Raw genomic sequence first — 72,089 nt, forward strand, 5'->3', positions numbered from 1 at the left:
TTAAGTAAACTTATTATTATTATTAATTTACTTTTCAGGATTTTATTTGTTTTCCAGGCCCAGACACTGAGCACTGTACATTTTTAGGCTTTTCATTCCAACCCCAATAATAATACTATGTCACCTTCAAAAGTTTGAATTTTTCTTTTTTCTGGAATGTCAATGATCTTTATGGTTTGCTGGTTATTTCTTCAAATCACACTTCTGCTATATTGTATTATTGTGCATTTTTCTAGCATACAGGTTTGTTTTCTTTTTCCTGAAGAATCTTATTCCACTCCTCAAGGACCTTTGCCTCTTCCAGAAGGGCTTTTACTTCCTCCTGAAGAGCGTTCTTTTCTTCTCTCAGAGCCTTGTTCTCTTCACGAAGGGCCTGTTCCTCCTTCCACAGAGCCCGTTCTTCCATCTCTAGTGCTATTCCTTCTCTAATTAAGGCTTGTTCCTCCATCTTGATTGCTCTCTCTTGATGTTGTAGGGCATTGATTTCCTCATGGAGAGACCTTATTTCTTCTAGAAGAGCTTTTGCCTCATTCTGGAAGGCTTTCTCCTGTTCCCCAAGAGCCTTGATCTGAGCTTCCAAGGCTCGATTCTGTTGCCAGTAAGACTTCCTTTCTGTGTTCAAGGCATTAGTTTTTTCTCCAGGTGGTTTTTGGCTCTCGAAAATCACACTGTTACACTTCCATAGGACCTGATATTGCTGTCTTAGTGTCTGATTCTCCTCCCGGATTAACTGGTTGTCCATTCGGAGGGCTTTGTTTTCTTGCTGAAGAGCTTTGTTTTCTCCCCATAGGGACTTGTTTTCTCTTCTAAGGGCCTTATTCTCATCCCTGGACACCTTATTGTCTCTCAGAAGATTTTTTCCCATCTCATGAGATTCATGATTGAGCTTATTTTGATCTTGGGTACAAGAGAAAAAAGAAGAAAACAAGCGTAATATCTTTCCTCTTTTAATCCACTTTGATTCAGAGAAAACCATCGTTTCTTAGTGTTCTATCTGAGCAAAATATGTCAACTCCAAATGTTCTGGGTTCAACCAAAGGTGAACTAATGATATTTGCATAAAAAATCACCTAAATTTGTTGGGAATTTGTTCATATAGAATTGGCTGCTGTGTTCACTTGCACAAGTACTATATATAGCAAGGAACTAAACAAGTCTCAGTCAGGCCCACTGTAGGAGAAAACAGGGCAAATATGAACAGAAGTCAGTAAATTAACTATCACTTCGATGTAACAAACTGAATAAGTTTAAATGAATTTCAACACATAAATTACGTATTATTAATTCTAGATTACATATTGAATATTGATCAAGGTTAATGCATTGAATTGTTGGTGTTAAACTAAGCTAAACCACTTCTACTAAACTATTAATCTTCCACTAATATATTCATTATTTATAATTAAATCACCTGTTATTGATGTGGAAAAATACTAGGTATTTATAAAACATTCCTGGCTTTGTAAGAACCAGAAAACATTCTTAAAAGAAGTTATACACTGCATTTTTTTCCATATTTAGTTAGACATTTAGTAAAAAACAACAAATATTTAAATAGCCTATCACACTTACATTTCTGTGATCTCTGAATTCCCTGAAAGCCTGATTTCTTTTAGTACCAGATAACAACTAGGCAACATTTTATGTCATCTATAGTGATGTCATATAGTGTTGACACTAGTGATCTAATGGGTTCTATAGATAGTGTTAAGCTATTTTTCAGTACGGGTTTAGGAAAAAAAAAAAGAATCCAATTTTAAAAGTGTGGTTATATTTGATGCTTTTTCTCTATTATTAAATAAATGCGTATTTACTCGTCATTGCTTCCATCTAAATTGTTAAAATTTATTTAAAACATTGATTTTTCTTATTAGCAAAGTAACTTCTAATTATCATATCCTAGGAACTGACAAGTAGTAGTGAACATTGTACAATCAAGGGTGAAAATATTTAAATGATTTGGAGATCACTGTTGAATATTCACATTAGGTAAATTTCTATGTTACTATATCGAGGAAATAGAACAGGTAACATTTTAAGGTCTAAGATACATTTTATGTTACCTAGCATTGCCACCTTAGAATTTAAAACAAAGAATATTTATTGTTGAATTTTTAAATGTAAATTTTTGATGAGATATTCAAATATTTTATATCACTTAGACATCACAATATTTTTACAATTTCTACTTATTAATTTATAATTGGTTTAAGGTATAAACTTGAAAATTGAATATGCAATATCATGCATAAGCCAAAACCACTCACATCTGAATAAAGATTTTCCAATTTTGTCATCAAATCAGATTTCTTATCAGCTGTTTACATTATATATGTTTAACAAGTTTGAAAAAGTATTTTTCTCACACATTCATAAGTCTCTATTAAACTTAGTGAAAATAGTAAAAGAAAATATTGATGGCATGGAATGAGAGCTGATATTAAATTTAGAAGACCCATGTGGAAGTGTTTGATTTCTTTGTTTTTAACTTGATGAGAATGAAATACCTGTTTGATCCTCCTCTATATTTGTATTGAGAAAGTATTTCATGTGACTGTGCATGAGCTTCTTCCTTATACTAGTGTTTCTGCTTTTTTGCTCCTGCTACCATGGTAGCTAAAAATTCAGAAAGAGTTTCCAAAGACAAAAATCTCTGGGCATTCTGTAGTGGAATGTTGTAATTCCTCATTATGACAGTCCTAACCAACTAATACAAAACATCACTCTTCTCTGCTTAAGTAATCAAACAATTGACCTATGAATTCAGATTTCATAGGAAAAAAATTGACCATCAACAGGTTAATTTTGGCCCTCCTGCATTACTATTTTGTATAACCTTCTGATTCCTATGTCCCTTTTGAGTTCCTGGTTTCTGACACCCACCTCTCTATTCCATTTAGGCTCTACCTGGGAACCCAGCATTGATGCTTCCTTGTGAGTGGGTATTTTCAGTCATGTACCACAGTGTCTGTTTCTTCTGCTGCCTCGTATGGAACTGATTACTCTTAAGAAATCTGTCTCCTTAGGGAGGTTTCTCTCTTATATAAAGTTAACCAATTCAGAACCAACTTTAGTTCCTGGGGTTCTTTGCATTAACTAGAAAATTCAGTATATATCCATTTGTGGTTTCCTTCTTGACCTGATTATTAAAAAGATTTGGTAATATTTATGTAGCCTTGCATATGCAGACCTAGCATTAACAGTTTAAAGCCAGAACCTCCCTAACGCTATGAAGTACACACAGAATTCAGCTGCCACAAGATGTAAAATATCCTGTAACTCAATTTCTAAAAGAAATGTGAAGATGTCAGATGCATTTTTTTTTTATTTTTTTTTTGCCTAAAACTGAATCTTTGCTTCATCTATGCTTAGGAAATGCTGATGTGTGAAATAAGCAATGAAATCATGCATAGAGAAGCCACCTGTACCAACTAAAAGATACAGTTGGTAGCTTGTAGGGTCACAGGTAATCTAGCCTTTGCAGAGCCATGCCTTTTGCTTGCCAACCTCCCAGCAGCCAGCCTTTACTTATCAGAACTCAGTCATGGGGTTCTGCTGGCTGTTAAGATCCACGAGGTCTATCTTGTAGAGCACTGCATTGGACCCTTGTCAGCTTTATCTGCGGTCCAGGTGATTTTGCCCAGCCTAAAGATGTCCAGCACTTCTTCTGAAGCCTAAACATCTTTCCTTAAGGTGATGACTTTGCTCAAGTGCCTGCAGTCACCATCCAACTGGCTTTAATGTCTTGCCTCATGAATAAAAAAGGCCTCAGGTATAAAAAAAGCCAAATGCTCAGCTGTCAAACTACCACCTGAATAAACATAAGTGTCTCCTAGTTTCAAAATATCTTGCCCACAAATGAAAATCCAAGACCCAGGGCCATACACCCTGTACACATGGGTAGCCTTTATGATTTCCTTAAATTACCTTTTTGTTTGTTTGTTTTTATGTTTTAGTATATTTAAAGTGCATATCACTGTTTAAATTCTCTGAAATTAACTGCTTAAAACTGCAGATGTCCCAAAGAGGGACAGGACCTTGCAAAATACAATTTTCAGGAGATCAATTAATAGTAAGTACTTTCTGTGGCCAAGAAGAGTGAAGAATACCCATAAAACTTTGAGATAAATCACCACTTACCCTAAGCAGAAGGAGTAAAGTGGTATAAAGATGTCAGACAGTACACTAATTGAAAACTTTTTAATAGATGTGAAAAAAAATATAGATGCAAGAAGTAACAAATGAATAGAAACCTACCATTGGGGAAAACTGTTGATGGAAAGACATACAGGAACAGGTATGAGAACCTTCAGTTCTATAATAGTTGAGGATTAAAGATAACTAATGCAACCCTAGAAGTTTAGGGCAATAGCCAGAAAATCAAGGAACTTGGAAATAAGATTTAGTCGCCAGACCAGGCAACAACAGCCATTGATTTTGTTATATTTGTTTGTAAAGGCCAATGCTGACTTAGATTGTGGAGATCAGTTATGATGTTTTCAAATTGAAATATCATTTCCAACCGTAAAATTCCATTATTTCCTTAAAAAAAAGTGACAAACAAAACCAATAACAACCAAAAGCAACCACTTAATTTTAACTTACATTCAAAAAACATTTCCTAAAGTTCCGGAGACAAAATGCAATCACTGCAGTGGTTTGTTTGAATTAAGTGATTATCTAATTACTTTATAGAAAATTACCTTTATTCCTTAAAACAGTGTGGGGCTGCCAAATCTGCTCCTGCTGTAGTGAGGAGCCTCATGTTTTTTGGCTTCTGGGCTCCATCTGTGTTTGTCTGCATCTGCTTTCATCCTCCTCAAACTCCTCTTAAAAGGAACACAGAGAATCTGCAATTCATGTCAGGGCACCCAGCCAGATTAGAAGCTGCCAAATATCAACATCAGGTTTTGTGAGAAAAATTAAGTTACTGAAGCCTTCTTTCTAGCACGGCAATGATGTTGGATGAAAGGTTATGCAGTTTGAATCTCTATTTCTGTCCTGTTGGGATACGATGATTTGGAAGTGAAAATGTGAGGTTATGATGTGATTTGGACGTTTTACAGTGACTTAACCTTTCCAATTGCTATTCTTTCTGTGTCTGGTTATCATGTTAATGATTTTTTCTTTTCTATTTTTTTTTTACTGTTTTCCTGCAGTTGTCACACTGTAATATGGAGAGTAGAATGTGAATAACTTTATATATAACAGTTTTTAAAGGGTTTTGTGGTTCTCTGCACATATTCAGTAATTTATTATACATATTCAGTAATTTTATTATAGCAAAAGTGCTAATATGTGTGTGTTTTCACTTTGGTTATTTTCTTCCCAAGAAATGATTATGGACTGATTTTTGATAGAGAAATTTAAAATTCAAGAATGAAAACAGTAAGAAACCTCAATGGCCTGATATAGAATAAGACATTTGATTTATAATTTCAGTATTTATCTTTCTTATCAGCAAATGATAATCATAATAGTATATCCTCATAGGTTTACTTTGAGGTTTAAATAAATTAATATATGCAACATTTAAAGAATATATTGTTAGTGATGAATGAAATTATCTGCAGTTATTATATTAATGTATATTTTGAATTCCACCTCAGAATTAGGTACTGTAAATAACAAGAGCAGAAATATTTTAAATGTTTATAATATGTTATGGTTTGAAAATCTGTTTTCACATACATCAATTTATTTGACTATTATGCCAGCTTCATAAAGGTAACAATATAAAGATTCTGAATTTAAATCTAGGTATCTACTTATTTATAAAAGTTAAGAACAAAATATTTTATGAGTTATTCAAAGTAATGTAGGAGCAGAAAACTTTTCCCTTCTGTATTTCTAGGTTCTTTGGCTAGTCTAATAACTAAATTGACCTAAGACAGACTAACAGGAGAAAAACAAATTTAATTTTGTTTGTACGGGTGCCCCATAAAAAAATTGAGACTCAATGAAATGGTCAAAGCAGGTCACTCTTAGACAAAAAAACTGCATTTGTGAAGAATCAACAAAACAATAAATTCTGAGCTTGGGGAAGTGAATTAGTGAGGAAATAACAATGTTTTATTTATACAGTCTTTCTGGCCCTGAATTCCCTCTTTCTGGTAATAAGGGTCCCTTCTATGCTTCTGCTACAGGGAGGGTACCTTTCACATGGGAGATTTATTTCCTATTTTCAAGGGGACAAAGGAAGATCAGAGTGTTCTTAATATGCAGGCTGTTTCTTAAGTAATTCAAAATAATTAATATGTCAAAATGGCATATTTTGGGGTGGCATATTCTGTTCCCCTTCAGTCACATGCTTACTATGAAAACGCAGAACTTTAGAAGTTTGGCTACAAATCTATGATTGTTCCATGCTATGAATTTTCACAGATCAAATGTATACGAGATTCTTAGAATTCTGGGGACGTTTTTTCAGACTACACTGAGTGAAGCATGTTTTGTTCATGCTTGGTTACTAACTATAATTAGTTGCTGTCTGCAAAACTACTTCATCATTATTTATTTGAGAATACACATCATTTTATAGGATATCCCAGAAAAGAGGACTGATGCAATTTGAAATGGAATAAAAATAGAGGATAGATAGGCAGACATGCTATAAACCAAGTGGCTTAATCACTGAATAACAAACACATAAAATAATAATAATAATAATAATAATAATAATAATAATGGGCTTTATTTTATCAATTAGTGTAAGCAATACATTAATACCCAAGGGATATTAATGAGAGAGGTGATTTGCTAACTTTATCATTCAGGACATCTCTTGGGTCCTTAATTGTGTGTATAAGTGTGAATGCATGTGTTTCCTTTCTCTTTACATACACTGGCAGGCACAGGATTCATGCCTCATTTACTGACTTTAAAAAAAAAAATCTTCTGAATGTTTACAGGGAGCATCATTAGGGGGACACTTTCATCATTTATTCAACTTTTCCTTAAAATTATGCTATTAAGAAAGAGATCCTAAACTATTTCTAACAAGTCAAATTGGCATTATTAATATATCTCATCATTGTATTCGCTATAGACCATAGATCTTATGGCTCACAGGATTCGAAAATCTGAGGTTACAGAATGAGTCTCTTAAAGTCTCAATCAAAATACAGAAGAAACATAAAGGATTTTGAGACAAAATATTGCAATCATATCTCCATATTGTTTCTAAATAATTTCCATCCCACAAATTCATGTGATGAAAGAGGTAGAAGAACAGGTTTTTTACGCTATCTTGTCTGGGTCCCAGGTCTCCACTGATATATCATAATGGACAACTAACGGCACCCATTGTCTCTGCATTATGCTTTCAAAGAATCAAGTTTTCATACTTACATATCAATGAAGCTGTAGCCTAAAAGCAAGATGCATAAAATGATGGATATTCTAAAGCAATGGTTAGGGCAATTTAAATAATAAAGGAAATTAATTATGTACGAGTTCAGCTCTTCTCACTATTCAGCCTTGAAGAGTTTCAGCAGAGAATAGGAAAGGTTGTGCATCTTTTACTTTATCCTTCAATTATCTATGAGAACAATATTCACTAGAGCTAAGCTGCTCATTGAAACTGATCCATTTCTAAAAATAAGTATGCTGGAACATGTGTTATATACAAAGGAGCCTAATATATGAACCTAACTTATTTTTCAAAACAGCATTAAGAGTTGAAAGTGTGGAGGTATAATTTTAACAGTGGAGGAATAGTTTATAACTCATAGTAATAATAAGAAAGTGCCTTTTGATAGCAGCTACCATAGCTGGAAGGGAATTTAGAGATAATTGAATCCTACATCTTCACCTTCCATGGAGATGCTTGTGTGGACAAAGGAGTAAGCTTCATGCCTAAGGGCACAGAACTGGTTAGCAGCAGAACGTTCTTCAGATCTGAGGTACTTGCCTCAGAGACCAGATCAGTTTTCGGTATGTCATAGCTGACTGTCTATTGAGTGAGCAAATCGGTGTATTTCTTAAGTGGTGAAAATTCTAAGAGCTTTATTTTGTGATTTCAGGAGACATTTTTTTGAGTCTCGGTTTTACATGAGACTAAAAAGAATCCTTCCAAGATTTATCTAGGCAATCCATGAATCCATTTCTCTCTGTCATGTAGTTAGGCCCTTGGGTCACAAAATACTTGTTTGTGTGTGTAAGATTCCTGTAAAAATCCTTAGCTCTGACTTTCACAGTTTTGTATTTGTCTGGGGGGAGTAGAGAAGAAACAGAAGTAGAAATTTGGAGCAGACCTACCCTTCAAGAAGATAACTACAAGAGATGAGGGAAAAGGAACATGAAGGCAGTTTATTTTCCTCTATGATATGAGAAAACCTATTTCTTGCAGGAACTCAGATTCATTTAACAAGTATGTATTGAACCTAGGACCGAAGTACATGGGATATTCTTACGGTGAATTAGATAGGATCCCTGCATTTAGGTTATGAACAATAACTTGAGGGTGTCAGGAGAAGCAAGCAGCCAAATGTTAACTCAGAGCTCTCTGGAAAAGCACTTAAGGGGGACATGGCACGTAATTAGTGCTGAGCAGATATTCTCACACACTAAATTAGAATGTGATAAACACTGCAATAATGCTTGTAGGCTAACACAGGGAAAAAGGCATTATAGTAGGGCTGGACTAAACAGGTCAGATTTTAACTAATATAACTTGACAGCATGAACACATGAAGGAACACGCTGTGAGGAAAATTAAGAAGGCAGAAAAAATAGTAGGCCCTTCAATAAGCAAGATTAAATCTAATTCTGAAAAGATCTCTTTCTTTGTATTGATCATAAACACTCATGTGAAGAATGCAGGTATGTCATCCCTTACTTGAAGTGAATAATAAATTGGCTCAGATTCTTTTTTATTTTATTTTATTAGTTTCAGGTACACAAGACAAAGTAATACTTAGACGTTTATCATTTATATCCCTCACACTGTGTGAACCCCCCTCCCCCATCCACTATCCCTCTGACATCGCACAGAGCCATTACATTTCCACTGTTTCTATTCCTAATGCTGGCTCAGATTCTTTATTCTGTTTGTTTTCTTTTCCTCTATACATTACCTTCTTTTCAGAATTGTGTTTTTTGGATAAAATTGACCTCCTTACATAATAATTGCCTTTTACACATACATGGTTTTTGCCTTCCTTTCTCATGGTTCTTTTCTTAACATATGTATGTTATCAACATTTTCATTATTTATATCATTACAGACTAAGCATGCCCTGTACATTTCCACATTTGCTTTGTGACAGCCTGCTGAATGATAATAGACTTATGAGTGTATTATAAGCAAAGAAAAGCAACACCATTTTACCAAAAGACAGTGTCTTAAGTAGAACAGTTATGAAAAATGGAAAAAAAAAAAGTAAAAGCCCCAACCTACCAACAGAAGCTGCTATTTCTGCCAAATTTTGCATTGTCTCTAAGCTGCATTTGTGAAAATGTGTGTAAAGAAATCAGCAGAATATAATTTTATTTACAAAATTCATAGCCATAAATCCTTTGAGTGCAACTTAAATCTTAGAAATTGATCTAAATCATTAATATAGTTTAAATAATGTCTTGAATTAAAAAGTATGTATGACCTTGTCATTTGACAATGAAATTATTGACAGAGACTTTTGTATCATTCTTAAATTGATTGCAATAATTTTGTAGTGACAGTACAGTTTTTCTTGAGTAGACTTAAGATGGTTTTTGACATTCAAGTATCCCTTTCATGAAAATATATTAACAGACCCTACTTAAACCTGCCTGTCCCTTCTAATCTTGTGCAAGTTATCCATTTTATATAGGTATATAGGTATAGGTAAAGATTTATATTAATTGATTAATGTATATATATTGATTGATATACATAGGAAAATATAACTGTGCATATGTACTTAGGTGTGTGAACACTTGCGTGTGTGTGTGTGTATATATATATATATATATATATATATATATATATATATATGCACATGTATGTATATATACACACACACACACCATTAAGTTTGCGAACTCATCCTAGAAAAAGTGCTCCATACCTCATTTCTGGACATCACTATGGTCACCTTCGAAGTACTTTCCTTGGGAAGCTATGCACCAACATAAGCGCGTAGTTGATCCTTCAAAGCAATTTTGGAACTCTTTCTGGAATGGCCATCAGAGCTGTCATGAGATTGCTCTTGATGTCCTGAATGACATCAAAATGTCTTCCTTCCAATATTTCCTTTATCTTTGGGTAAAGAAAGAAGTCATTGGGGGCCAGATCAGGTGAGTAGGGATGGTGTTCCGACACCGTTATTTGTTTACTGGCTGAAAACTCCCTCACAGACAGTGCTGTATGAGCTGGTGCGTTGTTGTGATGCAAGAACCATGAATTGTTAAGGAAAATTTCAGGTTGCCTCACTTTTTTATGCAACTCTTTCAGCACTTCCAAGTAGTAAACTTGGTTAACGGTTTGTCCAATTGGTGCAAATTCATAATGAATAATCTCTCTGAAGTCAAACAAGGTTAACATCATCATTGCAACAAGTTCACAAACTTAATTGACAGACCTTGTGCATATAGATCATATATATATATATATATATATACACACACACACATATATATACATGTATACATATATATACATATGTACATATATGTGTGTGTGTGTGTGTATATATATATATGTGTGTGTGTGTGTGTGTGTGTGTGTGTGTGTGTGTGTATATATGTATATATATGGTCTGTCCCTCCTGGTTTATGGTTTTGCTTTGCGCAGTTTTAGTTACCTGCGGTCTGCTGTGGTCCAAAAATATTAAATGGAAAATTCCAGAAATAAACAATTGAATAATCAAGGATCCCCAACTATCAACACTGTCTGCTCCTGACAACCCATCACTAAAATTGTCATGGTTCAATGATGCGGGATTGCCTGAAGCAGATGATATTTCTTCTACCATATTGTCAGAAGGTCAATAGTAGCCTAATGCTATGTCACAATGCCTACATCACTCACTTCACTTCATCTCATTCCATAGGTATTTTATCATCTCACATCATCACAAGAAGGGGCAGTACAATATGGTAATATATTTTGTGGGAGAGAGATAGATATCATATTCATTTAACTTTTATCACAGTTTATTATAATTATTCTATTTTATTATTATTGTTGTCATTGTCTTACTTTGCCTAATTTGTAATCTATAATAGGTAAGTACTTACAGAAAAAACATAGTATTTGTAGTGTTTGGTACTATCTGTGATTTCAGGGATCTACTGAGGGTCTTGGAACACATCCATCCCCTATGGGATAGCTACACACACACACACACACACACACACACACACACACACACACACACACACACACGGTCTGACAATTATATTCTCAAGCTTGCTGCAACAATGTTGCTAGCATTTTTTGATATCAGAGTGATTATTTATTAGTAATTTGAGAAACTGGACAAGCAGTTAACCAAATTTACTATCTGGAAGTGCTGAAAAGGCTGTGTGAAAAAGTTAGATGCCTGGAGTTTTCTACAACAATTCATGGCTCTTTCATCACGACAATGCACCAGCTCTCAAGGCACTGCCTATGAGGGCGTTTTTAGCCAGTAAACAAACACTAACTGTATGGGAACACCCTCCCTACTCATCTGATCTGGCCCCCAATAACTTCTTTCTTCACCCAAAGATAAAGAAAATAATGATAGGAAGACATTTTGATGACATTCAGGGCATTGAGGGTAATACGACGACAGCTCTGATGGCCATTCCAGAAAAAGAGTTCCAAAATTGCTTTGAAGGGTGGCCTAGGCACTGGCATCGGTGCATAGCTTCCCAAGGGGGAGTACTTTGAAGGTGATCATAGTGATACTCAGCAATGAGGTATGTAGCACTTTTTCTAGGATGAGTTGGTGAACGTAATTGTCAGACCTGTTTTTGTTTGTTTGTTTATTTGTTTTTTGGTATGTGTGTGTGTGTGCATTTTTAAAAGCTGTTTGAAGGTATTATGGAACAAGCAGAACAGCCAGGATTAAACAAATCTGAGTGTTGATTTCATGTAGAGAATCAGACTAATAATTTATGCTTTGTGGAAGGTGATGGTAATGATGATGATGGTTGCTGATATTTATACAAAGCATACTATTTGTCAGTTATTGGAAGAAGTGCATTGCTTGCTTTTGTTCAACAGGGCATGTTATCGCTATTTTTATAACCTCTGTTTTATAAAGGGAAATCATCTAATATGTGTCAGATCCTAGATTGGAAAACGCTTTCTGCCGGCTCCAGGGATTTCATGTTTAATCAGTCAGCTTCGTTACCTATTGGTTTGCAAGATTTGTTTTCTCACCTCATTTAAGTTTCTATGTAAATGTCACCTCCTCAAAAAGTTCTTTCCTAGCCTCACTAGCTTAAATAGCATCTTTAGTGTTTCCACTTCCTTACCTCTCTTTCTTTGCTTACATTATATCAACCATTACTTAAATGTATTATTATTATATGAAAATATACAAGTGAACATTAAATATGTGAGTATGATGTGTCTCACCCACACACTGTAAGCCCTGCAGGTTAAGGGTGTGTCCGTACCTGAAACAGTTCCTGATTTATATAACGCTTTTACGATATTCATTTATTTTATTAAACTATTAGGTTGGTGCAAATGTAATTGCAGTTTAAAAGGTTAAAAATAATTGCAAAAAACTCAAATACATTTGCATCAATCTAGTAATAGTATCCATTGTGAAAATTCCAGAAATAGCAAACCAGATCAGTAAAATAGTATTAAGAGTTTATTGTGCATATAAGAATAGTTCACAAAGTAGGATCTTTCAAATTCAAAAGTGATATGAGGGTTGGGGCATGACATTACAGGATGACTTATAAATTGAAAAGGAGGAAATTGTTTATACTTTACAGTAATTGGTTATTTTAATGTGGGGGGGTCACCAAAGGGCAGAAGTTTGGTTAAAAGTGATTATCTTATGCTATTTTTAGGAATATGACATAAGGCTTTTTAAAAATTGTTAAAATAAATAATTTACCAGAAATAATCTAAGTTTCATGTATGTTTGTTAAATAAGCCAGATTTAGTTTTGTTTATGTGGTTTAAATAGTTTTGTCTACTCAGACAATATTCACGTCTGGTCTCAATTTTGTATTTAATTTTAATACTAATTTCATTACTGGAGTTATAATTTGAATTAGTGATATATACAAAAATTAAAATAATGGAAACACTATAAAGTATAATTATTATATTAATCAAGGTTCTCTAGAGAACCAATAGGAATAGGAAACACACACACACACACAAACAAAGAAATTTACTATAGGAATTTGCTCATGCAATTACAGAGGCAAAAAGTCCCATGATCTGCCCTGTGCAAACTGGAGAACCAGGAAAGCAGTGGTGTAATTCAGTCGTAGCCCAAATGCCCAAGAACTAGTAGAGCCAATTTCTGAGGGCAGGAGAAGATGCATGTCCTAGCTCAAACACAGACAGCAAATTCTCCCTCCTTCTGCTTTTTTCTTTGTCTATTAGAGCCCTCAAGGAATGGATTGGAGGATAGTAACTGTGTTGGAGTGGGGCATCTTCTTTACTCAGTCTATTGATTCAAAGGCTACTACTAATTCAAAGTCCTCTTCCAGGACCACTCTTACAAATACACTGAAAACTAGTGTTCTACCAGCTATCTGGGCATCTCTTAACACAGTCAAGTTGGCACATAACATTATCATCACAATCATAGTATCATAAAGTGTGAAAAATATTTCTACTAATTTCTAAAAATGAGTAGAGAAACCATAGATGTTAAAATAGCCTCAGTGCTTCAGGGTTATACGTTGTTTTATTGTTTGTTTGCTTATTTTTTGTGTGGGATCCCAAAGAGAATAATTAATTGATTATAATTCTTATCATTCATTATATCATATGAGTATTGACACAACTCTTATAATGAGGAAATTGGATTTTTAAGTAAATAAATTTCTATGTATGGTTTAAACATTTGAACCAAAATTAATTTATACCCGTTTATGAGTATGAAAATGTTTTCAATTTTGTAAAATGCTTTTAAAAATAGTACTTTTATCTAAAAAATAACACATCTAAATATTTCATGACTAAGGTACACTTTAAACTTATTTACAATGTATTTTTTGTTTTCTTCCTGTTGTGTATTATCCTATTAGATATTCAAGACATATTGTATCAATATAACATTTTCTCTCTCCTGTGGCTACAAACCGTAATTTGTTTTTAAAGGGGACATAAAACTGGGATCAAGTCACAGAGGCATTTTACCTGTCACAGACTAGGAGCATACCACAGAGAGCAAAATGGAGGGTACCGTGCATCTGTGCATTCAACATTTCATGGCTCAAAGCCACTAGACTCTTTTCTGCATGACCAACTGACTAATTGCTGTACTTGGCCTTTTCTATTCTCTTCAATTAATGCAATGCACAATTGCACATAGCAACAGAGTCACCCATACAGAACAGAATCTGGGCCAGAATTAGGCTCTAAATCCCAGAAGCACCTGTTACAAATCTAAAGCATCCAGATGGTCTAGTCTTTGTGGGAAAGTGTCAAACACTGAGTTATCTGTCTTTTTTTACTTTTGGTTTAAGGTCAAAAACATGATCTGTTGAAAGCAAGGAGCCAAATAAAAATCATAAAAAAATACCTAGGATTAGCATGGAAACTTCTCAATTTGTTTATCTAAATCTTTATTGCCCAGTGGAGCTCATTGTTATCATTTTGTAAGCATGCAAATGGGATTTAGTCCATGATTACATGGCAGGCTTTAGTATAATTAGATAAATTTACTTAAACACAGCTGTAAATCATAAAAAAGTGAAATATTTGATGGCTTTAAATTCAGCAGTTTGTATATTCAGACTTAGACTTCAATCAATTGCATTGTTCTAGTTTTGTTTGGGATTCTAAGAAATGCAAAATATTACCTTAGCTCAGCTTTTTATTTTTTTCATTTCTTTCAAGCATACAGCAAAAAATGACATTACATTATGATACGTTTCAAGTGAATCGTAATGATATATAGTATTTCTGTTCTTCCTGTTTTCCCTCATTGACACAATATTTAAATTGTACTTTTGTCCCATGCATAATCTTTAGCAATAACAAAACTTTAGTGAACCATCTTGCTATTTTGTATTATTAAAAAAAAACAAAAACATAATGTGATACATAAAATTTTTGATCCTTCTATTCTTAAATTCTACTTGGGTTATCTTAAACTTCTCTTGGAACTAATATTTTATGAAATTCATTTGCAAGTAAAGAGGAAACGTTATTTTCTGAAAATAACCACTTGTTCATTTGTTAAAAACTGAGTGGCTTTCAAATAATGTAACCGACAGGTAAAGTGATTTTTGTTTTTTTGGCTTTCCTGCTCATGCCAAAGTTCTGAGGAATTTTTCTACCCAAGCAATCACACTGACAGCCTCACATTTCAGACTTGGAGTGGACATGACACATACTGTACATTCTACAGCTGTTACTCAAGGTCACAATTACCAGTTGACATCAATTTATTTATTTCCCCCTTTGCTCTATTTTGTCTTATAAAGGGACATATCTTAAAGACAGGCCTGGATCTTTTTTACTTTCTTACCAAGATTAAGGAATTATATTACTTGTCACACAATATTCACTGTCCAAACAGATGCACTTCATTACCACTTGGATTTGTTACATATTCTGCTGAAGTACATCATAATTTTAAACATATGACTTGGAATATCCATGGATACTGAATTGTTTAGATGAATAGATCTTTTACTCTATAAAACCATTATGTAAGAGCTCAAAAATGTTAAAAAGTGGTTTACTTAAAACATGGAGAATTCATACATAGGTGTGCATATATAGAGAATATATGCATAATTATGTATTTTTATAGCAAAGGAAAATAATTGTAATTGCAACGTAATATTCTTGAAGGTAAATTTATGAGGTGTTCCAATTTCTAACTAACCTTTGTTTAGCCACAACCCCTTGTTTAGGAATTTATTATAAGATAAACAATATACTTAAATATTAACATTTTTTAATTTATTCACATTCACAATAAACTTATATCTTTATTACAGCAAACATCATAGAGCTTTTATATTGAAAGGTTAGACTAAATTTCCCTCAACTAAAATCAAGGGTGCATTTTCACTTTATTCTCAGCGATAATGTGCAAATACTATTTATTATAAGCTACAGATACCCCCTCACCTAACTTTAACAATAACAGACATAGAAATATTATCTTAGTAATACTGCTTGGGTCCTGTCATAAATTAAAACTGAAAACTAAAATTTGTCCTCACAAACTACTTACCTACAAAAGAAAGTGAAAAAGAGCCAAGCACCACTTTCAGCTATCACAGTTGATATGTTTTATCCTGAAATTCCTACTGGAAATAATTGTAACAGCTACATAAAATATGTTAAAATATGTGTAAAGAAATCAAGGAGTTAGAATTTAGGAAGAAATTACAGATCGAAACTTGTGAAAAGTGAAGGGCTACATCGGTGAATGAGGCATTTAAGACATGCATCTACTCATGAAAGCATGGCTGAAAATATGAAAAACTGAGCATTATTTTAAACAGTTTGGGTTTGGGGACAAAGGTATACTATGAACTTAGACTAATCTTTGTAGGGACTGAAGACTGATTTGACTCATCTCAAGCCCTGAATGTATTTAAATGCTGTAGTATTGCTAGTGCTTGGGTCTCCTAATTTCCAGTGAAATCCTTTTTGGAAAAAGGTAACATCACACAGAGCCTCAGATTATCTCTAACATTTTCACTGTATCGAGTATTGATATAAAAATTATAATACATATGATAGGATAAGATAGTGTGATCAAAAGCAAGAGAAACAACAGATAGTACAAAAGACACAGTGAGAAATCAGGTGATGTCAATATCATTCACAAAATTTCAAAAAAATAATTATGCTTGATATCACTAAATAAGTAAAAGGTACTATTGATTACTTTGGCAGAAAACTAATAGCTATTAAAAAACTAAATAGAATAACTAATATGTGGGTTAATCAATGGGGTAAATAGCACTGAAACACATTTTATCACTCGGGCATACTTGTATGCAGCCTATCCTTGCTATTCACAGATTTAATATTTGTGAATTCACTTACTTGGTAACAGTTATTTGTAATTCTATATCATTGCTCTCGGTTCTGTCACAGCCTTGCATAGACATGTGCCTGTGCAGAGCAGTGAAGACTTTGAATGGCTCATGCACACATTCCCAGCTGAAAGCAAACCAGACACCACTCTGCTTTCTTCTGTCAGCTCTCATACTGTAAACAAGTGTCCTTTTGTGATCTGTTTAGCACCGCAAGTCTTGCATCATTGTGCTTTCTGTTGATAATTTCACTGTTTAAAATTCATGCAAAGCATAGTCCTTATGTGCTGTGTAGTGTTCCCAAATGCAAGAAGGCTGTGATGTGCCATTGGAGAACATACATGTGTTAGATAGGCTTTATTCAGGCATGAGTGGCAGTTCTATTAGCCATGAGTTTAATGTTAATTAATCAATAGTATGTATTAAATAAGTTGTCTTTAAGCAGAAACATGCATTAAAACAAAGTTATTTATTGATTAGTTGATGAAAATATTTTCATGTATATAGCCCTGTATTTCCCTGTATTTGCTGATTTGGTGTTCACAGCAACGTTATGTATTATGACTATTTTGGGTAATAATAATAGACTATATTACAGAAAAACATTTCAAAGCAAACATAAGTGGGGGAAGCTATAGTACACAGGAAATGATTTAGGAGACACAGGAAAAGATGAGTCATATATAAACCTCTCCACAAGAGAGAAATAACAAGAATGAACCCAGAAGAAGAGGTGATAACTCAGAATTTTATCAAACATATGACAGATATCCAGCCACAGACAAAAACAGAACTCTGAAACCACGCAAAATGAACATAAATATATTAACAGGCTATTAGAATACAATTATTAAAACCAAACAAAGAAGACATATTACAAGCATTTAGAACTATAATTTTTTTAAAAGATTAATATCAAAGAACAACCATAAATTTGTCAGTCACTTTTTCAAGGAAAACAAAAATGAAACCAGAAAACAATGACACATCATTTTAAGGCAGTGAAGGGAATTTATATAAATAATGTAACTGCAAGTGTCAATATTTGGATAAAAGGAGTCACAACAAAACTTTGAAGTAGTAATAGACATACATTTCTTAAAATGAGAGAGTGAGAGAAGCAAATTTCAAATCAAAAGAGAGATGACTATAGACATATGTATTAGCATTCATTATCTATTCCTGCACAATAAATTACTCCAATATCACTGACTTTAAACAATAAGTGTTGATGACCTCACAGTTTCTGTGGGTCAAGAATGTGGGCGTAGCTTACCTGGGTGGTTCTCAATCAGTAATTCTAACCTGTAGCTACAGTTAAGTTGTTGTCAGGGGTTAAACTCATCAGATGGCTTTACAGAGACTGGGAACTTCACTTCCAGGATGGCTTATTCACATGGTTTCCTGCAGAGGGACTCAATTCTTCATCATGTGACGCTTTCCATAGTTGCCTTGAATCCTAACAAAATGGCAGCCAATACCCCCAAAAACGAGCAATCAAAAAGAGAGCAAGTGAAGTGAAATCACACAATGCCCTTCACGATCTAGTCTCCCAAGTTCCATATTCTGCCTGTTTGACATGATTCACTAAGCCCAGCCAATCTTAAAGGAGTCTAAAGAAACTTTGGACACTTTGAAACTACATTTAAAGGGTTAAAATATAATAGAAGAAAACCATAAGCAATTATATGGATGCATTTGAAAACCTGAAGTGGGTTAATTTGTAGAAAAATGACAGGCAGTGTTGGAACCCAAGACATGATGAACTTCTATTGACCAATAAATATTAAAAATAATTGAAAGAATACTAATGGGGGCATCTAACTCGCACTCCCACTTTATGTGTCTCCCCCACTGAGACATAAGAGCGGAAACACAACACACCAAAACTTATGGGGTGCAGCAAAAGTAGTACTAACAGTTATAGTGGAAATTCCTACATTAAAATAAAGAAAATATCAAATCAACAACCTAACTTTGTACTTTAAGGAACCAGAAAAAGAACAAGCAAAAACCAAACAAAGGAAGGAACTAATATACATTCGAGCAGAAATAAATGGAACAGAGAAACAATAGAAAAAAAAATCAATGAAACTAAGTGTTTTGTCTTTGAAAAGACTGACAAATTAGCAAATGTCACATTAACCACATTAGGCCACACAATGGGAAATATTTGTCTCTTTAACAAATGACACTTGGAAAATTGTATATTCACGTGAAAAAGAATGATGTTGGACCCTTACAGTATATACAGAAATTAACCCTAATAGAACAAGAACCTAAACATAAGACCAAAATCCATAAAATTCCTAGAAATAAACAGGTAAAAGCTTCATAACATTGAATTTGGTAATGGTTTCTTGGATAGGATACCACAAGAATAAAGAAAAAAAGCAAAAATAAACAAATGGGACCACATCAAACTCTAAAACTGTGCTGCAAAGGAAACAATCAACAGAGTGAAAAGGCAATATATGGAATAGAAGAAAATATTTGCAAATCATGTATCTGATAAAGGTTAATATCCAGAATATATAAAGAACGTCTACAATTTAACAACAACAAAATCAAATTAAAAATGGAGAAGATTTGAATAGACATTTCTCCAAAGAAGATATCCAAATGGACTACCAATGTATGAAAGGATGATCAGCATCACTAATCATCAGGGAAATGCAAATCAAAACCACAGTGAGATATCATCTCATAGCCATTAGTATAGCCATTATTAAGTGAGAGAGAGAGGGAGAGGGGGAAGGGGAGGGGGAGGGGGAGGGGGAGGGGGAGGGGGAGGGGGAGGGGGAGGGGGAGGGGGAAGGAGTTGGAACTCTTTGTGGAGTTTTGATAGAAATATACAGTGGTGTGGCCACTACGGAAAACAACATAAAGTTTCCTCAAAAACTTAAAACTAGAACTACTATATGATCAAACAATTCCACTTTTGGGGATATATCCAAAAGAACTGAAAGCAGGGTCTCAAAGAGATATTGATACACCATGTTCACAGAAGCATTATTCTCAGTATCCAAGATGTGGAAGCAAACAAAATATCTATCTACAAATGACTAGATAAAGAAAAATGTGGTATATCGTACACAATGTAATATTATTCAGCCTTAAAAAGGAAGACAATCCTCTCATATGCTACAACATGGATGAACCTTGAAGATATAATACAAGGTGCAATAAGCCTGTCATACAAAGGCAAGTAATGCATTAATTCATGTATATGACGTATCTAAAATAGGTTTGAAAACAGAGAGTATAATGGTAGTTGCCAGGAGAGGGAAAAGAGCTGTTGTTGTGCAACAGGTATATAGTTTATCTATTGCAAGACGAAAAACTTCTGGATAGCTCTTGCACAAAGTTTGCATATAGTTAATACTACTGAATATGTGTTTAGTTAATGGTACTGAATATGTAATACAGTTAAGAAGATAAATTTTATGCTATCACTGTTTGACCATAATAAAAAGAAAATTAAATACATAATGTTGGTATTTATTCTCTGAAGGAAATTTTATACTTTCTTTACCCTTCTTACCTGAAACAATAAATTTATAGAAGCTCATAAACATCTATCGATTACATGAGGTTGATATATTTCAAAATCACATCCATTACAAACATAGGAGTGTTTCACTTAAAGGCAGTGAATATACCTGGGGTAAATTTCAGATTTATCATCAACACTATGGCCATTGAGCTCAGTTCCTCATCTTTAAGCCTCTGCATCTAAGAATGGTGCAGGGATTAAAGCATGTAATACAAATACAATTTTTGGTGCAGTGCCTGGTATCTAAGAAGGCTTCAAAAAATTTACATATGATTCTTCCCTTTGTTATTATTCTCATTCAGCCTAGCCGACAGGTAATATAAGGAAAAACGGATTTTTATAGATTCAAATATTTTTTACTGTTATAAGCAAATTTATTATTATAAAATGTTGATTTAATGATGCTATATTTTATATGGAATTTGTTCTTGAAAAAAGAACGGAGGGAAAATATGCTTTATTGAGTGCATATGAATGTGTAGCTGCAAGGTGAAATTAAGGAAAAAAAATGTTTAAACTTTTCCCGTTATGAACACTATTCCATACTTTCTTAACTTAATAAAATCAATCATGAAATCTGAGATGTCATCATGTGCATTTCCTGGAGTGTGCTACAATCCTGTAACATGAGCTAGTGAAGATGAGTTTGATGGTAAAGTAGTATCCGTGATATTATATATTACAAATAATGGAAACATTGCATTAATTCATGTACATGAGGTATATAAAATAGATTTGAAAACAGAGAGTAGACCTCTTGAGATTCACAGTGTATCTGTACAAGGTTCTAAAAAGTCCTACAATAGAGAAATGATGTGATCACTGAATTGCCCTTTCCGTAAAAACATGCTTTGAAATAAGTTTCTCTAAAACACATTTGGGACGTGCTTCACTAGAAAAGTGCAAAGGAAATATTGTGGAAAGAAATATTGAAACAGCTTAACTAAAATGTTGAAGTGTTTAAATACATTGAACTTTAAAGAGTGAAGTACAAATACAAATGGTTAAAATAGAAACGAAATAAAATGAAGAAACGATTTAAATGGCTAAATAAATATGGTATAAAGAAATTAATTTTAAATCCTAAAATTTAAAAAAGAAACTCTAGAGATTAAACACTAATTTAAAATGGAAGTACACACACATTTCAAAGCTAGATTCTCAATAGAATACAAATCTTTATTCTTCCCCCCCCCCCCTTAGGAACTTCTTCAAGACAAAAAAAAAAAAAAAAAAAAAAAAAAAAAGATGAGTAAGATGGCATACATTTCTGAAAATCAGTAGGTTAAAAAAATAGAACATCTAAAACCAAATACCGAGGTTTTAGTAACTTGTTATCCCCACTCTCTGCCCAAAGTCATTCAACCATTCCCTTGGATATGCATATATTTATTTCTGTGCTTGAACAGTATTGCCTTAAACAATAATACTGTTGATAGCTATACATTTGGAATTAGATGGCCTTTTAATTCCCTGAATTCTGTTATAAAATGATCAAATCCATCGATGTCTGCATGGAATGAGACCAAAATGAATGGATGGTGTGTGGAAAAGTCAGTCTATCACCTTGGCTATTGCTATTTGTGGGATTTGGATAGACATTCAGATGCTATTAGGGTTTCAAACTCATTTATATGCTCTTTGAAGAGAGTGACCATGTCACAGGCATCTTTATTTCAGGAATTCCACAGAGTATATTGCAATCAGTAGCCATTTGAATAAATATTAAATTAATTTTATAAGAGCCCTTTTGGCATCCATAAAGCAGTCACAGCCAAAACAGAAAATTGAGAGGTCTGAAAAGATAGTGAAAAAATAATTCTGAATACTTAATTTAAATTGTTATTATGATTTAGACTTAAGATAAGGCTCATAGATAAGGTTTGGATGACTTAGTTGTTGGGCCTCTTCTTATATTCATTTTTCACAATATGTTCATTATGTACTTTTTTAGAAACCCCTTTCCTTCAAAATATTAGGTAAACACATCTTAACCACCTGTTTGGCATTCCTGTTTGACATTCTGGCTGATTGAACCTGTCAGTTTAACTTTCAAATAGAGAATTTTGGGCAAAATCATATTCTGCTGTGGTATTTAATGCAGTTAAAGTTAGAAAAAACTAATAGCTTCATAATGCATTGCCAGAAAAACATTTAAAATCATTTTAGTATTTTACTAATTTTCTTGAAAATGTATAACATACTTAACAAAGGATATTTAGAATAATTAAATACTGTAATTATAAGATAATAGCTAAAACATTAGAAAACTATTCCTTTCTTTTTTGTATATTGCATTGTGTATTTGCTGCAGTCACCAAATTGTATTCTGAGAAAAGGATGGGATACTTTTAGTTTAATTATTCATTTCAGTAAATTCAGAAAAGATGCAGTAAATATCCTTGATAATGAATATCTAATCTACATGTGTAACATATGTAACATTCTCAAGTATGATTTGAAGATAAAATTAGTAACAACAGCTTGATATAGTAAGAGTGCTCTCTTTTATCTTCTTCTCCAAAATGATACTTAATCTTTAATTTCACAGATGTGAATTTTTTCTTGTTTCATTTATGCTATTGAATTCTACATTCTTTTCAGTGTGTATAGTTACATGATTATAATGGTAGATGTATTTCAGAGTATGGTGTGAAACCGGTTGTGTGTCTTCATGTTAGTGCAGTTAGAACAGGTGGCCCTGTGTTTAGGAGTAAGGATGTCAATTATGATTATTTATGGATCTTATACAAAGAAAACCTTATGTCTGCAGTATGAAATATAAGGTTACGTGCTAATGTTTAAAATAGTTAGTATTTTTTTACGTTTTTAAAAATACTCAAATTGGTTTCTGGTTATATTTATGGCATTGCAGTTCAAATGATTGCATTGAAGGAAGAGTTTGTCTAGTTTAAATTTTTTTCTTTTTATTGGGGAAGGGGAACAGGACTTTATTGGGGAACAGTGTGCACTTTCAGGACTTTTTTTTTTTTTTTTTTTTCTCCAAGTCAAGTTGTTGTCCTTTCAATCTTAGTTGTGGAGGGTTCTGTTCAGCTTCAAGTTGTTCTTTCAGTCTTAGTTGTGGAGGGCGCAGCTCAGCTCCAGGTCCAGTTGCCGTTGCTAGTTGCAGGGGGCACAGCCCACCATCCCTTGCGGGAATCGAACCGGCAACCTTGTGGTAGAGAGGGCACGCTCCAACCAACTGAGCCATCCGGGAGCTCAGTGGCAGCTCAGCTCAAGGTGCTGTGTTCAATCTTAGTTGCAGGGGGCACTGCCCACCATCCCTTGCGGGACTCGAGGAATTGAACTGGCAACCTTGTGGTTGAGAGCCCACTGGCCCATGTGGGAATCGAACCGGCAGCCTTCGGAGTTAGGAACACGGAGCTCTAACCGCCTGAGCCACCGGCCGGCCCCTGTCTAGTTTAAATTTTAAATAAACTATACAATCGCATATTCAGCAATATATGTTCATAGTCCACTCAAAGCATTTTTTGTTTGTTTGTTTCAGCCCTATGTTGTTGTTGTTTTTAATACAAAATAATTTAATGGTCAGGGAACAAAATGCCCCAGTGGCTCCTCAATGAGACTAGTATAGCTATATAATTCTAATATACCTGTTGACACTCCTGTGATTAGCAACGCCATGTATGTGAGTGATCAATTTAATAATAACAACATTTATCGTTTTACATTGTCAAGCTATCTTTAAATTGTTAACATTACTATTTTATTTCAAAGTAATACATTCACTTAGAAAATTTAGAATACAACAACAAACAAAAAATACAATAAACTCATTCATAATTTTTCCCCAGTGATGATTTTCTGGTGTATATACCATGGCTTTCAAAATAATTCATATGTACACACTATCCAGTTTCATGTAACTTATACTATTGTGTAGGAGACAGATTTAAAAAGACAAAAATAATTGTTGTTTTTAACTCAACACAGGCAAATATAAATTTAGTGCTAAGTTAAAATGGAGAAGGTAAGCTGATCTTCTAATTCTTTAGGGAGCAGGGACCCCTGCTGTTGGTCTGGGGCCCCTGATTACAGAAATGAAACGTCCCTATTTTGGTATTCTTGCTTGCTTCTGGGTATTCTAAGGAAAGGTACAGTGGTGTGCTTCTTTCAGAACTGGATTTGTCATGGCTGTTTTCCCCTTCTGGGTAATCAACAGCTGCTTCTGTCCTCCTGTAAGAGCCAGGCATGGAATAATCTAGAGAGGGTGTTGTCATCTCATTCTGGAGACTCCTTCATTTCTGCACAGGTCCCTCACCTACGATCCATCGTACTTACTGGAAAACTGAAAAACACCAGAATCCAGAGGCCTAAGTTGAAGAGGCATTCTGCTTTCTTCTGCAATGGCTGAAAACTGGCTAGGCCTATCAATTTCGTCCTATCCAGTTGTCTTATTCAATTCATCCATATCTTGAATAGTAGGGATCTTCATGGGATTAGTGAATACCCGGTAATCACCATTTTCCATTGGCACCTTCTTCTTCTCAACAGTTTGATCTTGTTTCTTAGCTTTGCTCAAGTACAGGTCTTCATCAATGAGTTCTTCTTCTGGAACAGAATATCTCCTGTACTTTGGATGGGAATTATAGTAACAAAACCATCTTGCAGGTGATGTAGACAGATCAACCTTGCCAGGAAGCTTCCTTCATTTAAGACACTCATCATGCTGTACCCATGTCTGTTCAGGAATCTCCGGTACTGTCCTGGCTATGGCTGTGGTCTTAAACATTTCTTGGGATACTTTTTCCTTCAATAAGCACTGAGCTTCTGGGCAAGGCACTTGGTATACTCAAAGTTTTGTTTGTTGTAGGCAGGTTTTAAGAAATCTCACTCAATGATTCCAATTACTCCCACACCTTCTCCATGAGTTGACTTCACCTGGCATCCCCCCTTCTCAAGGGACTCTGAGTTGGTTGTAATGGGACATCATTACTCTAAACTGGTTATTATTCTTTCAAGAGAACAGAAAAGTTATTTTCATGTGCTTATTTGTGAAGGTAGATATATACATACATAGATAGATAGATAGATAGATAGATAGATAGATAGATAGATAGATAGATCTATATCTATATATATCTATATCTATCTATAGCTACAGCTACAGCTACATCTATCTATCTATCTATCTATCTATCTATCTATCTATCTATCTATCTATCAATCATATGCTACGTTGGCCAGGCTGTTGGCTATCATCTGAGTAGTCACCTTCTTTTGATGCAGAAAAATTTTCATTCATGCTTAATATACAGAATATCACAAAATGCCCATAAAGAATACTCTGTTTCTGGCACTCAGAGGTGATACCACCAGTCTCTTCTTTTATTATTACTGGAATTAGTAAAAAACAAAACAAAACAAAGCAAAAAAGAAAACAACAACAACAACAAAACAGAGAAACTCTGAAGCACTGCATTAAATATGAGGTCTGACGATTAAGTTTGTGAACTTGCCGCCGTGCGCCTACTTTGGTAGCACTGTACAAACAGCTCAGTAAGGTTTCATAACCTTGGTATATCAGTGTCTCACATGTTGTCCTGTGGCGGTGTCTTGCTGAGTGGCATTCATTATTGTTGTTGCATGTTTTTATGTGCTGTCACAAGAATGCTTGAGCTTGAATTAGAGCAATGAACAAACATTCAATTTCTTATTAAACTTGGCAAGAGTGGAAGTGAAATCAGAGACCTGTTAGTCCACATTTATGGGGATAATGCCATGAAGAAAACAGCAGTGTATAAATGGATTAAACGTTTTCTAAGGGGAGAGAACGCTCAGTGTTTAAGGGAGGTCAGCATGGTGAGTAATGAGCAGAACTTACAAAAACATTGCACAAATTTATCAAACTGTGCATCAGAATCATCGGCTGACTTTAAGAAGCATAGCAGACCAAGTAAACATTGATAGAGAAACAGTTAGGAAAATCTTGACCGAAAATCTTGGCATGAGAAAGGTATGTGCAAAAATGGTCCTGAAGGAGCTCACTCGTGAACAAAAGCAAAGAGTTGAAGTTTGCCAAGATCTTCCTGAGATGCATCACTGGTAATGAAACATGGGTGTACCAATACGATGCTGAAACAAAGCTTAAAAGTGCACAATGGAAGTCAGCCAAGTCTCCATGAACAAAAAAGTTCTGTCAGTCCAAATCAAGAGTCAAAATGGTGTTGCTAACTGGTTTTGATATCAGAGGAATTACACATTATGAATTTGCACCAACTGGACAGTTAACCGAGTTTATTTGGAAGAGCTAAAAAGGCTGTGAGAAAAAGCTAGACGACCTGAACTTTTCGCCAACGATTCATGGCTCTTGCATCATGACAATGCACCAGCTCACATAGAACTGTCCGTGAGGGCGTTTTTAGCCAGTAAAAAATAACTGTATTGGAACACGCTCCCTACTCATGCAATCTGGCCCCCAGTGACTTCATTTACCTGAAGATAAAGAAAATATTGAAAGGAAGACATAGCCCTTTTGATGACATTCAGAACATCAAGGGTAATCCAACTACAGCTCTGATGGCCATCCCAGAAAAAGAATTCCATAATTGCTTTGAAGGGTGGACTAGGCACTGGTATCAGTGCATAGCTTCCCAAGGGGAGTACTTCGAAGGTGACCGCAGTGATATTCATCAATGAGGTAGGTAGCACTTTTTCTAGGATTAGTTCATGAATTGAACTGTCAGACCTCAAATGTGGACTATATAAAGAAAAATAAATATTACAAAGACTCTTTCCATAAAGTATTGTAAATCTTAGAACAACTAGTAAAAAGCAAAAATAATGAAGTATAACCCAAAGCTAATAGAGACAGAAATGCTCAATTAATTCAAAAGTCATTTGATCCAATAAAATTACACTCCTAAATATTTACCCAAGAGAAATGGAAACATATGTCCACAAAAACGTTGCAAGTAAGCCAGATGTCCATCAACAGATTTTTTAATAAACAGATCCTGGCATATGTATACAAAGCATTACTAATCAGCAATAAAACAGGAACAAACTAATGATATTGATACAACAAAATGATGGATCTTAAAAATGTTAAGTTGGATGAATATAGCCAGAAACAAAATGTACAAATCATTCATATTATTTTAATTATATGACATTCTAGAATAGGCAAAACAAATCTATCATGACATAAATCAGATCAGTATAAACTGAAGACGGTAGTGGGGAAGGTTTGACTGCAAATGGGCATGAGGGAAATTTTTGTTTGGTGGATATATTTTATATTCTGAGCTGGGTGGTATATAAGTGCATACATTTGGCAAACATGTAATATGTTTGTTTTCTTTTACATAACATATATCTCAGCGTTTATTTAAAAAAGCATATGTAGGAGATATTATAAGCAGTAGATTAATGTTTCAATAGTGTACATAACATATAATATAGTCAAGATCACGGATGATATTGACTGAGGTTTAACTGTCTAATGAAAACATAATGTAATGTATGGATTTGGGTCCTTCTAAGATATTTAAGGTGCTGGATTGAGGAGAAATCTGTGAACAAGATTCAACAGAAGTAAGAGATGTAGTACAAAACCAAAAAATGTGGTGTCAAAATAAAAAAAGAAGATAAAACTCCATGATAAGTAGGTGTTGTATATTTTAAATATCGCAGAGATGTCAGCATTTGTCTTATTGGGCATTTAAATCATTGGTTGCCATGGAAAAGGTATTAATCTAATGGGGTCAAGAATCCAAATTACTTTGGCTTAAAGAGTGACTGATATGCTTAAACATGAAAATAGAAAGTGAAGACAACATTTGAAGAACAAAAAATAATTATGTATTTAGAGAAAAATTGCTCAAATGAGGATAAGAAAGAGAGGATGGAAATTTTAGCATATTTATAGGCTGAGTGGAAGGATTCAAAAAAATGCATGAGGCTAATAGTACAAGAGAAGGATGTACATGGTTGAGCACTTGAGCTAGTGTTTAGGGAAAATATCTAGGTCAAGATAGGAAGAATTAATTCTGCATCAGAGGAATGATGTTTGATTAGATGTGATAGAAAGGAATAAACAAAGTTGTGAGGGCACAATCTTTTCATGTATCTTTAGGTATATCTGAAACATATGGAGAAATTTTCTATCATCTGTTTTCTGGGAATTCATTTTTGCTTCAAAAATTTCTTATCTAAAAAGTTCAAGATAAGAGGGTCTACATATATTTTGTGTTTAATGCAGGTAATGATTTATTTACTGTCATAAACTCTTCATTTTTTATTAATCAGAAACTACCTAATTATATATATATATATATATATATATATATATATATATATATGAATTCCTAAATTCTTAAAGAGATAGGTAACAAAGTTGTCGTCTCAAGAAACATTAACTCAGTAATGATCATAAATACACAAATAGATATTGTTAATGCCAGCTTGAGTTCAATGCCAATTATGATAAGGGGAGGTTGCACCAGTGGAGGCATTGGAAGTTTATTACTAAGTAAATATTAAAAGAGACTTTATGGCAATGAATTATATTGTTAAAGATATGAGGAAAGGAATAAGAAATGAGGAGAGAGAGGGAGGGAGAGGGAGAGAGAAAATCAAGATCAGAAATGTGGAGGCAGAAAACACAGGCTATAAGAATAATAATAAAAGTCAATGAGTGTTTCTTTTTTTTTTTTTTTAACTAAACGTGATTTGAATCCTACCAGTGATATAATTTTGAACAAATTGCCTGCTTCCCCTTTTTTTTAAGTTCAAATATCCATTCTAGAGACAAAGTTACAATATCTATTATACATGTAAATACTATGAGGTATTATATGTAAAGAACCCACCATAGTCCTTGAAACAGTGTGTGGACCACAAAATAATTATGGTGAAAGAGTGGTTATTAGACTGGAATATTTTACTACAGTATGGATCTGAGTTTGGGAAGAAATTGGGAATTTATGTGTAGCGGCAGACATGATTGAATATGCTCTTGGGAAAGATTAAGTAAACTGCAAAATCATCAGCTTCTTCTTCCTCCCAAGTAAGCAATCAGTCATTAGAGTAAAATTATTTATGCTGATGTTAGAATGCATTACTTTTCACTTTATTCAATAGTAAGTCTGGCAGACTATTGGTTGCTGTCTCATGCCAAAGAATTCCTTGAAATTGATATATCTTGGTGTGACAGAGGACCGTGATGGATTATGCCCAAGAAGCATGATCCTATTGATTGGTAAATGGCACTCATTGCGGGAGAAACTGGTTGGTCATGGCAATGTATTCAATGTCTTTTTTGCTTATAATTGCCCCTGAAGTGTCAAAGTGTCTTTTCTTTCAACTGGCAAGAATATTGAACATATCTTTATGTCTAATTGACTTTAAAAGTATTATTTTAATATTAATCTAAATATTACTATATTTACCAGTAACAGGGAAAATGTATATACTACTGAATTTACTTCTGAATTGAATGTAAATTAATTTAAATAAAAGTTAAATCATATCTGAGAATATTTTGGTAACATCACCACATTTATAAGTATATTAGTTATTCTTTCCTATAAAAAATATTCAAACTTGTTCTTGTAGAAATACACCCTCAAAAACTTAGAACTAAAGTTTCTTTTTATTGTTTTATTTTTTATTATTTCACTTTTGTCCTTATTTTATTTTCATCTCTAATTTTTGTGTCAAATATTAGATTATGATGATGGCTAACAGAGCAAAGCAGAAGTCAAGAGAGTAGAAAATTGATGCCCCACAGGGGGGAAGAAAAAGTTCTCAAAAAGTTTAAAATTCAACCTTAAGACAATAAACAATCTAATAAAAAAGACACCAAATACCTTAGCAGACAGTTCACCAAAGAAGATATGCAGATGGCAAATAAGCACATTAAAAGATGCTCCACATCATAGGTTACCAGAGAAATGTACATGAAAACAAGAATGCATGAACATTGTATACGTATTAAAATGGCCAAAACCCTGAATGCTGACAACACCAAAAGCTGCTGAGGAGGAGCAGCAGGAAGTCTCATTCACTGCTGGTGGGAAGGCAAAATGATACAGCCACTTTGGAAGACAGTTTGTCAGTTTAGTACAAACTAGATGTGCTAGTACCATATGATCTAGCAATTGTGCAACTTGGAGTTGAAATGTATGTCCACAAAAAACAGCAAAACAAAACAAAACAAAACAAAAAACAAAACAGCAAAAAACAAAAACAAAAACTGCGCACAAATGTTTATAGCAGCTGATTCATCGTTGCCAAAACTGGGAAGCTACCAAGAGATCTTCAGAAGTGAAAGGATAATCTGGTACATGGACACAATGGAATATTATTTAGTGAAATGAGCTATCAGGCTATAAAAAGGCACAGGCAAAATGTAAATGTGTGCTTCTATGAGAGTGAAAGAAGAAAATAGGAAAGGCTACATATTATATGATTCCAACTTTATGACATTCTGGAAAATGCAAAAACGGTAGAGACAGGAGCAGGATCAGTGTATGTCAAGGTATAGGGGAGAGAGAGGGATGAATAGATGGAGCACAGGAATTTTAGAGTACAGAAGGTATTCAGTTCGGCACTAAAATGGTGGGTACATGTCATTTACACATTGGTCAAAGCCCATACAATATATAACACTCAGTGAACCCTATTGTAAACTATGAACTCGGGTGATAATACGCGTGTGTCAGTGTAGGTTCGACAGTCATAACAAAGGCCCTACTTGATAAGGGATGTTGGTAATGGGGAGACTATGCATGTGTGGGGGCAAGGAAGTCTCTGTACCTTCTGCTCAATTTTGCTGTGAACCTAAAACTGTTCTAAAAATAAATTCTATTAAAAAGAGACTTATACTTACATATTTGAGAAATACAGTATGGAGAATATCTTAGAACGCTCGTAGTTGGCTTTTTTTTTTTTATTAAAGAAGTCTCTAAAAGTTCCATTTCCCAGTGTTTCAACAGAAAACATATTCAAAAGGAAAAAAGTTTATTGATCTGGACCCCTCACAAAGTTATTTGTGTGAGGGTAAATACATTTATTTAAAAAGATTCTAATAACTTTGTATTTATTTATGTTATTACTTGTGCTCTCCAGAGGGGGAAATTCTAGTTATTCCATGCAATCCTTTTCCCTAACAAGAAATTATATGGTAGACTTATCTCCAGGAAAACTGTAGGCAGAGACAGTCAGGATGTTGGTCTCTTTTCTTTTTCCAATACCTCTATCAGCCTGTTCCTACCATTCAGGTGTAGTTGCCGTTATGGTTACCAGTACATTTAAATAGCTTCTATTTGAGTCTTAAGTTTTCATGCAAAATGAATTGAGAATGGTTTTATTAAAACAACTTAAAAATCAATAAACTGTTACATTCAAATAGTCCATAATCTCTGAAGAGATATTTGATCATCACTGTACTGAACATAATGAGTGACTCATGAATTCCATAACTACATAGTCAAGTCAAGGGGAAAAACTCTCAATATTATTTGCTTTATCACAGGATTCTCTCTGTATATGTTAATATTCTAATGTTACATATTTTAATATTTGCCATACTTATTGCTTCACAATAAAATATTTCCAACAATACTTTTAGAATTATTAAGACTCTACTTCTATTTATAACTGACATGCAATAAAATGATTATCAGTAGAAAGAAAATTTAGTAAGAACTGAATTAGCAAGACTGAATTCTTTAGTAAGAACTGACTCCATGGAAACGTATTGGTTCAATCTTACAAACGCATGATTAATAACTTGAGTATATTATATTTGGGGGAAGTACATGGAAGAATTTAATCAATACATAACAGTTGCATCAAGGAGATTAACTGTCTACTATTGTTGAGCTGGAGTAATAAACATGTCTGTCCTAAATTCACTTTGTTACTATATCTAGCTTATGAAAAAATGAATTTGTAGAAAGGTTTTCATTAGCACCTTAACATTTTGTATAGTTTATATCATGAATAAATTTAGATTTAGTTATTGGACTTAACCTAAATGATAGCCTAGGAATTTTTAATCTCATTTTCTAATGCTGTAAGTTTCAGTTTGATATCACCAATGACAAATATATACTGTATCGATGACTGTGGCTTTTAGCCTGTCAGAAATAACATTGAATTATCTTAGGACTTTCATAGGCTTGCAGTTTATCACCTCGTAGTTTCTTTTGCCTTATATATAAATATGCTACCTAGAGAAGAATTAAAAATGATATATGCTTTTTGTTGTCATATAAGGGAATTGTTAAAGTGTCTAAATTTAATGTGCCTTAAGATGTTTTGCATACTATTTTATTCCAATACCTCTGAAAATGCAGAAGATACATCTGATAACAAACTTCATCCTTATTCGAGATAAAAATAATATAAAAAATTTCTCCTTTGTTCAAATAAGGGAGTTAAAGCATCTGAATATTACATTTAATATGCTGGGAATATAAAAACACAAAACAAAACAAAACAAAACAAAAACAGACTTTAATACAAATGTTAATATTCAATATAAGAAGAATCTACATTACATAAAAAGGAACAATCGAGCTAGATATGCAATTCATCAAATTTTCTGCTGTTTTACCACACATCTTTCTTATCATTGTTAAAAATACAATGTTTCCTACTGATACTACCCTCATACTGCAGACATCTGAACTTTAGTTTTACAAAACTTACATTTCTCTTGATCAAGACTCAATGCCAAGTACCTTCCTCATAACATTAGATCAAGCAGCCTAACTTTCTCCCACATCTTAGACCCTGTCTTCCTCCTCAACCAAAATCTAAGAGCAAGCTCTTAGTAAACATTTGTTAATAGACTGATTTGCCTGGAAGCTTGATACTAAAAACAGTGTTTCTTATCAAACTTTGTTCTGCACACACACACACACACACATACACAAACATCTGTGTGTGAATAAATATAAATACATTTCATATTTTGCATTCAATATGTATAAATAAATATAAACATATCTGTGTGTTCATAATATATATATATGTATATATATATATACATATATATATACATATACATATATATATATATATGTATATATATATATATATATATGTATTTATTCTGTATTTGTCTTATATTGTAGAAAGACTCAGAAAGAAAGGACCAAAATATACATTTCAAAATTTATCTGTGTGACTTCCTTAGTTTGGGTCTTGATATTATTGATGAGGGGATGCTTCAATTTACTGTTAAATTAATTTAATTATAAATATTAGATATTTATTAATTGGTTACTTTATTGTTTAAAAATAGGAAAAAAGAGCAACATCTATGCCCTTTAGGAAGAAATGACAGTCATTAAAATAATATAGAGAAAAGTTTTTTATACTTTTATTTTTATTAGGTCCAACATTTTTTCAATCTGCAATGTTTTCAAAGCCTGTCTCGTTATCTTCCAATGATAAAATCTAAACAAAATTTTAATAGTTGTTTTAGTCAAAGAAAAAAATGTTATGATGAAATTGAATAAATCTATTCCTTTAAAATGAGTGTTAACATAAGCATATCCTTATAAACAAGTCTGAAATGGATTAGATAGACATAAAGGGACACATTAAAAATTACCAATTCCTCCTCATGCTAAGAAACAAATAATATTTCCGGCTATTGAGAATTTGAGAGTAGACTGCTCTGTTCAGGTTAGGATTCTACAATGAAATTCCACACTTGGTTTGTGCAAATGTAGTTGACTTTTTTTGTTTGCCCTGTGGTGTTTTCCAACCCTGCCATCTGTGCTGAGATTAGTAACATTAAATTAGAACACTTAGGTTTATTTTATGCTTATAAACGGGCTCAAACTTCACTTTATGTGTTGTTATCCTCAATAGATTTCTGCTGAGATTTGCTTTTTCTAGTATCACCTGTAAAAATATTTGTTGTACACTTTTCTATATTACTGGGATTTTGTTTTCCTCTTTCATGTCCCTTCAGCTCTCCCTATCATTTGAGTGTTTCATATTTTGTGATTGTTTTTTCCCATAGTTCCCCTTTTGTGTATGGATACTTGTCTGCTAATCCTAAAAACACCATAGTGGTTGCAGTTGTTTGTGTATAACAATTTCTATCATTACATTTACATATCGTCACACAAGCAAAAAGTAATGCTTTTAAAACAGAAGACCAATTCTCCCCTCACATTGAGCATAGGGAAACATTTTTGTAAAGCTTTTAAACCTACTTGTTCAATGCATAGAAAATTAAAATAAGGGAAAAGAAGGAAGATGATTGTATAATAAGAATCCAATGGAAGCCAGAAAAATAAGCTTACAAAAGTGATATAAAAGGGTAGCCTATTAAATAATAGTTCCAGGTTATATCAAAATGTAGCCGCTTGGTATAGGAAAAAAATAGCCAAGCCATATGATACTCAGAAAATGCAGAGGATACATTGAATTAATGCAAAACAGCCGATGTCCTTAGTATACAATTTAAACTGTCATAAGTTTTTAGGCTTCCTATTTACTCTTCGGTAAGGCAGAGAAGGATAAAATATATGAGATAGAGTTAAGACTAGTTTTAAAGATTTCATGCTCAATGATGTTTATCCTTGATTTTGTAGAAAACACTTTATTTTTTTTATTCAGGTATAATTTATGTACAACTTTATGTCAGTTTTAGGTTTACAATGTAATGATGAAATATTTGTATATATTGTAAAATGATCACGATATGTCTAGTTCATATCCCTTACCATACATAATTACATAATCTTTCTTAGGATGAGATTTAAGATCTACTCTCTTAGAAACATGCAAATATACAACACAGTATTATTAACCATAGTTGCCATCCTGTACATTACATCCCTATGACTCGTTTATTTTATGACTAGAAATTTGTTCCTTTTGTCCCCCTTCACTGATTTGACCCACGCCCCCTACTCCCCTGCCTCAGGCAACCACAGTCTATTCTCTGTATCTATGAGGTTGATGAAATTTACGTTTTAAAGCATTCGTGTCATATCCTATATACCATGACTCCCAAACCTTTTGGCTTTCCTGTGATTGAAGAGTGGACATATGAAGCAACCCCCATTTGGTTGCTTCTCCAGTAGACCCAATAGCTCAAGGCTCTGTTTAATGGTGAATGAACCCATTAGCTTTTTTGTTTATTTAATTTATAACATTATATAAATTTCAGGTGTGAAACATTATAATTTGACATTGAAGAAAATCTTTGTATCAAAACTGACACATTCACAATGAGAGTACAAGTAGTTTGTTTATGGATATAGTTGGTACACTACAGATGTTCTGCGACTTACAGTGGGGTTGCATCCCAATAAACCCACAGTAAGTTGAAAATGTTAAGTCGAAAATATGTTTAATACACATAACCTATTGAATATCTTAGCTTAGCCTAGCCTATCTTAAACGTGCTCAGAACACTTACATTAGCCTGCCGTTGGGCACAAGTATCTTGCTGCCCATGCTCAACATCACACGAGTACTGTACCCACATATCGCTCTCCCAGGAATAGATCAAAATTGAAAACTGGAAGTATGGTTTTTATTGATTGTGCATCTCTTTGCCCCATTATAAAGTTGAAAAATCATAAAATGAACCTTTATAAATTGGGGACTATCTGTATTATTAACTTATTCACATTCTCTATTTTTCTCTAATTGTTTCTCTAAGTATTATTCTCCATTCATCAATATCATGGTTATATTTTATTCAGCCCTACGATTTCTAATGTGAGCCTTTCCTCTTAAATACTTTGAACATGGTGCAAGTGACACTATACAATTTCTAGTTATTATCTGAAACTTAAGCACTAAAACAAAAAAGGTGGGCGTATATATTTTGACAGTAGTTAAAAAGAGAATCGGAAGTGGGGAAGATCATTAAGTGACTTTCCTTTTTCACAATTACTATCCTGAAAAGATTGAAAACTATTGGAATCAATTATGTAAAATTGTTTACATATTTACTCATTTGTGAATTAAAATAGTGTATATGTAGGGTCATCTGATTATCCTTGTATTATTATTTTTGTTTGTGGTGATTCATTTGTTTTCTCACTATCCAAGAAAAAATACGTGTGCTTTATATTAGGTATTTTAATGTTACATTGTCATTCCATTTATAATTTAAATCAATGTATATGTATCAAAGACTTATACTACACCAAAAACTTTACATATATTACATACAGATTAACACTGTATGAATTAGTAGTGAATTAGTCATTGAAAGTTGAAAATATGCGATCTTATTTCAAATTTCATGATATTCATTATATTTTCAACGTCAGAATTACCAGATTATATGCTGAAACTATGCAGACCAAATGACAAATTAGGTTAAGGACCACATTTTGCGAAATAAATATAGTTTCTAGTAAATCACTTTATATAAATGATGTTTACTGAAAATTTGTCTCACTTAAAAACAGAGAGAGAGAGAGAGACAGAGACAGAGAGACAGAGAGAGACAGAGAGAGACCTGTATGGTAAAACTTGTATTTCTAACACATTGGGAACAGGTCATGGGCTACTCCTGATAACTTTAACATCTTACAAGTTTTATCTCTCTACTGGTAGTACTTTTTCAATGTCAAAATATTCCAGTAATATTGAAGTAACTGCTAAGAAAAAATATTAGAATCTCTTATACTGCTCATTTAGGGAAAAAAAAAAAAAATGGACAGCCAGTAGTGGGAGGGGGAATGTAAACATATTCTGTTGTACTTTTTGAGGAATCACCACCTTTATTTTATCAAATATATACGCTAAAGTGTATATATATATATATATATATATATATATATATATATATATATACAATATGAAATAACAGAAAATACTTAGTAGTGATAGGGATTTCTTCTTCTCCCACTCCCCCCCCTTACTCTTCCCCTCTCCCTCCTCTTCTTCCTCCTTTCTTCCAGATGCTATGCTAGCCAAAAAAAAAAAAAAAAAAAAAAAAGAGGGGATGGGCAATAAAAGGGATTTGCTCACCAAATATCATTCCTAATCAAGAGAAATTCTATTGAAATTATTGAAATAGGTTTAAAATTCCTAAGTAGTTTAGCTTATGCTATGAAAATATAGACTAGGCACTATTAATAAATGAAAATAAATGTATGAGTCTAATATTTTATTCAAGCTTGTAAAACAGTGAGACACTTTGATAATAGCTTGATTTGTTTACATTAATTAAAACAATTAATTTGTGTTATACTCCAAATAAACCATAAATTGATATTTTAATTCATTTTTTCTACTGCCTTTGATAAACAGTGAAGGCCATTAGAACTGCTTATGTGCTCTTCTAAATGAATGTCCTAATGTATCAAGATGGTAGCCAACTATGATAATGGTTTTGGTCATTGAAGTGACTTGGAGATACAGTCTGCCAGCAGCTAAGCTTTTATTTACACAAAATCTTCCAAGAGACATAACCTTGCTGCATATTTCTAATTTTCAAAGGAAGTTTCAGAGAAATAGGTTCATTTTTATCCAAAGAAATTGTACTAGCCAAATAAGATGAATGAAGTCTTAACTGAATGATTTTGGCAGTGAATAAATCAAAGCTTAGATGTTGTTTTTAAGTGATTTTCAGCTGCTAAAACGCCTCTAAAGTTTTATATAAGAAGGGCAAGCTACTATTCGGTCATCCTGCAATACAACAAGCTATTAAATATGAAGATGCTTCTAGGGTTTGGTAGAAACAAAATCAGTAAAGAAATGAAATGATCAGTCTCTTTGTATGCAATGGTCTTATGACACAAGTGACTTGTATATATATATATATATATATATATATATATATATATATATATATGAATATATGTATATATACAAATATATTTATATATATATATTTACAAATATATATGCACACACAAATCACTTGTGTCATAAGACCATTGCATACAGAGAGATTGATCATTTCATTACTTCATTGATTTTGTTTCTACCAAACCCTAGAGGCATCTTCATATTTAATGAATTCCATATATATATATACACACACACACACACACATATGTATGTATATATATATGTATATGATATACCTGTATATAATGTGTGTAGATATATAATATATATAATTAAATATATGTATATGATATATATGTACATAAGTAAATAATTTAGTAAATTTTGCATTCAATACAACAGTAAATACAGGTGGTAGGTTTAATTGAGTTCTGTAAAATATTCAGATGGAAGTACATTTGATTAAAATTATTGTTTTTCCAATTTCCTAAGATTTGTGAGATTTGAGAAAAAAAAAAAAAAAAAAAACTAAAACAAAAAATAGAAGCCAACACCAAAAGCAGTAAAGGGTTTACTCAAAAACCCTAGACATTTTCTGGTTTTACAGTTTTTTCTTTTAAATTGCATAGTTATAGATTAATATAATAAAATTGTCCATCAGTCTTTGAAACTGTTGAACCCTGTTTGCAGAAATGCACAAAAAGCTGACAAATACTTTTTACTGTTCTCTCTGGAACTCATAGATTTCCTCACAGATAGTCCACATTCACTTCTGTTTGATATCGAGGTGAAGCAAACTTCTGGGTGTTATTCTTCAGAGTCATTAACTTTTCAGTAACTTTAAAAATATCTATCCTGCTTGAATCACTTTCTCAGTTTATTATTTTTTTCAGATAATTTTATTTTAATGTCAACCCTAAATGTTTTCTAAAATAAAATTATCAACTTCATCTTGAAAAGAATAGTTTCTATGATTAGATCTGGATTGCTACCTATTGTCTTCTAATTTTACATTAAGAACTTAAGTACTTTGCCCTTTACCAATTTGGAGAATTTATACTTAACTATCTGAAGAATCCTAACAGAACCTAAAATTATATGAATCATGCACTTTCTATTGGTATTTGATTATCATTCGTAAATGAGAATTGTTAACCTAAATATAAAAGGCCAATGTGAGAAGCAACAAGCATTTATTTGGGATCAGAAAGAATTGCAATTCTGGGAAGTACTGATTCATGCAGAAGACTAAATGATTTTCCCATTAGGAGGTGAAGGGAAGAGATATTGATGAGAAAGGGAAGGGAAATAATTACATGAATAGAGGGAACAGATTTTCATTGATGTTAATAAGTCAATGAAGGGTTTTTTTATAGGTGCAAATTTGCTGTTAGTCTTTAGCTGCACATGGTGGTGTTAATTCTAAAGGATGTCCTTAATTTTTAGTTCAGTGGTCAGGATGTCTGCATTCTTATTAGCTTTACAAATAATTGTTTGGAATACAGTGTTGCTTTGTACCAGTAGCAAAGTAATTTTGCCCAGTTCAAACATTTTGAAGGTTGAGGAGTAAGACATACAAGGCAATTCCTCTGGGAGAGCAGCTCTAACTCCATTTTGGACTGGCTCCATTTATATTACTTTTCTACAGAATCGCATCTATCAATTTACTATAATTAAGAACCATGTTTAAACTCAGTGCTATTGTCAGGGTCAATGGATCTATAACAATTAGGAAAGTGTAATATACAAATTCAGCCAGCTTTGGCTTGGTTAAAAAAAGTCTGTAAGACTGGTCACCTTTATTTGCTTACTGTATGTATCAAATATCTGATTTTAACAGGCACCAACATTGTCCGTCTCCATCCTGGTCTAAGCATCTATATAGAATTGTTTTAGAAGTTGTTTAACTCAGGACATTATGAATAACAAAGAATAAGCTTTTTGAAAGTAAATGGATCCATAAACTATACTAAAAAATTATACAGGAGTGACAATTAAATTCGCGAACTTGCTACCGTGCGCTTACTTTGGCAGTACTGTACAAACAGCTCGGTAAGATTTCATAAACTTGATATATCAGTGTTTCACAGCTGTGTTGATATTGATGTGTGGCAATGTCTTGTTGAGTGGCATTCAATATTGTTGTTGCAAGCTTTTGTGTGCCATCTCAAGAATGTCTGAGCTTGAATTAGAGCAATGAACAAACATTGAATTTCTTTTTAAACTTGGCGAGAATTGAAGTGAAATCAGGGACACGTTAGTCCAAGTTGGTGGGGATAATGTCATGAAGAAAATGGCAGTGTACAAATGGATTAAACATTTTTCTGGCAGGAGGGAACGTGTCCCTGATGAGGAGAGGTCAGCACAGCCAGTAACAAGCAGAACTGATGAAAACATGGCAAAACTTCATCAAATTATGCATCAAAATCATCAGCTGACTGTAAGAGGCATAGCAGACTAAGTAAACGTCAATAGATAAACAGTTAAGAAAATCTGAACTGAAAATCTTGGCATGAGAAAGGTGCAAAAATGGTCCAGAAGGAGCTCATGATGAACAAAAGTGAAGGAGAGTCAAAGTTTGCCAAGACATTTTGGAGAGGCAAGACGATGTTTTGAGCCATGTCATCACTGTTTTTTAAACATGGGTGTACCAATACGATTTTGAAACAAAGGGTCAAAGTGCACAATGGAAGTCAACCAGTTCTCCATGACCAAAAAAGTTCCATCAGTCCAAATCAAGAGTCAAAACGATGTTGCTAACCATTTCTGATATCAGAGGGATTATTCATTATGAATTTGTACCAACTGGACAGTTAACCAAGTTTGCTATTTGGAAGTTCTGAAAAGGCTGCATGAAAAAGTTAGAGGACCTGAAATTGTTGCCAACAGTTCATGGCTCTTGCATCATGACAATGCATCAGCTCACAGAGCGCTATCTCTGAGGGAGTTTTAAGCTAGTAAACAACTCATTGTATTGGAACACCCTCCCTTACTCACCTGATCTGGCCCCCAGTAACTTATTTCTTTACCCAAAGATAAAAGGAAATATTGCAAGGAAGACCTTTTGATGACGTTCTGGGCATCAGGGGCAATCTGACGACAGCTCTGATGGCCATTCCCAAAAAAAGTGTTCCAAAGCTGCTTTGAAGGGTGGACTAGGCGCTGGCATCAGTGCATAGCTTCTCATAGGGGAGTACTTCGAAGGTGACCATAGTGATATTCAGCAATGAGGTATGTAGCACTTTTTCTGGGATGAGTTCACAAACTGAATTGTCAGACCTCATAAGAAATCACTCACTGAAACTATTTATAGTGATCAAAAATAATATGTTCTAAATTTGAATATGTCAATACTTTTGCTTACTAAGAAAATGGTGAGCAAACTCAATCATTTAGATTAGGGAAGTATTTATCGAAAATACTCCCTATTTTAAGTGCGAAGCAAAATAGTTTCAAGGCTAAATAAGCATGTGCTACACTCACTAAGTGAAACATTGCAAATTACATTACTGTCCAGGATCCCCAAAATGCAGATGTCAATTGTTGATCCCTAAGGAGCTATAGTCTGTACTAGTGTATCCCTGAGACTTACCCATTCTTAGGGGACAGGCATCAATAAACTGCTCAGAAATTTTTATATATATATATATATATATATATATATATATATATATATATATATATATATATATATATATATATATATATTAGAAGGCCAACTCATATTGAAGAAAATCTTTCTAGCTCTACTTTGGTAAGAGTGTTTTTTTATTTCTTTTATTAATGAATGAGTGTTGAATTTTGTCCAGTGACTTTTTTTTTACATCTGTTGGAATTATTATGTTATCTTTATCCCTCATTTTAAAAGACAAACAGATTATTCACAAAAATATCTGTTAACAAAATTCAAGATTCATTCTTTTTTCTTTTTTTTTTTAATTTATCTTTTTGGTGTTTGCTGACTTTCTTGAATCTGTAAGCTTATATTCTCCCTAAAATTTTTGAAAATTTGCCATTTTGTGCAATTATTTTCCTGTCCTATCTCCCTCTACTTTCCTTCAGTGATTCCAATTGTTATACTGCTTGATATTGTCCCACAGGTCACTGCAACTCTGTTCATTTTACTTCAGTGTTTTGTATTGAATAATTTCCATTAATTAGTCTTCACATTTAATAATTTCTCCCACCATCTCTAGTGTGCTGGTAAGCCAACCTAGTGATATTTTCATCAAATTATTGAAATTTTCAATTTAACTTTGGCATATTTTAGTGCCACTTCTCTGCTGAGATTATCTTACTTTCACTCATTAAAGTTATATTTTATTTTCAACTTTAAACTTAGACTCTTTAAAGTTTCTGTCTGCTAAATTCAACATAGGTGCCTATCATCACTGACATAATTTAGGAATCACCTTCCCATTTCCTCAACATCTAAGCACCTGTAGAGAGAGAATTCCGCTAAGTCCTCTGAAGCCAGACCACTCACAGAAATGAGGAAGTCATAGAGTTGATCCCTGCCGATGAGGGCCCACCGATGGCTGTCCCAGGATAAGCCTGAGTCACCATGATCTGTACTCTGCCTGTATTAATGTTGCTATTTCTGGGATCTGCTGACAGAACTGCCCCAATTTCTATCTGACAAAAAAATGACTGTTAGGTCATCTGTGGCTCTTTTCTATGTCATCAGATTATAATAATCTCTATCTGGAGGCATGAGGGCCTATCAGTTTCAAGTCCCCTCCTGAGCCAGGGATCTTGGAGCCTGCTGGATTCATGGGGCCAGCAGGGGCCAACTTTGTGTATGTAGATAATACATTAACTGTAAGTCTTGAATACCTAAGTATAGGACCACTCATTTGGAAATATACATTGTGTTCTAAGTTTCATCTTTGGAGTCGAAAATTGATCATACACATTTTACCACCTTATGGTGCCTGGGGTATTTCTGTGCATCTGTATTAACCTGACTGACTACCCAGACATTTGTAAAGGTGTTTGTTTATAAACCCAAGGTATTAGAAATAAATTCTTGAAACTACAGATGTTCTCATTTACAAAACCGTGTCACCAAATAATTGCAAGTAACAACATTAACAGTCCCTACTGATGAATTGTCTTTTACCTTATAATATATTGATCCACAAAATCTTACAAGCCATTGAAAAATAATGATGGCAAGTACATATTGCTATTAACACATTTTCTTACTATACTACTGTGTTTCCCCAAAAATAAGACTGGGTCTTATATTAAGTTTTGCTCCAAAAAACGTATTAGGGCTTATGTTCAAGGGATGTCACCCTGAAAAATCATGCCAGGGCCTATTTTCTGGTTAGGTCTTATTTTTGGGGAAACATGGTATTCATTTCTTAGGGAAAAAAGTTTGTTCATAGTAATCTCATGATCCTTTGTATTGCTGCAGTTATCAGTTGTAATGTCTCCCTTTTCAATTCTGATTTCATTTATTTGAGTCTTATCTCTATTTTTCTAAGTATAGTTAAAGGATTGCCTATTTTGTTTAAAAACTGAGCTCTTATTTTTGTTGATATTGTCTAGTCTTTTTAGTCTCCGTTTCATTTTTCTGCTCTGATCTTTGCTAACTCCTTCCTTCTGCTAACTACGGGCTTAGGTTATTCTTCTATTTCTAGTTCCTTGAGGTGTAAAGTGAAGTTGTTTATCTGAGATTTTATTTTTTCTTAAGGTAAGTGTTTATAGCTATAAACTTCCCTCTTAGAACTCCTTTTTCAGTATCAAATATATTTTGGTATGGTGTGTTTCCATTTTCGTCTCTTTCAAGGTTTTTTAAAATTTCCATTTTGATGTCTTCTTTGACCCATTGGTTGTTCAGGAGTGTGCTGTTTTACTTCCACATATATATGTGAATTTCTACTCTCACTCCGTTATTGCTTATTTCTACTTTCATTCCATTATAGTAGGTAAAAATACTGGATATGATTTCAGTCTTATTGAATGTGTTAAGACTTGTTTTTTGACCTTACATATGATCTATTCTGGAGACTGTTCCATGGAATGAATTCAGAATAGTTTTATTTCATTTTGCACACCTAGCGTTGTGTATATTTCTTCTAATGTAAAGATTTTATGTATTTAGAAACACATTGTACAAAGGGAGCCAACCATATTTACACAGATATGAGTATGTGTACAAACACAAATATTATGATTGTAGTTAAGATGCTATGACATCTCTGTGGGCAGAAATATATTTAGATTAGTTGGTCAGCAAAAACCTATCAAGCGAAGTCATATTTGAAATAAAGTTTAGACATGTAAAAAAGCAATTCACAAGAAGAGTCCAGGGGAGAGATTTTTATCAGAGTATACTGTACAGACACTGACACTATAAATGGTTTGTTCTGCTGTAAACTATTATAAATGAGGCACAAAATAGATATGTTTTCAGATGAGAATATAAGTAATCAGTGGCTGAAAGCTATGTATGCTGCATCATTATGTTCAGAACTATGTATTTAAATGAAAATAATTAGCATTTCTGGGTTGCAGAAAACCTGTCCTATTCTTTTGATAAATTTAAATTTACTTCTGCATGTTTAAAATGAAATTTTATCTGTTTCATCGAAAAACTACTAATGGTTTATATATCATATGTTTATGGAATGATATCTAAGTAAATGAAAGCAACTGTTTCCCAAATTTGTCTTTTAATTTTAGTAGGTATATTAATAATTTAACAGAGAAACACGATATTGTTAGTTTCAGGGTTGTGGAAATATTTTTCTCATTTTTGTTTTTGTCAAAAATTAAGTGTCCTGTTACCATGGAAATATTTGTATTTTTGCTTTATAGAGCATTAAGTCATTATACTGAAATTACAGTAGTGTCTCATGCTTTTAAGAAGCAAATAATTTTACAAAAACATTCCTGAAAACGATATTCAAAATATATGCTAATATAAGACAATATTAGAAACTCATTTTATCTACCTACTTTTCTTAATCTGCTGTGTACTGAGTAAAAGTTACGTGATTATATTTCTTATAATGTTGGATACCATAGCTGATACTCTATAAAAATATATAATCTTTAAAACTAGTATGTATTTTCAAAAAGCAAACTCTATATTAAATTAAAGGAACAATATTTGCATTTATAAATGTAGATGCAACAATAAAGTGAAGAGAGATTTTAGATAATGATAAGATCAGAGATGCAGTCATGCTTGAAGGAACATGATGGAAATAAGAAGTCATGGCCCAGAGAAGACGGCATGTTGACTGGTTAATTTATATATATATAAATAACTTTCATATACATATAGATGAAAGTTATATATATATATATATATATACACACACATATATATGCATATACATACATACATATATATAAAGTTATATATCTTTATCTATATCTATCTATCTATCTATGAAAGTTACTATCTCTCAGGATGATGGAAAACTGCTGATTATCCCTAAAAGTTTTTATCCATATGTGTTATAATAATTAATACTTAGTGCCTTATAAATTAAAACTGAAAAAACTCAAAATATTTCTTTAAATTCACAAAAAAACTTAATAAATTCATTATGTTAATATAAATACTATATTTTTTGAAAAATGAAAATCATGTCAAAACAATTTTTGAGAAGATCTGCATTGTTATATGTTTTGGTAAATATGGTTAATGCTAGCTTGATAGATAATAGCTGGAATCTCATATCTGCTTTTCCATTCAATCTGTATCTATTGTTTTGGTTGAAGGGGATGTAGAAAATTCATTCTCAAATAGTTGAGAAAAAGAAAAGTAGCAATAGTATTTTTGGAAATTGTGGATATTCTTCTTTGAAAAAAAAAGGACAAATCACAATTTCTTGCAAGTTACTTAAAATATAGAATCTAAGAGCATATCAATGAAATTTTCGTAATCAATTTTATTTAAATTCATTGCTGTATCTCATTCGCTGAATAGATTATTTACCAATGTATGATTTTGTTCTCATCAAAAATTGGTCATTAGAAAATATTGTTTCATTGAATTAACCTTTCAAATAATGACACATTCCATTTTTAATGTAGAGATATTATTTATATCAGAACAAAAAATGTCAAATTATATTTTTAAAAAAGATTACTCTATTTGGCTGCTAAATATTTAATGTGTAAAGAAAATATATATCAAAAAACATAAACAGAAGATGGAAAACAATTAGTGTAACATCCTAAGCAAAAATTATGTTATATGCCTGGACTTATTAGAGAGACCACATCACAGACTGTGTAGATGCTTGACCAGTGCTCTGTACACCTGAAGGTGAAGTTGAATAATATTGAATGTCAACTATAATTATACACACACACACATACACACACATATTTTTTAAGTTTTTCCCATGGGATGGGGATGTGGAGGACAGCTTAGGGAACATAGTCAATGGTATTGTAATAGCTATATACGATGTCAGAGGGATAAGTAGACTGGTAGACTGGGGGAGTTATCACTTTGTGAGCGGTGTAAATGCCTAACTTACATTGCTTTGTACACCTGAAACTAATAAAAAATTAGATTCTATATAATAATTTTTGAGTCAATAATAAGAAATATATGCAAAGCTATATATACACAACCAGATCACAAAAGAAGAAACATAATCAGGTCACAAACCTATGATGCAGTATTCACTTTAACAATGAAAAAAATACGGGGAAAATAATGAAGCACTTTTCTTTTATCAGTGAAGAAATAATAAAAAATAAAATAAAATTTGCCACAAAAATTAATTAAATACTAAAGTTAACATCATCTTTTGAGATTTTCAATGAAAAGGTCGATATTTATTTTTAAAAGAGAGGCAAAATTGTATGTGATCTCTTACTTGTATTTTAAAGTATATAGGATGATAGAAAGTTGTATTTGCTTGAATTGTGCCTGTTTCTTATTTTCCTCATCTTTTTATTTAATATTATGTTCACTTTTTCTATAATACGTATTTTATAATTGCAGGGCCAAGTACAATGGCTTCCTAGAAGGTTAACTTCTAAAATAATATTTTACATGAATATGACCTTAGTACATATTAAACGTCAAATGGTGAAGTCAAAGTAGAAGGTTTTTTCTGTAATTTTCTACTTTTTACCAGTAAATATTATCTTGTGGAATTTGTCATTCCTTGCTGTATTTCTCCAGACCATTCTTCAGTAGGATAACAGCTGTTAAAATTTAATTAGTCATTGATCATCTCTTCATAAAATACAAGCAGGTGTGAACCTATGAATTGAAACTATTAGTGAGTCATTCATGCTTTGTAAAAAGAATAACATTCAAGAAACATTTTTTCTTTTCTTTTCTGATTTCAGTTTGATGGCATTTAAATTTTGGCAGTCCAAATTTTTCAAAGTAAAGTCATTGCTTTTCATCTCTTCCTAATTGTCAATATATAAATAATGTAATAATGATATGTTTAAATTCCTGTTTTATTTATTATCTGCTTAAGCTACACAAGTCTATTTTTTGGAAATCACTTTTTATCATATTCTGGGATATAAAAATGACTCTTAATTTAAAGTTATTATAATATTATGAAAAACAAAAGTGTATTTAGGAGAAATTTGATCTTACCTTGGCAATAGACTAGTATTTACCATTTTATTTTACTAATGAATATGTTTTCTCATTTAATCTCATTTTGTCACATTCCCACTTTCAATTATGAGATATATTAGAAATATTCATAACATAATCTCTCTCTAATTGTATCACTGAGCTAAGAGACCAAATAAAAATGAGTAATATTGATGATATAGTTTGAAATTCACTGAATTACAAGAAATTGGAAAAAAAATGTTTTCATTCAGAAATTATTCTGCTTCTTTTCACCTTCAGAGTGGTTCTCTCTGTGGAAATAATAACTTCATATTTTCATGATTTTAACTGGATATTTTCAAAATGTGAGTGGAACACTGAGACACTTGGAGAAATTTGAAAATTGAAAGCATATTTATTACATAGTATTGGTGTGTCAATATTGGATTTTTCAGATGCTATTATAGTTTTGTGGTTATGTAGGGGGAAGTTCTTTGTTTTAAAAAATGCATATCGATATATTTAAGGATGAAGTACCTAGTAACTTGATGCCTGAAACTTGTTTTTTTCATCAATTTAAAGTGTATTATTTGTGTATTCTGTGCATACGCATGTATGTGTGTGTGTGTATGTGAAAGAAGAGAAAGAGTATGAGAGAGAGGGAGAGAAACAGAAGAAAATGAGGAGCAAATATTAACTGAACAAAAGTAAAATGTTAAGATTTGCCAAATGGAGTAGGTGAAGAGAAAGCATATAGTGTTAATTATATTGTACTTTCTACTTTTTCATAGAATTGCAAAACTGAAAAGAAAAGCATTAATGGGTAAAGAGAAGGTTCGAAGTATCCAGCTTTAAGTGTATTAAGGAATATATAGGTTGCATTTGTTCTAATTTGTTCTAATTTAAGGGATTTAAAATTTTAGAAATTCCACAATTTTTAACACTAGCATTTATTTAAAATTTGTATTATAATATCATTACAATCTAACATTTCACCACCTATAGGTTTAATTCTCTTAAACCAAATGTCTAAATGTGATCCATGAACCCGCAGCATCACCCTTTCTGGGACCTAGCTAGAAATGTAAGTTTTTAAAGAACAACATAAGACCTACTGAATCAAATGCTGGGATTGGGACCCAGCATTCTGTTTTAACAGGCCATTTATGTGATTCTAATATACATTAGTGTTTGTGTACTACTGTCTTAAATAATTGATTTAGTTTTAGATATGTGTGTCTTCAATCAAGTATATATTTATATTTAATTTAGCCAATACTGGTGTGTATTTTGCTATTTTCAAGGTAAATGTTGAATTAAAAGAGGTAGATAAGGCAAAATCCCTGAATTTAATTATCTCTCAGACAGAGGAGAATTCATCTAAACTATCCCAACAATTATAAAAGCTAGGTTCCAAAAAAGTTATATGTGGGCATTAGGCTGTTAGGGTAATGTCTCAATGCCCACGATTATTGAGTGGACTCCTGAAACATGTGTGACAGTTATGTGCTATGGGATTCTCCAGCTGTAGTTAGCTCTGTGAGTAAAGGCATATATTAAGCAGGAATTCGGATTTAATATTGTTAGGATTTCAGCACAACTAGTGTAACCAATCATGAGAGCGACAAAGATTTGAGGAGTGGGCATAATGATAAATTGAAGCTGGGCAAGAAGGAGGAGAGTAAGACAATATCAGGGTGTGAGGTTATATAGATTACTGGTTGAATCAGTTGGCTGAGGGTTCCAGAGAAATTATTGCTAAAAATGAAGTATCATTGGTGGTGAGCAGTCAAAATAGGTAATCATGGCTAAAATGTGGGAACACTTTCACTTAGCGTAATGTTCCCTAGATCCATCCATGTCGTTGCAAATGGTAAGATTTCATTCTTTTTTTTCTTTATGATAAGTGAAATAAGCAAGACTGAGATAAATACCATATGATCTCACTTACATGTGGAATCTAAAGAACAGAATAAACGAGCAAAAAAAAACAAATAGACACAGAGATACGGAGAAAAAACTGATGGTTGCTAGATGACAGGGGGTTTGGGGGATGGGGGAGAAGGTGAAGGGATTAGAAAGTACAAACTGGTAGTCACAAAATAGTCACGGGGATATGAAATACAGTATGGATAATATAATCAATAATGTTGAAAGAGTTATGTAGGGTTTTAGGTGGGTACTAGACTTATCAGAGGGATCCCTTCATAGATTGTGTAGATGCCTGACCACTGCACTGTACACCTGAAGCTGATGTAGAATAATACTGAATGTCAACTAATTAAATATAGTCACAGTATGTAAAGTACAGCATAGGAAATATAGTCAATGGTATAGTAACAGCTATATATGATGTCACAGAAGTAGTAGACTTGGGGGTGGGTATTGCTTTGTGAGGGGTGTAAATGTCTAATCATTATGTTGTTTGTATACCTGAAACTAATATTAAAACGTGGGAACACTTTAACTTGAGATATGGGAGTTACTGCAGGTCTGGGTAATGAAATACCTAGGGTAGAACCACGGAGGTGAATAGTGCAAGTAGGCTGGAGATCAATATGAAGAGAAAAGAACAGTTCAAGTAACTAAGCCAGGTTTCTAGTTACTTAGAACAAGACAGGAGTAAATTTGGGATAGCAACCATGACCCAGAATTTGTACATGATCTCTATACTGAAAACTACGAAATGCTGATTAAAAAAAATCAAAACCTATCTAAACAAATGGTAAGGTGAACGTTTTGTTGTGTGTGTGTGTGTGTGTGTGTGTGTGTGTGTGTGTGTGTGTTTCATTTTTTGGTGCTATTGTAAATGATAGTCTTTCTTACATTTTGATTTCAAATTGTTCATTGCTAGTATACAGAAAAAATGTATTTTTCTACATTAACTGCATTGTGCAACTTTGCTGAACTGATTTTTTATTATTGTTATATCCTTAAGTAGATTCTTCAGGGTATTATTTGTAGATAATAATGTCATATGAATGCAGGCTGTTTTATTTCTTATTTTTAAACAAATTGTGTGTACATATATTTATATATAAAACTCATTTGTACCTTCTTTCATTGGATGGCTCTCCAGTGTATTGTTAAATGTGAGTGGTGATTGTGGATATTCTTTATGTGCAGTTGTTTAGTGATAAGTATAATGTTTGGTCAGGTTTATTATAAATGACCTTTACAGATTAAAGATGTTTCCTTCTATTGCTATTGGCTGATGATTTTTTTAATCTTTGATAAGGAATGAATGTTGAAGTTTGGCAAATACTTTTCCTGCATCCATTGAGATGATCTCATGGTTCCTGTTATTTAATCTGTTCCTACAGTGAGTTATAGTCATTGATTTTCAAATGTGAATTCAACCTTGCACTCATATAATAAACCCCAATTATTCATGATTTTTTTAAATTATTTTTATATATTATTGGATTCAATTTGTTAAAATTTTATTGGTAAATTTTACATCTGTCTTTTATGAGTGATATTGCTCTGCAGTTTTCTTTCATAATTTTTTTCTGGTTTTAGCATTAGAGAACACTGGCCTCAAAAAATGAGTTGCAGAGTATTTCCTCTGGTATTTTGCAAAGTTTGAATAGAAATGATATTTCTTGATTAAATGTTTGGTGTAATTTGCCAGTGAAGTCATCTGGGCCTTATGTTTTCTTTGTTGAAGTTTTAAAACTATAGATTCATATCTTCCTAAGTGTAGTAAAAATCAAGTTATCTATTTCTTTAATAAACTTCGCTGGTTTATGTCTTTAAGAAACGAGTATCATCAATGTTGTCAAATTTATTCTTTTGATGTGTAGGTTTTGAAGCCATGTTACTCTTCATTCTGTCACTGGTGATTTACTTAATTCACTTTTCATCTTAGTCTGGTTAGATTTTATCATTTTTTTACTGTTTTATTTGATGAATCAGCTTTTGGTTCCATTGAGTTTCTCTTTTGTTTCTGTTTTCAAGTTCATTGATTCTGCTTTCAGATTTACTTTTTCCTTTGTCCTTCTTGTTCTGAGTTAAATCTGTTCTTTTCTAATTTTTCAAAGTGGAAGCTTATACAATTAACTTGAGACATCTATTTCTAATATAAGCATTTAATGCCTAAATGCCATGAGACATTTAGGGGAATTTCACAAATTTTGCTATTTTGCATTCAATTCAGAATATTTTTTTTCTAACTTTATGACTTTCTTTTTGATCACATGGATTGTTTATATATGTGATCTCTAATTTCCAAATATTTGTAGATTTTTTTCAAGTATCTTTCTGTATGGATATTTTCTTCAATGTCTTAATGGTAAAATAATGTTTCATGTGATTTCTATTTTTTTTTTTTAATATGTGGAGGTTGTTTTATGACAGTGATTATTATCTTTCTTGGTGAAAGTTTCACGTGTACTTGAAAGTATTGTATCTTCTTCTGTTGTTTAGGGAGTATTCTATAATTATCAGTTAGGTCCACTGGTTGATACTGTTACACAAGTCTCTTTATTCTGACTTGTATCATTTTACAGGCAGAATTATAGAATTTCCTTCTTAAGATCTCGTCTCTCCAGAATGCTTCCTGTACTCTCCAGCTAACAAGAACACTTTTTTCCAAGTTATTCTAGCCAGAAAATATGGTTTCTCTTAGCATTTTAGCCACCACCACATGGCTGCTTGCACTTCTTTAATTTAGCCTACCTTAAGTCCAAATTATGAGAGAAAATCAAGGAAAAAAAGAGTAACTCACCCTTTCCTCACAGAGTCTTCAAGTTTGATTCTTCTCCACAGTCTATTCTTTTATAGTATTTCCAGAATCCTTCAGTATTTATACATTTAGCATTTTGTCCAATATTTTTCTTTTCAGGTTTTTCTGCAAGAGGGACAGATTAAAGAGGATTCCTTTATTTTGGTAATGTGCCGGGGTGGGGGTGGGGGGGCGTATGGCGGCAAACATACAATTACTTTTTTTTTAAAGCTATATTTTATATTATAAAAACAATTCTTTGGTACTCCTTATAAATTGTACTTGAAATGTTGCTTTTACTGGTGTTCAATTCCAAAAAATAGACTATTCTCAATATCCTTAAAATCATATATGTCTGACTTGAGTTTTCTTTCAAAGTCCCAGCAATGTCTTTTTTGAAGAAGTTTTAATATTTTTTTAAAGCTTCCTAAACTCTCAGCAACAGTTACCATTATGGATGATCCTGTCATTCTTGAAACATTTTCCTATATGTCCCCAAAACCTTCCCCTTATGATTCCCCCCTTGCTTCTATAAATTGTCACCTATCACTCAAGGCTAGATCAGCAAAAAATAGATGATATTTTCTGTCATCTCTTAGAATGTATAGTTTAAAGCCTGTCACATATTGAATATGGAAACAATGCATCATTTTATCTCTTTTTTTTGTGTTATATAGTCATGTTAGGCTTAGTGCTTTCTGTATTCTATAATTTTAGATATTTCAACATTCTCTGGATATCCAATAGTTGGCCAATGTTTCCCTTAATGGGTGGCAATGAGTTCTAAGTGTAATATATTACCACCTCTGAACAATACATTTACTTCGTCTTTTATTATGGAATGTCTTTTAACACAAGACACGTCTAAAATGCCAAATTGGCGCCACATGTTGATCTTTTACTCAATTAAGACTTGGTCATAACTTATTTCCCCTGACTTATAAGCTCCCCTCCTCCATTCTGTAGTGATTAGATTGATTTTTAAAACTTAATATTGTACTTATGTAATCCATTTTCAATCAACTTACATGACAGTGAGCTTACATTTTAGTTTCTGCTTTATGATCTCTATGAATTTAATTTTCTTTCTTATTATATGTTTCTAGGGAGATTACATCATATACGTATTCCATAAGCATGCCTTTTCAATGGTCTCAGGAGCTCCAGTCAGAACTACTTACAGTCAAACCTGATACAGACTCACTTCTTAGGTTACATTGGCCCATTAATCAACACTGTGTGGGTATAGCTGTGTTATACAAACACACTTCCAATTTATTTCAATCTATTTAAAAATTTGTTTTAAGTGTCTGTCTTTATTCCCACAGTCTGATAAAACTGCCTTTTATGAAAATAAGAAACCTCTTCTTTAGAACAGATGCCGAAACTACTTGACAGATGTTGTATCCCTGCTTTAGACCCAATCACTCTCTTAGATGGATTTACTGCCTTTTTATTTTTTTTGCAAGAATTGCTGCATTTCAGTAAAGACACCAGTAATTTTATATGCAGTGACCTTGACATGAAGTAACTTTTCCAAAATTGTGAAACAGCAGCTGTGTTAAACGTATTACTTTTCTACTTTATGCACAATATGTTTACTTTTTTTTTTTGCTTTTGTTCCTCATAAATATAATTCTGCAATTTGGTTACCTTGAAGTTGTACATAAAGGAAAATATGTAAGTGCTCATTGTAATGAAGGATATTTAACTCATCAGGATTCTAACTGCAAAAGCATTTGCTTTGAAGAAATGTTTAAGCATTCATTGTATAATGGGCAGAATAATCATAAAAGGCCCATTATAGTGTGTTCCTTGCATCCTTCTATGCGGCCTTAGGGAATAGACAGCAGGTCATAAAAAATGGTGTTTTATTTAAGGCTCTAACAACTTTTGTGTCAGCAAAATCATAAGCATTAATGTGTGCTCTTATAAAATATTCAGATAACCATCACTAAAAATTACCTTTTTAAGAAACAATGCATCTGTGATATCTTTATAAATACTCAGAAATGAGAAGAGTAAGAAAAAAATCCTAAATTTTCTTCTCAAAATATATGATACAGTAGGCTTACCATCATTGGTGTTATATGGTGTCTCAGTTAAACATAGATCGGAGGAAATAATAGTCATCATTAAATGTGAGGCCATGTGTAATTGAAAAAAAATTTATATTGCAAAAACAATGAGAACACAGATAAATTTCCAAACTGATTGGTGACAGTGGGTGATCTCTAATTTTAAATATATTTGGCTTTTCTGTAGGTCTATTTGACTTCCTTAAACAATTCATAGTTTTCAGTGCTTTTTATAAAATAATCGTATATAGTACAAAATTGAGAAAAACACTCTACAAATTTTCTAAGAATTCTTGATCAAAATGAGTCAAAATAACATGATTTTCAGAAAAAAATAAGATCAGCCTCTTAATTTCACAGATTTGAAAATTGTAGTAATATAAATTATTTTTTTAGTTACTCCATTACTTACCACATTATAATTTAATAGACACTAAACAAATTCTTGCTTTTATTAAATAACAGGACACAGTAACTGTAGAAACAAATATTTTTCTCTATTATAAAGTCCAATAGACTTTGGGTCTGCCATTTTAATTAAATTTTTGAACTTTTTTTATTTGATTATTTATATCTGACATGTTCTTGGTGATTGTATTATTTATATCAAACACTTCAATTAGTGGAATACCATCCACTTATGGAAAATAAACTTAAGAATGAGAAAGATATAAAGTCATGTAGAAATTATAAAAGAAAACTGACTTTATTCTTCTTAGCTACACATGTAATTGGTTCTACAATGCTTATCAGTGTCATGCAGATAGTACAGGCTCTGGAACCATATAATCTAGTGTTTCATTCTACAGGGAATCCATCCACTATCATGCACTTTGATTGCCTTGTATACAAAATGATACTCATACAACTAAATAACAGTGTATCTTCTATTTCAGGGCGATTGTGAGTTCTAATGGAACTATTATGTGTAAAATGTTGACTTCAGGCAACACTGCAAGTACTAAGTATAGTTTTTTTGATCCTCAGAATGTAACCCAAACTATTAGGTTGGTGCAACAATAATTGCAGTTTCTGCTATTATTTTTAATCTTTTAAACCACAATTACTTTTGCACCAACTTAATAATGAACAGTGAGAGTTCCTCTGTAGAGCAACCAGGATTAGATGATTTTTGTTTTTTGTTTGTTTGTTTGTTTGTTTTTGTGGTGGAAGTCCTTTAGTTATTTTCTGTATTTCTTCTGAAGCAATGGGGTTAAGCTTGTTTTTTCTGCTAAAAACATGATTTTCCAAGGAAATTTTGCATTTCATGTTGTTTTAAAATTTACCGCCATAGAGTTTTGCAAAGTTGTTAATTGGAGATTTAATTCACTTACTTTCATCTTTTATTTTGTTGTTTGGTATTGGGGCTTTTGGAGTTATTGTGACTGGCCTCATTTTCACTCCTTTTCCCCGTCACTTCCCCTTTATTCCACACACATTCATCCCTACCAGAGGAAAGAGAACAAGTCAGGTACATAAATTTAATCTCCTGTGAACTAGACTTCCGGGTAAATAGACTGATGATATTATCAAGAAGAAAGAAAACTTGTCTACAGAATATTCGTAGCTGTAACTTGACTAGTTTTCTATTTTGTATATAAAAATACCATTATATAAACTGCATTGTGGGGGAGGGGGTGTCTTTTCCTATTTGTTTCAGTGCTGTCTCTTCTTCCATTTGATTTATTCTCCCTCTCCCTCTCCGCTCCTCTGTTCTGCCCTCTTCCTCTCTCCCTCCCTCCTTCCTTCCCCTTCTCTAGGTTTTTCACTTCTTGTCCCATGTTCTGCAATTTTTTTCTGAAGTTTAATTTTGATTTAAAGTGTGACTATGCAGTAAGTATGTGGGTCTGCCTCTACCTATGCTCCCTATGAATCCTCCACCCCTCCACTCACTTTCTCAGGTCTAATTTAATTTTAAAAATTGGGGTTTTCTAGACAATACAAGTAGCATATATAAACACCCCTAGATAATGCCATCATCCAGTTCTTTAAAGCAGAATTTCTTCTTGAAAGGGGTTTATTTTTATTATTAACTTTTTTCAGCACTTTATAATAACAGTTTTATGTATACAGAAAAATGTTCCATGAACATCCGCTTCCTACCACAAAGATTTGACAACTTCCATTTCACTCCATTTTCTTTATCTATACATATATTCATCCATCCATTCATCTCTTATTTTGATTAATTTCAGAATAAGTGGCAGGCATCATTTCACGTCACCCATGGACATGTTGGCATGCTAGAGTTCGCTAGAGTTCTGTGTTTTTCATGATCTTTTTAGGTAAAATTTACATAAAATCAAATGCAGAAATCTCAGTATAGTATTTAATGTGTTTTGAGAAATGTGTGCACTTGTAATCCAAAGTACTATCAAGATGTAGATAATTATTATCACCTTCAGAAAATTTCTTTATACTTCTTGTCAATTTCTGCTCACACTTTGAGAGGCAGTAGCTATTCTTTGTTTTGTTTTGTTTTGTTTTCTTTTCTTTTTCAGCACCAGTGATTAATTTTGCTTGTCTGTGCTTAATAGACTTGGTATTATATATTATATCTTCTAATATGAGACATTTTTACTCAGTTTAATGCTATTGAGATTCTTCTACATGATTGCATGATTTTTTTTAATTGAGGTATTGTTGATATATACCATTATATTAGTTTCATGTGTACAAAATAGTGATTGGATATTTATATATACTGTGAAATGATCACCACAGTAAGACTAGTTACCATATACAGTTACAATTTTTTTTTTTTTACTTTGCATACGTTCAAAAAGGTAAAATGAAATATTTGACATGGCAATGCAAGACCTCCAAGAGATGTCTGAATAGCACTACTAAAACAGAGTAAATATGTAAGAAATTAAGCCATATTAGGGTGAAACCACTTTTAAAAATTCCTACCTGATTAGCAAGCAATTCATGTAGTTGTCAAACAAATAGTTGTTTTGTATATAGCATTATGTCTTCTCTTAGTTCCACCTGCATCCATTTTATATATACCACCTTTGTCGATGCTTGAAATGTTTTTCAAACATCACCATTCAATTTTGGAATTCTACAAATTGCATTTCAAATGCAATTTGAGATTTTTGTTTCCCACATGTTCATTTTTAATGTTGCAATGAGTTTTGGAAATGTACATATATATTTTCCTATAAGTACTGGCTGACACACATAGTAATCAGGTAAGCACTTCATAGGAAAATTGGATATTAAAAACCAAGATATATTCTTCCAGAGGAAATACTAATTTAGGAGATGTTCTGCAGAATGTGTCTGCGTTAAAACACAAGTTTGCTTTATTTTCACTCAAGTCTTGGCTGAGGCAATTTTCCTGTTCTCATTATTCTGCCAGTGGATGTGTTGTTTCTTACATAAACCGTCACTGGGAGTTTCACCTCAGTCCCAAAACCCCGCATGAGACTAATATTCTACTGTCCCCAATATGGCCATTGAAACCCAAGCTTCTTGTTTAATCACACAAGCAAGCCATAGCTTTAGCAGTAGCTTTCCACTATGGTTTTCAGCTATTTCTTACGTTTTTGTTGTTCTTGCCTATTGCTTATTTCTTCCACTTTTTTTGAAATCAGCTAGCACAGACTTTTTATAAAAACATGTTTTATCAATCACTGCTAATTGTCTTGAATCAATTTTTTAAAAAAGATATTTAGTTAGCCATATTACAAGAAATGTAAATTAATATTGACTGCAATGTTTTAAAGATTATAGCAGGAGATTAAACTTCTTTGCTTGTTTAGTGATTTTCTCTTTTATTTGGGTTGGCTTATTAGTCACTGAGTGAAAGAGAGTATGCACTAAAGTGGCATTCTGCTTATTTACTACCGATTCTACTCATGGTCTTTTGTATTTTGCAATGTTGTTACACTACTTATTGTTTTATTATTTATCTATACTCATTAGCAATTCACTTTTGAAGTATTTAACATTTTAATAAATTATTATTTACTAAGACAAATTATTTTCTGAATTATTGGAGGGCATTGGTAATTTCTGTTTGTTTGAATCATTTCATTATTGTCCCAAATATCAGTGAATTGTCCAAAAATACAAGTAATTTTTCCAAATTTCCTTTAGCAATGTGAATCACACATTTTTTTATAGTGAAAGTAAGTACTTGTTCTCATGTAGCAATAACATTTTTAGTTAGATCAGGATTTATATGTTTTAGTCTACAGAAAAGTCAAGTTGCTAGCAAGCTCATGAGTATTAGGCCAGATGTATTCACTTAGAAGAGAGTTCCATCTGCTCATCTGCTCGTAGGCTAGTTTCCCCGTTGTATAGCATAGTTCCTGGCACATAATGAATGCCTGGCACATTAAATATTTGGTGAATGGGCTATTGTCCCAGCATGATTTTGTCACTTTCTCATGCAACATTCAGTAATTCGGGGAAAATAGTCAGTGTGTTGCCTACATATGAAGATTGCCAATGCAGTAATGACATGACAAGAAAATCAGATAAGGATTACATTGTACTATTGAAATGGCTGAAAACATTAGTTAGGATAATACACCCTGAACTAACAGATGGGAAATGACAACAAAATTAGCAAAGAAGTAGACAATATGTAATGACAGATTGTGTTCACAAGGAATTTAATGAAGATTAAAAGTATGATTGCTTTATGGGGTTTATTGCTCTTATATGACACACATTTCATGTGTGTGTAAAGATGTCAAAAGCTTCCAAAGACTTTACCCAGGTAGTTAAGTTCACTGGGCCTCATCACATATAACATATTAGAAAAAATTAATCCTATTTTCCCGTATTTCTTCTTGAAATAATCTTTTCCCTAAGATTGTGGAATGGCATATTCAATTTTTGTTCTCCCTCTTCCTGTTCTTTTGGTATCCATAACAGCTTACCTCCCTTTTCCCTACTGTTATTTGTTTTACTACCAGTTCTTGACCTTGTTCTTAGCCATTTAACCTCTTCTACATGGACTTCATCCATACTTCATTTTTAATTACCATGTCTATTTTTCTATCTGCTTGATAGTTCCAATACAATTAGACATATTAATCATAGACAATTAAAACTCAACAAGTCAAAAACTGAATTCATCTTCAGTGCCTCTTGTTTTGTACTCCTGACATTCCTAGCTGTAAACCTGCACACTGTCACAGTGTTTTTGGTGAATGGAACTACCTTGTACCAGTTGTTCAAGGTACAATCCTTGACATCATCTCTGACTTGTCTTCGTCCTTCCCACTTTCCTGTCACATGCTGACATTCACCATATAAATACATGTCAAAGTCATCCACTGGATGTTGTCTTCAATCACTAATTCTTGATAACCACAAAAGTCATCTTATATTGAATATACTAATTCATTTTTCAAATTGGGACACTTGTGAACATGGAAAGGTTCATGTGCGTAGTTACATGGGTATAACTGACATAAACAAGAACAGCACTGTCCCTGACAAACCAGGAATTGCTGTTCTCCCTATTTAAAGACCGCACCTTAGTGCTTGTTTCTATTCTCAACCATTCTCCTCACTGCAGTAACAGTTAACTTTTAAAAGGCAAACTTGTTGTAGCTTTTTTGCATTGCTTTTAAGTTAAATACAATTCCTAACATGGTCTGTATGGTCTTGCATAAACTGGCTCTTGCCTACATCTTCTAATATGTGCCATTCTTTTCTCCATCCTGCTCACTATAATCCAGTCATCGGGCTTTCCTTTCAATTTCTTAAATGACTGTCCCTGTACCTTTGCATGTTAGGCTGCTTTTGCAGGAATCCTGGCCTCTAAATGATACCTTTGCATAGATAATCTCTACTCTTTGGCATAGATAATCTCTACTCTTCATTCAAAGTTTACCTGACATTTAACTTTCTCAGGGAAGTCTTCCATTCCAGCCCTACTCAGGTCTAATTTCTAAGAAATCCTCACTGTAGCCTTGATCTTTTTTTCAACCCTCCTCACATGTACTGCTTATTATGTAATTACTTAATTCCTGCTCCCTACTGGAATGTCAGTCATGTAAGGAAGACTCTGAATATACTATTCATCTTTTTATCCTTAGCAATTTAAAAAAGTTTATTGTAGGAATAAAAGAGTTTATTGCAAGAAGCAGGCTCATCAAAGGTTGAAAGAAGCTATTGTCCTTTTAATAGTCTTTTTTTACGTAAGTTCAGTGTTTGATTTAGGGTAATGAGTAAAGATCCATCCCGAGAAGGATGGGAAGAGATAGACCAATAGCACAAGGAAGAAAGTGGGTCGTCATCTGGGTGTTTATGTCTGCAGTCTAAATATCAAATTTCCATCACTTGGCATTTTAATAAAATTTCTGCCTCAAAATGTACTCTTAATTGGCAAATCCAATAGGTTATCTTGAGGTCTTATCTTCTGTTTCCTAGAATACTGGCAACTATCTGTTTTCTAAAGATTTTTTCCAAATACTGCCATCCTGTATTTTTCCTCCTACCACTCTGATAGCTTTTCCTCTGTGATTTTTTCTTCTCCTGTACCCTGTTTAGACATTCATGGAGATTTGTTCATTCCGTTAATAAATATCCATGTGCCAACTTTTGCCTGTTATTGTTCTCATTATTAATTAATTCCTTTGTTCATTCATTCATTTCAGTAATATTTCTTAAGTGTTTCTTAATGCCAGACACTTATCTATTCACTGCCTACAAGTGAACAAAGCAAATAAAAATCCCTGCTCTCTGACACTTACAGACAATAATTTATAAAACACATGCAAGTTTCCTGCTGTTACACTACTTGTATTTCAATTGGTGAGGAGGAGGGGAGGGGAGGCAGGGAGAGAAGATAAATAAATAACAAAACAAATAACAATAGTTTTGTAAAAGATGTTAAGTTTTGTTAAGAAAATAAGACATGTCGTGTGCTATGTTAGATACTGTAGTAAAGGAAAGTCTGTCTTAATAGATGCAGTTGAGGCTGAGAGTTAATTGATGAAAATGCTGCTAATGAACAATCAGGACAAATGAATCTATCAGGTAGATGGAAATAGCAAGTAAAGAGGCATTTAGGAGGTGATAGATTTGGGCCTGCTAAAGTACCAGAGATACCAGTGGTGATGGAAATTCGTCAGAGAGGAGATATTAGTGGGAGAACCACCATTTAACTATGTTCCTGCTCTTTATGCCCACATACACGTAGATCCTAGCCAATACTTGACTGGGCAGTTGTAAATTGCATCTCATCCTTGAACTATAATAAGCAAATACTTTTGGATTTATTTTGTTATCATGTGATTGTAATACAGGAAATAGAATGTCATCTTAGGCAACTTTGTGTGTTATCTTCAAAGGCTGTTCTCACTGATGGCACTAATGTTAATATTTCCCTGAAGTGTGTATAATCCGTATGACACTTTCAGGATCAATATTATGTGGAAAGATAAGTCCACTTTCTATTTGAGCTTGTGGAGCCTATTATTTAGCTCAACAGTTTTTGTTGTGTTTTTTTGTTTGTTTGTTTGTTTTCCCTCTAACTATCACTATATTTCCCCTCTCTTTTGGCATAGGCCTGTATTCCGTTTTGCTTAATTTTACTTCTATTTAAGGTACTGTTAAGACAAACTTACTTACTGTTGCACTTCATTCATCCTGCTGTTCTCCATTACATAGAGATAAGGTAGTTAAAAGACTGTATATTAAAAAGAAAATGCTAGTTAACCGAACAGCCAATTTTAAATGTCTTCACCTTCTCAGCCTTTCACAGACCTACTAAAATTTTGGATTTCAGATGATATAACAGCAATGTCTTCAATCCAAGTTTAAGTAGAAAATGCAGGTTTGAAATTGAGGACTAGTTTGGATTAGAAATGGAGATCTGCGAATCATCTCCATGGAGATAATGACTAACACAAAGGAAGTGGATAATATTGCAGAGAAGGAGAGAGAGTGTTAAGTGTTATGTAAAAACCAAGAATAAATTTATCTTCCCAGCTTTAACCTTTGAAGGCTTTGTCCTTGATAAACCCTTGCATACAGTGCAGGCCTTTCATTTTCCCACTGTCATGGTAGTTGTCAGTGTAAATAATCAGTTAACTCACCTACGCTACCTGTCATCCCAGCTTTATGGATGGGTTTTTAGGCTTGGAAAATAAAACAAAGTATATCCTGAGTTAGAATTGTAGTGACTGTGGCAGCCTGCTACCTCAACTGTTCTTTTTGACCCTTATCACTGTCAGAATACATTGAGTTGACTGTAATAGGAGTTAGAAAACTGGACCACAACCACATTTCTCAAAGTTTTTCTTCCACAATACTTCCTCTAACATTACTTAACCATGACTTTAACCATTGCCTCCAGCATCTTCTACCATAAATTAAAGTCTTAGTATATTTTAAACTAAATTTAGCATGGCTTTTAGTGAAGACAAGTCCCCCCATTTTTTTTTTCCGGATTACTGTTGTGTTAAGCAATTGTGTTACAAAATTGATCCCTGTGTCTCACCTGCCTACTATTTTTAATCAGCTGCACAGTTCCAAAATATCTAACCCGTATTTAATTTCAAGTCTATTCATTTCCTCCCATTCTCGCTGTTTCTTCTTGTTACTGGACCAGCTAACTGTTCTTGCCTCTTCCCTTATCTCCATCTTCACTTATTACATTGTGAGATTTGTTACCTCGAAGCAGTTGCAAATTTGCTTCTTTGGTCTACAACACATACAATGGCTTACCACCACCAGTTTTCTTAGTCAACATTTCTACCTTAGAAATAGTGATTTTTTACAATATGGTCCCATCCTACATTTTGCTCTCACCTTTTACACCTGACACTCCAAACTGTTATGTAATTTATTTATTGTTCAACACGTTTTTACTTATGCATTACATTCCAGTTCATTTACTAAAAGGCATTTCCTCCTAGTTATGTGCCTATATAAACTATCTTTACACTTAATGGCCTATCTAAACAGCCACTTCTGTTAGGAGCTTGTCTTATGTTTCCTGAAGGTGTTTTCTTTTGTTACTTTATGTGTTGAGCAACCATGGTATATTTTACTTCTCTTAAATTTTCATAACCAAGATAATATACTGTAGTATGATTTATGCTTATCTAAGGGGTTATCGTATCATTCTAGTTCTTTAAATTCTCTAATATTAAAATAGTGCTTGTTTCTTTATCATCTGCAGTACCTGGCATACTTGTATGCACCACGTTTAGTAAATACATGCTAATCTGAGTTAAATATGTGAATCTGTCTTTAATGGCATATGAATATCCTTTCATGTACAATGGTGGACCATGTTACCCAGTAGGAATATTTTATTGCCACATATATTTCTTAACTAATCTTGAGCTTCAATCTGTCTGCTATAATATTTATTTTCACAGTGCATGTGGGTAAGCAAATTCAATTCATATATGAGTACAGGCTGGTAACTCAATGCTTTATGTATCCATTTCTTTGTTACATTATGTCTTATCTTTATTAGCTTCTAGTCAATAAAAACTCTATAGCCACTGTGAAATGAGATGTATGCTTTCACTAATGATTTGGAAGTATTTCTCGTTTCGAAAATAAATTTTACAGAAATGTAACAGTTTAACATTTGAATGTTTTTAATGCTTCAAAGAATGTTTATTGTTTTTTTAAATCTTTTTAATGACTGAAATATAAAGGAACGATGGTTCTTTAAACAATGAATCATGAAGGGTAAATTCTTATTTGGTAATTTATTATGTATTTAATCTGTAAAATGTTATTCAAAGTAGACTATGATAATTACTTAAGAATTCCTCATCACACAATTATGTCTTATAATCACTGTTCAATCTATTCGATCTATTTATTAGGCTACTGAAAGTAAGTCATTTACAAAATTTAATTGCTTTATATCTGAATAAATAATAGTTTAATTTAGGCAAAGGATAGTATTACATCAATAAATGTGATGTTTCTGTATAGCTAAAACATCAGTAGAGATTTTTTAATAGTTGAGTTACAAAAACTATATAATGCAATTGACTTCTACTTAAGAAAAAAAGCAATCACCACCTGGAAATTCGTAAGGAAGTAGTGGAGTGAGGAAATTAATCTATTAAAATCTATGTAAAGATTTCCCTTCCTATGAAAATATGCCTTAGAGCAATTTGTATAATTATGAATTAACTGAAAATGTGACTGAAATCGCAGATGTAAATATTCTTTTGTGTAAAATAATGTATCATCCTTCAGATATTATAACCTACTTTAGAAAGAGATTTGGAGGGACAATTAATTATCAAAAGCCATTCTGTAGCTTACATATTAAATACCAAGAGGCCAAAGAATCTTAGAAATATTTTCAGTCTGTTATGTTGTTATTTTATTACTTCCTGAACTAGTAAAACATGCAAAAGATAATAACCATAAAATATTAAAGCTACATTAAATATAATTATGGCTAAGGAAAACAAGGTGTCAAATCATTTTATGCCTCTATTTCTCTCATATTGAAAAAAAAAGGATCTGTAGCTAGTGTAATTTTAATTTTATAATTACCTAATGGATTAAAAAAAACAGAAATCTTTTTGCTCTGTTTTATAGAGGAAAACTCTACCTTTCTATAAAATTGAAAATATGCCTCAAATCTCTAGCATCCTTTTAGTCCTAGTATTATCGTCTACAAATAGAGAAAAATGGAGAAGACATTTTGCACAATAAGGAATATGTATCATTGATAAATACACATCTTAATAAATTTCAGAGTTTTTCCTTTATGCCAAGCCATCTCCTAAGCGTTATTTTACTTAATCTTTAAAACATTTTGAACAATTAAGTGCAGTTATTAGCTAAGATTATAGATAATGAAAATAAAAAAAAACAGAAAGGTAGATTACCATGTTAAGAATTCCCAGTTACTAGATTTTGGAATTAGGATTCAAATCTGGCAGTTTGCCACCAAACAGATTTAATCACGTCATCATACTGTCTATGTCAGATGAAAGGGGACTTACTTTCTCTTGGATAAACAGGAAGAATTCTCTGATGTGGAGGAGCCATCTATGAAACGAAAAATCTGGTACAGGCTTTCTAAGCAGAGGGAATAACACATGAAAAGTATCTAAGGCAAAAAGAAGGAAAAAAAAAGATATTTTCTAGAAAAAGCAATAGCAAAAATGATGTCTGTGGCTGGAACAAAGAGCAAGTGATATAAAGTCAAGAGGCCTTGGTCAGTGTTTTGTGTTTTATTGCATATTCAGTGATCCACCCTTAGAGAAAAATACATGAATTTCTCTTTAAAATGCATGTATGCTCATATTTCAGTTACAACAGTGGTAATAACTTCATATAATAATCTTTATATATCCTGTATTAGCAATCTTTCCATTGAGTTTCGATCAACATTAGTTGAATTAATACTATAACAAATAGACTATCATGTATATTAAATACTCAATAAATATTAGCAACTATTATTACTTTCTAACATGGATAAGGTCTGATCAATGCTTTTCCATTTTTAATATGAAAATTTGGTGTTTATTTCCATAAAATGAAAAGGAAAAAAAAGCAAGCAAAATAAAAACGAGAAGTCTATACTCCAACTCAGTGATATGTGAAGATTTAAAAATAGCTGAATTAGCAAATTTAAGAAAAATGAGGGAAAAATGAGTCAAAAGCAAATGCTAATTTGATTCCATGAGAAAATGTCTCTTCAATACACGGTGCTGGGAGAATTGGATAGCCACGTGCAAAAGAATGAAACTGGACTGTTATCTGTCACCATGTACCAAAATTAATTCAAAATAGATCAAAGACTTAAGCATAAGACCTGACACAATAAACTGCATGGAAGAAAACATAGGTACTAAACTTATGGACCTTGGGTTCAAAGAGCATTTTATGAATTTGACTCCAAAGGCAATAGAAGTAAAAGCTAAAATAAACGAATGGGACTATATGAAACTTAAAAGCTTCTGCAGAGCAAAAGAAACCATCGACAAAATAAAGAGACAACCAACTGAATTGGAGAAGATTTTTGCAAACAGTGCCTCCGATAAGGTGCTAATATCCAAAATATACAAGGAACTTATGAAACTCAACAACAAAAAAAACAAACAACCCAATTGAAAAATGAGTAGAGGACCTGCAGAGACATTTCTCCAAAGAGGACATACAAATGGCAAATAGACATATGAAAAAATGCTCAGCATCTCTAATCAGCAGAGAAATGCAAATAAAAACCACAATGAGATATCACCTCACCCCAGTCAGAATGGCTATCATCAACAAGACAAATAGTAACAAGTGTTGGAGAGGCTGTGGAGAAAAAGGAACCCTCATACACTGTTGGTGGGAATGCAGACTGGTCCAGCCGTTATGGAAGGCAGTGTGGAGGTTCCTCAAAAAATTACGAATAGAATTACCATATGACCCAGCAATCCCTCTCCTGGGTATCTACCCAAAAAATCTGAAAACATTTATCCATAAAGACACATGTGCTCCAATGTTCATTGCAGCTTTGTTTACGGTGGCCAAGACATGGAAACAACCAAAATGTCCTTCGATAGATGAATGGATAAAGAAGTTGTGGTATACATACACAATGGAATACTATTCAGCAGTAAGAAAAGATGATATAGGAACATTTGTGACAACATGGATGGATCTTGAGAGTATGATGCTAAGCAAAATAAGTCAGACAGAAAAAGCAGAGAACCATATGATTTCACTGATATGTGGTATATAAACCAAAAACAGCAAACCAACAAGACAAATAAATGAGAAACAAAAACTCATAGACACAGACAATAGTTTAGTGGTTACCAGAGGGTAAGAGGGGTGGGGGGTAGGAGATGAAGGTAAGGGGGATCAAATATATGGTGATGGAAGGAGAACCGACTCTGGGTGGTGAACACACAATGGTATTTATAGAGGATGTAATACAGAATTGTACACCTGAAATCTATGTTATTACACTAATAATTGTCACCCTAATAAATTGGAAAAAAAGAAGAATATAAAAAAAGAAAATGTCGAAAAACAACCAAAGAAAAAGTGTAAAGACACAGTTAATTAAAACAAACAAATGTAAATATGGAAGCAGCAATCAAACATGAATAGACGTATTTCAAGTAATTAAGTTGAAGCACATCAAAATGCAATTTTAACTATAATTAGAAATACATAGTTGTCAATAATAATATCATTTTGTTAGAAATTCATCTTTGCTTTATAAAAATTAAGTAAACCCAGAGTAAATAAATTATAGACTTTGAAAACAATATTAATTTGAATTTTATAAATTAATAAAATTTATTACGTTAAATAAGAACTTTTCAAAGGCAAAAATTACAAAAAGCAATACCAAAAATCATACTGAACAATAGAAAATATTTGCAATTCATGTCATAGATAACACTGGGAGAAAACTATTTTTCTATCAAGTATATTACATGTGTAATATGTTAGCTCAAATTATGTACTTATTTCTATTTTTAGGATTTTACTTCAATATGAAAGCTATTATATTAATGTTAGCTTTCATAGAAACAAAATTCTTTAAAAACTTTATAGAATAGAGGGAAGAATTCACATCAACTAGTTTGTCCTCTATAAATTCACTCTTTATATTTGAATAGTTGTGTTTACAACAAGACATGTATAAAATATGCCTTTATAAAGAAAGAAACTTTCTTATTTTGCTAGCAAAACCATGTACCCTATTAAATGGGAATTCTCTTTGAGATTATTTTATCAAATCCCAATTGGGGTTTAAATTGGAATTGTCTTTTAAAATAAGATTTTGTGACCACAAATACACATAACAAAATATTTCATCCAGTTAAATTCCTGTTAACTACAACTACAAGAAAAAGCCAAATTATTACTATATTACATAATTATATTTTATATACTTAATATATAAAACATATATACTTAATGTATCCACATATATTTTACCACAAGTACTCATATATATTGTAGTGCACAATGCACACACACACACACACACACACACACCAAAAAAAAAAAAAAAAAATTCTAGCCATTTTCTATTGGGTTGCTACAACTTCTTTATTCATGTACAAGATTGTATAGATGAGTGTGTGATAATGTGAACTTGTATCTGAGTATTTTTGAGCTAGTGTGAAAGCTATTTTTTTATATTAATTACTTTTATATAAGACTATCAAATTAAGATAAATAGAGATACACTTATTAAGAGATGAAATATATCAAAATAGTGGATTGTAAAAGAAACACCAGCTCTCTGTGGAGTAATTGTTCTAATAAAAATTATGTTGATAGTTTTTATATAGTATGTCTATAAAATTTATCCCTAAAACCTGAAAAATATTCTTTTGATTTCAAAGACGTTATGAAAAAAGTAAATCAAGCATATTTTACTAAATATTATGAAAACATGTCATTTGCTTTTTATTTGTATGTGAATGGTGCTTGATAGCACTTGGAAATAAGAAAACAAAGTAACTAAATAATGAATTGGGTAACTAATTTTCATTTATATTTTGATCCCTGCCCTTCTTTAGCACAAATGTGTGTTTTTTTAATAAGTAAAACCCTAGGGAAATGTCCAAGTAGAGTTTCCTACACAAGCAGATTTCTATGTCTTGAGTATGCATGATTATTAAATTCACAATGTTCTACTTAGGAAGAACTGCCATTTAAAACAAAACATTAGCTATCATTTGCATCTTGCCTCAGAAACACTAGTATAGATAATAGTGCAAGGCATTTTTTATGGCTTCTTGATTTCACTGACATCTGATTCCCACCTAACGTAAAGGTGATTCAGAAAAAAAGAAAATATGTATGTCTATATATTAAAAGCTTACTGATGATAAAACATTGACCAACAAATTTGATTAATGTTTCAGCTACTCATCTGTAATTATTTAGCTTTCTGAATTTTCTTAGCTACTTTTTAAAAATATTATTTTCCAATCCACTGGACATTATTTGTTTACACCCTGAATTGAATAACATATAACACTAAGAGTATCTTGAAAATACATTCTTCTTTAAGCAACATACTTCCAGTGGGAATCTAGGAAGAGATGCTTAAAAGAGAATGCATTTTCAAGACCCTCCTAGTGTTATACATGATTCAATTCTTTGAGTTTTTCATTGCAACTTCATTAATTTATTCTATGTTCATTTCAGTAATTTCTTCTAAAATTCAATAACTGTATCAAAATTTATTTGAACATTTATCCTTTTTCTTTTGTAAGGAGTAAGTAATCTCCCTTCTAACTATTGTTTACTCAGTTATTTTCCAGTCTTATTTATCAAGGGAATAAATACAGTGAATATACATTTTTACTTATGTATACATGAAGATAGAATGCGACATCTCACCCAAGGCAGATATATTCTTCTAGCAATTAAATTCTTCTTCCAACTGGCTGCAATTCTTGAATCAATTTTCATTCTGCAGAGGAAATTGGGAACTTCAAGATGGATGATTATACTAATGCTAGCTATAGGATTTTTACATCAGCAATTATTTGCTAATTCATACTTACGTTTCCTATTAAAATGCCATTTATTTATATGACACAGGAGAGAATCCTTATATCCTAGGATTTTATATATTAAAGTTGGATGGAGACATGTAAAATTATCAAACGCACTGTGTGCATGTACATACACAAAAGAGATGAGAGCATCGGCCAAATGCCAGACTGGGAAGTGAGAAAAGCAAAGTGTTGAGTTGCTAAGAATCATTAGCTGACTAGTGACTAATTAGAATGACTGATTATAATAATAATGATAACAGCAATTACTACTATGTATTACTTGCTTACCAAGTTCCAAGTAATGTCCTAAAAGTACTATGAGCATTATCACATGTGAACCCATGTGTTCACATGATGACTCCAATAACTTTTGGGTTAGATACTACTATTATACACTTTTTAAAAGTTAACTTTTCAGGTCTGACAAAAGATGGTATAGACTCATTTCTCTGCTCCTCCCTTCTAAATGCAATTAAGTTCACTGAAATATTTCAGCACATAATCATAAAGGGACTTTGAAAGGTGAAAAGAAGGTGGACGAGCTAGCGGTCTTAGTGGGTCCTATCCCATATCCTGGGCAGTTGTAGGTAAGAGAGTGTGTTTTGCTCGAGGAGTAGCTTGGGATTGACCCACAGCTCTGCCAACATCATCATAGCCCCACATCAAACACAGGGCAGAAATGGCCCAATCACTAGCAGCTTTAGTGTCAGTGGTGTCTCTCTGGAGAACTGGGAGAGGCTTACCCTGAGTCAGAGTTGTAGCAGTGTTACTAAAACCTGGGTGTGGAACCATTCCCCCACCCCACCCTGGGCAGCATCTGTGAGCCAATCTATTGGCACACAGGTAAGACATACACACTATTCTAATTAGGGTGACTGCCTAGTGAAATAGAAGTTTGAAATAGGATCAGGAGTCTCTTAATATAATATCCAAAATAGCTAGCATACAATTTAAAAAAAAATCACTTGTCATACCCAAAACCAGAAAAAAACACAAATTGATGAGCAAAGACAATCAACTGTTGCCAACACCAAAATAAATCAGATGTTGAAACTCTGACAAAAATTTTAAAAGAGCCACCAAAAGAATACTTCAATAAAAATAACTTTGCTCAAGACAAATTAAAATCAGCAAAAAATAGAAGTTACAAAAAGAAACTAAATGAAATTTATGTAACTGAGAAATGCAATAATGACTTGTTGGATTGGGCTTAATAGTGGAATGGAGATGACAGAGGATACAATCAGTGACATGAGGATAGAGCAATAAAATTTACTCCATCTAAACCACAGAGAGAAAATGGACTGTAAATAAAATGTAAAGAGTTTCATGAATTTGTGACACAAGAACGAAGTGTTAACATTCATATCTTCATATCATCAATCTCAAAAAGTGTGGTTGAAAGAGTGTTTGAAGACAGAATGGTTGAAATCTCCCCAAATTTGATGAAATACATAAAATATGTATATCCAAGGAGCTGAGTGAACTACATATAAGGTAAACCTAAATAACCCATACCATGTCACCCACCATCACAATTAAAGTTATGAAAACTAAATATAAAGAAAAAAAATCTTAAGAACAGCCAGAGAAAATCAATGGATTGCATATAAAAGAGCTCCAATTTGAATGGCAGGTGCTTTCTTCTTTGAAATCATGAAAGCCAAAGGAAATAGCACAACATTTTTCAAGTGCTGAAAGAAAAGAATGTTACCTGGAAATACTTTACCTGAGGAAATTTCAC

The 72,089-nt window shown here is 32.8% G+C and overlaps 1 protein-coding gene and 1 pseudogene across 1 annotated transcript; both read right to left on the reverse strand.

Moving 5' to 3' along the window:
- Nucleotides 1-232: 232 nt before the first annotated feature.
- On the reverse strand, nt 233-976 carry LOC109458357 (uncharacterized). Its single transcript, XM_019751888.3, has one exon. The coding sequence runs from the start codon at nt 974-976 to the stop codon at nt 233-235; it is 744 nt and encodes a 247-aa protein (XP_019607447.3).
- A 23,727-nt stretch (nt 977-24,703) lies between these two features.
- Nucleotides 24,704-42,081, reverse strand: LOC109458356 (MORC family CW-type zinc finger protein 4 pseudogene; annotated as a pseudogene).
- Nucleotides 42,082-72,089: the final 30,008 nt, after the last annotated feature.

This window comes from Rhinolophus sinicus, chromosome 16, assembly GCF_057876585.1.
Source record: "Rhinolophus sinicus isolate RSI-liver-muscle chromosome 16, RSI-T2T, whole genome shotgun sequence".
Classification (NCBI taxonomy): Eukaryota; Metazoa; Chordata; class Mammalia; order Chiroptera; family Rhinolophidae; genus Rhinolophus; species Rhinolophus sinicus.

Bases quoted from the DNA above. Each gene is read 5' to 3' on its own strand.
- LOC109458357 (XM_019751888.3), bottom strand. From the start codon at position 976: ATGGTTTTCTCTGAATCAAAGTGGATTAAAAGAGGAAAGATATTACGC.